The sequence below is a fragment of the Bos mutus genome, chromosome 4 (assembly GCF_027580195.1).
Source record: "Bos mutus isolate GX-2022 chromosome 4, NWIPB_WYAK_1.1, whole genome shotgun sequence".
Lineage (NCBI taxonomy): Eukaryota > Metazoa > Chordata > Mammalia > Artiodactyla > Bovidae > Bos > Bos mutus.
In genome coordinates this window covers 39,810,814-39,882,902 of record NC_091620.1, presented here as the reverse complement: position 1 = coordinate 39,882,902, position 72,089 = coordinate 39,810,814, and the positions used below count along the sequence as shown (strand labels likewise).

Sequence of the window (72,089 nt, the reverse complement as noted above, 5' to 3'; positions counted from 1 at the left end):
CATTTAGGTTGCTTGTTTACTACTTCCTGATATTTTACTTAAGAGCTGTATTACCAGAAGTAATTCACTGAAGCCTCCCAAAGCCTAGTTTACTCATTCATGAAATGAGGACAACAGTAGGACCCACTCACTTCCTCAGAGTGGTGGTGACAGGGGAAGGATTGGTGTAAAACTCACACTAGGTCCTCCATGTTGCCCATGCTTTGGAAAAATTCTAAGCCTTAACCACATTCAATGCACTATTTTTTATTTATTACTGCAATCTCAAGATTTTCAAGGATGTATCATGCAGCACAAGGAACACAGCCAGTGTTTTAGAATAACTGTAAATGGACCATAACTTTTAAAATCATGAATTACTAGATTGTACACCTATGATTTATATCATATTACTATAGATAGACTATACATCAATAAAAAAATAAAATAAAAATTGACAAATTTTATTAGATAACTTTCTCATTTTATTGAATTTTCTCTTTCTTTGATTATGAGTTGGATTAAATAGTCTTTCATAAATGAAAAAAAAAAGATTTTATTACAGGGAAAATTTTACTTATGTGTTAGTTTTCAGGCTTCAGCTAACTTTTTAAAGAAAGTTCTGGTCTCTCTGTCTAGAAAAGCACTGCTTCCGTGAACACACAGTAACCTGTTCAGGGCACTCATCTCAACCATAAGCAGAGGAGCTTACCTGCTTTCTTTGAGTCTCTGTTCCCACATCCACCTCACTAGTTAATGGATGTGTGTGCATGCTAAGTCACTTCAGTAACTTCACTCTTTGCAACCCTATGGACTGTAGCTTGCCAGGCTTCTCTGTCTATGGGATTCTCCAAGCAAGAAAACTGGAGTGGATTACTGTGCTCTCCTCCATGGGATCTTCCCTACCCAGGGATTGAACTGGAGTCTCTTACATCTACTGTATTGGCAGGTGGGTCCTTTACCACTGAGCCAGCTGGGAAGCCCAGTTAATGGATATCAGTAGGAATTTAATTAATTTTAATATCAAGGATGTTTTCCTGTTGAGGAGTTACTTAAAAAATTCCTAAAATGTAAGAGTGAATTTCTCTTAGCCTATATTACCTGCCACTAGGAGAGTTACCTTGGAAAGGGAAGGCTTTTCAGGTCATGTCCAAGGTAAATCATTTTGGAATTCAGACATCCCACAAGGCTGATCCTATTATGCTGTAAGAGGAAGAACTCATGCTGGCAAAGAAAGCATAGAAACTGCTGGATAATAGATCCTAATTGATTGACTTTAACGTCCACCTAAAACGTGCTTTGCTTATATGTTGCATTAAAGCATCTGCCTACAATGCAGGAGACCTGGGTTCAATCCCTGGGTTGGGAAGATCCCCTGGAGAAGGAAATGACAACCCACTCCAGTATTTCATGCCTGGAAAATCCCATGGACCAAGGAGACTGGTGGGCTACAGTCCATGGGGTCACAAAGAGTGGGACACAACTGACCGACTTCACTACTAAAACGTGCTTTGCTTATATGTTGCATTTACTCACACCTAAGTGCACACACACTCAAATCCCTCTACATGGGCTCACGTGCACGAACATGTGCCACTACACTGGGCATCTTTGAAGAGCCTTCTCTCGGCAGAAGGGTGACTTTGGAAAGCCAGCTCATTCTCTTGTGGACTTCTTTGTTACTAGCAGCAAACTCAGCCACTGTGCAACCACAGAGTCGGAAAGTCTCTGGATCCAACCCTCTGGATTCGCAGTCTTACGTCTTAGCATAATTCCCAAAATTTAGGGAAAAAAATAGTAAGTGGAAAACAATTTTTTTTTTCCATAATGAATGGATGCAAACCAAACTCAACTTATACCTAGGATCCAGGAACATGTTCTTGGACTTGGTTACCTGGAAACAAGTCATGTGAAGCAGGGTCCTCCCAGCATGACTGCTTAACCACCATCACGGTGCGGTACATGTACAAGACAAGAGACTCACAAAGAAAATGGAAACATTCAAGGAGACGGTTGGAAAAATTTCCTTTGACTGTGCAGCCAGTCAAGCCATGGAATAAATTACTTGGGGAAACATCTGTGGCTTCCTAAATAGAGGCGTTCAGGAGAAAAGGGAGATGGAACACACACCCCCATTGTCATTATTAAGCAGCATTTATTGAGTGTGGACAGGGTACGCGGTAGCTTTCCAAATGCTGAGGCACCCCCAGTTCCTGTGAAAATGTCTGGAGAAGAGTTGCATTTTGGGCAGCCTTGGCTGCAGTGGAACTCATGACTCATGAAGACCCTGCTGGCTGAATCTGGGGCTCCATGGCAAGCTGACAAACTCTGAGATGCCTCCTGCTCAGAAAACCATGTCTCAGGCTGGCTATGAACACAGAAACATCAGTTACTATTGTGATCATTAATGGCAATGCTAATAATTAGGATACTTAGAATTGTACGTGTCATTTAACTTGTTGCCATGTTTTAAAACATTACTAATCTGACAAATATTTCCTCTCAGGTATTTGATAGAGAAAATTGTGATTGGGACTAGCCACTGAGTTGTGACAATCTCCTGAGTCATTGTGAACAGAAACAGGCCAGTTAACAGAAAATGGCATGAATACAGGGAATCCGCTTTACTTTAGAACCTCTTCACGGATGGAAAATAAAAACACAGTTGAATTGATTCATTGTTTCACAGGAAAAAACATGCTCCTGGTTCACTTTTTGGTTACCTTCGATACTGAAAGACAACCAAACCAAGAATCTGGGGGAGAGTTTCATTAACTCTGATTTCGCTGAGGCTTGATTGGCCAACCTGTGCACTGACCCATGAAATAAAGCAATATACAGAAAAAAGGAAAACATTTATTCCTCTCCAATGTTTGGCTCCTGGCTAGTCAACTGAGCACCCTCATTTTCATTTTCCAGTGGGGCTAGAATATTGCTTTCTTCCCTTCGTTCCTCTCCTTTTCTGTCCCTTTCACCTGTCTGCATCAATCTTGGGACTGTCACTTCTAGAAAACAAGGGGACAGATATTGACACAGTGAATCCTGAAAACAGTGACTCCCTTGGTAAAGCTCAGCCTCTCCTCTTCATTTTTTCTGAAGTTTTTTTCTCCACTCTTCTCCAGTAGCATATTGGGCACCTACCGACCTGGGGAGTTCATCTTTCAGTGACATATCTTTTTGCCTTTTCTTACTGATCATGGGGTTCTCAAGGCACGGATACTGAAGTGGTTTTCCATTCCCTTCTCCAGTGGACCATGTTTTGTCAGAACTCTCCACCATGACCCAGCCATCTTGGGTGGCCCTACATGGCGTGGCTCATAGTTTCATCAAGTTAGACAAGGCTGTGTGATCCATGTGATCAGTTTAGTTAGTTTCTGTAATTATGGTTTTCATTCTGTCTGCCCTCTGATGGATAAGGATAAGAGGCTTTCAGAAGCTTCCTGATGGGAAGGACTGGCTGAGTCTTGTTCTGATGGGCAGAGCCATGCTCACTAAATCTTCAATCTAATTTTCTGTTGATGGGTGGGGCTGTGTCCGGTCCCTGTAGTTTGCCCTGAGGCCAAATCATGGTAGGGGTAATGGCAGTTATGGTCAGATCAGATCAGATCAGTCGCTCAGTCGTGTCTGACTCTTTGCGACCCCATGAATCGCAGCATACCAGGCCTCCCTGTCCATCACCAACTCCCGGAGTTCACTGAGACTCATGTCCATCGAGTCAGTGATGCCATCCAGCCATCTCATCCTCTGTTGTCCCCTTCTCCTCCTGCCCCCAATCCCCCGCAGCATCAGAGTCTTTTCCAATGAGTCAACTCTTCGCATGAGGTGGCCAAAGTACTGGAGTTTCAGCTTTAGCATCATTCCTTCCAAAGAAATCCCAGGGCTGATCTCCTTCAGAATGGACTGGTTGGATCTCCTTGAAGTCCAAGGGACTCTCAAGAGTCTTCTCCAACACCACAGTTCAAAAGCATCAATTCTTCAGCGCTCAGCCTTCTTCACAGTCCAACTATCACATCCATACATGACCACAGGAAAAACCATAGCCTTGACTAGATGGACCTTTGTTGGCAAAGTAATGTCTCTGCTTTTGAATATGCTATCTAGGTTTGTCATAACTTTCCTTCCAAGGAGTAAGCATCTTTTAATTTCATGGCTGCAGTCACCATCTGCAGTGATTTTGGAGCCCCCCAAAATAAAGTCTGACACTGTTTCCACTGTTTCCCCATCTATTTGCCATGAAGTGATGGGACCAGATGCCATGATCTTTGTTCTCTGAATGTTGAGCTTTAAGCCAATTTTTTCACTCTCCACTTTCACTTTCATCAGGAGGCTTTTGAGTTCCTCTTCACTTTCTGCCATAAGGGTGGTGTCATCTGCATATCTGAGGTTAGTGATATTTCTCCCGGCAATCTTGATTCCAGTTTGTGTTTCTTCCAGTCCAGCGTTTCTCATGATGCACTCTGCATAGAAGTTAAATAAACAGGGTGACAATATACAGCCTTGACGAACTCCTTTTCCTATTTGGAACCAGTCTGTTGTTCCATGTCCAGTTCTAACTGTTGCTTCCTGACCTGCATACAAATTTCTCAAGAGGCAGATTAGGTGGTCTGGTATTCCCATCTCTTTCAGAGTTTTCCACAGTGTATTGTGATCCACACAGTCAAAGGCTTTGGCATAGTCAATAAAGCAGAAATAGATGCTTTTCTGGAACTCTCTTGCTTTTTCCATGATCCATTGGATGTTGGCAATTTGATATCTGGTTCCTCTGCCTTTCCTAAAACCAGCTTGAACATCTGGAAGTTCAGGGTTCACGTATTGCTGAAGCCTGGCTTGGAGAATTTTGAGCATTACTTTACTAGTGTGTGAGATGAGTGCAATTGTGTGGTAGTTTGAGCATTCTTTGGCGTTGCCTTTCTTTGGGATTGGAATGAAAACTGACTTTTTCCAGTCCTGTGGCCACTGCTGAATTTTCCAAATTTGCTGGCATATTGAGTGCAGCACTTTCACAGCATCATCTTTCAGGATTTGGAATGGCTCAACTGGAATTCCATCACCTCCACTAGCTTTGTTCATAGTGATGCTTTCTAAGGCCCACTTGACTTTACATTCCAGGATGTCTGGCTCTAGGTCAGTGATCACACCATCATGATTATCTGGATCATGAAGATCTTTTTTGTACAGTTTTTCTGTGTATTCTTGCCACCTCTTCTTAATACCTTCTGCTTCTGTTAGGTCCATACCATTTCTGTCCTTTATCGAGCCCATCTTTACATGAAATGTTCCTTTGCTATCTCTGATTTTCTTGAAGAGATCTTTCTCTTTCTGTTGTTTTCCTCTATTTCTTTGCATTGATCACTGAAGAAGGCTTTCTTATCTCTTCTTGCTGTTCTTTGGAACTCTGCATTCAGATGTTTATATCTTTCCTTTTCTCCTTTGCTTTTTGCTTCTCTTCTTTTCACAGCTATTTGTAAGGCCTCCCCAGACAGCCATTGTGCTTTTTTGCATTTCTTTTCCATGGGGATGGTCTTGATCCCTGTCTCCTGTACAATGTCACGAACCTCATTCCATAGATCATTAGGCACTCTATCTATCAGATCTAGGCCCTTAAATCTATTTCTCACTTCCACTGTATAATCATAAGGGATTTGATTTAGGTCATACCTGAATGGTCTAGTGCTTTTCTCTACTTTCTTCAATTTAAGTCTGAACTTGGCAATAAGGAGTTCATGGTCTAAGCCACAGTCAGCTCCAGGTCTTGTTTTTGCTGACTGTATAGAGCTTCTCCATCTTTGGCTGCAAAGAATATAATCAATCTGATTTTGGTGTTGACCATCTGGTGATGTCCATGTGTAGAGTCTTCTCTTGTGTTGTTGGAAGAGGGTGTTTGTTATGACCAGTGCATTTTCTTGGCAAAACTCTATTAGTCTTTGCCCTGCTTCATTCCATATTCCAAGGCCAAATTTGCCTGTTATTCCAGGTGTTTCTTGACTTCCTACTTTTGCATTCCAGTCCCCTATAATGAAAAGGACATCTTTTTTGGGTGTTAGTTCTAAAAGGTCTTGTAGGTCTTCATAGAACCATTCAACTTCAGCTTCTTCAGTGTTACTGGTTGGGGCATAAACTTGGATTACTGTGATATTGCATGGTTTGCCTTGGAAATGAACAGAGATCATTCTGTCATTTTTGAGATTGCATCAAAGTACTGCATTTTGGACTCTTTTGTTGACCATGATGGCCACTCCATTTCTTCTGAGGGATTCCTGCCCGCAGTAGTAGATATAATGGTCATCTGAATTAAATTCACACATTCCAGTTATGGTGACTTCCTTCAAAAGGACTTTTACCAGGCAACTCCCAGGACTATTGTATTCAGTGCCCCTGACCCCACAGCAGGCTACTGTCGACCCACACCTCCACCAGAGACTCCTGGACACTTACAAGCAAGTCTCGTTCAGTCTCTTATGGAGTCATTGTTCTTTTCTCCTGGGTCCTGGTGCTCACAAGGTTTTATTTGTGCCCTCCAAGAGTTTGTTTCCCCAGTCTGGAAATTCTATAACCAAATCCCATTGGTCTTCAAAGTCAAATTCCCTGGGCGTTCTCAGTCCCTTTGCTGAATTCCCAGGTTGGGAAATCTGATGTGGGTCCTAGAACTTTTGTAACAGTGCAAGAAATTCTTTGGTATAATTGTTCTCCAGTTTGTGGGTCATCTGCTTGGTGGCTCTATGGTGGGGCTAACTGCGACCTCTTCCAAAGAGGAGGCTAATGGACCATGCCACACAGCAAGCCACTGCTGATCCATGCCTCTGCAGGAGACACTCACACACTCAAAAGCAGATCTGGATCAGTCTCTTATGGGGTACCTGGGTCTTGGTGCACACAAGGTTTTGTTTGAGCTCTCCTAGCATCTCTGGGGTTTGATTCTAAACATGATTTTGCCTCTCCTACCACTCTTACTGGGGCTTCTTCTTTGCCCTTGACATGGGGTACTTTTGGGGTGAGAACTAACCTTCTCCTGTCGATGGTTGTTCAATGGTTAGTTGCAATTTTGGAGTTCTCTCAGGAGAAGATGAGTGCACATTCTTCTACTCCATAATCTTGAAGAGCAAGGAGCTCAGGAGGTCACATTTTTAAAATCTGTTGCTTAGATTACTGATCTGTGTCATCATACCTGAAGACTCTACACTGTGGGAGCAGGAGTGGCATTATTCTTTCAAGTGTATCTTAAAGAAATCCCTAAAGGAAATCAGTCCTGAATATTCATTGGAAGGAATGATAGCAAAGCACCAATATTTTGGCCACCTGATGCAAAGAACTGACTCATTAGAAAAGACCCAGATGCTGGGAAAGATTGAAGGTGGGAGGATAAGGGGATGACAGAAGATGAGATGGTTGGATGGCATCACTGACTCAATGGATATGAGTTTGAGCAAGCTCTGGGAGATACTGAAGGACAGGGAAGCCTGGAGTGCTGCAGTCCATGGGGTTGCAAAGAGTCAGACGTGACTGAGTGACTGAACTGAACTGGTAAATCTCTCCTGGTTAGAAGTGGAAGTACCTCTATAAAGGCATCTTGGGAATTGTAGGTTTTCACATATCCTATTGGTACAGAATATCATAGAATCAGTTCTAAGAAGAGTCATACTGAGTCAGTCAGACAGAAAAGGAGAAATATCGTATATACCCTATATGTGGAATCTAAAAATAAATGATACAAATGAACTTATATAAAACTGAAAGAGACTCACAGACTTAGAGAATAAACTTACGATTGCTGGGGGGAAGCATAGGGGAAAGGGATGGTTAGGGAGTTTGGGATGGATGTGTACACACTGTTATATTTAAAATGAATAACCAACAAGGACCTACATTAAAGCACATGGAACTCTGCTCAGTGTTATGTGGTAGCCTGGAGGGGAGGGGAGTTTGGGGGAGAGTGGATACATGCATATGTATGGCTGAGTCCCTCTGCTGTTCACCTGAAACTATCATAGCATTGGTAATTGGTTATATCCCAATACAAAATAAATTTTTTTAAAGAAGAAGAATTCATGCCAGATTCTAGGAATCACTATTAACTCTCCTTCCAGGGTACTTAACCACATCACAGAAGTCAGAGAATAGAGCTGAAGAATTCACATATCCTGTCCAATTGCAAACATAAAATGTGATAGTTTTCTTTGCAATGCAAGAGGAAAAGGAAAAAGAAAACACCAAAGTAAGAACTATACAGTTGAAAAAGAAAAGTGTCCATGAATAACATTCAAGGGAAAAGTATTCTTCCTAAAACTATTTACTAATTGGAGAACATATTAGAAATGTGACATTATAAAGCAGCCTAAGAAAAAGTAGCCTGAAAAGAGAGTGCTATGTGATAAAAGACAATAGAATAACTTAGAAAGAAAGGATGAAAAAATAACTAAGAGAGATAAAAAAGTCTTGTAAAGAAATGAAAATTGCAATAACAGAATTACAGTATGTGCTAGAGACTATATAAAATAAGATTAATAGTGAATAAACTTTAACACTTATGAGTGTGATACCCTGCAGTATCTCTTCCAGAGAGAAAAACAAAAAAACAAAACACCATGATATGAACACTGAGAGAATAAAGATATGTGGTTCATAAAGTGAAAATCCTAGCTAAGAATTAAAGTTGTCCCTGGAGAGGAAACCAGACTAATTATAAGAAAACTTTCTAAGCTAAAAGAAATATCAGTGTGTAGGGTGAAAAGCACAAAACAGACTTCAGGAAATGTTAATAAAAAAAAATCTGTCATATCATTATAATGAGGTTTTGAATTATGAAGATAAATAAAAACAAAATAAAACAGAGTTAGTGAGCATCCATAATAATAAAAAGATAGGACAAGCTAACTTTGAGAGCAACAAAAAAATCAAACAACTATCAGATCTCTCTAGTAGCAAATAGAAGGCTATTTGCTAGAAGAAAGAACATCAATCAAGTGTTAAGAATAAGAAATAAATGCCAGAGAATTTGATTCAATCAAGTTTTTATCCACACATGACAATCCAGAAAGTCATCGTCTGATATGTGCTATGGTATCATCAGGAGTTATAAGTACAATTATGGTGAAATTATGAATAAAGGCTGGTGATGAGTATTTGTAAAACATATTGTTTCTAAAGTGATTAAAATAGCTCTTAAAATATTTACTTATATTCCTCAAAAGCCTTGGGAAACAAGCATTTGATAAGATTTATGGCCTCTCTATTTAGAGAAACTAAGATTTAGTGTGATTGTCATGACAATCAGAATCTCACTAATACAAATGGAGTCAGGATTCTTATTTTCTGATTACTGATGCAGAGTGCACTAATTATCAGATTATTCTTTCTATTTTTGATTTAATTTTCAGAAGTTGCCAAAATAAAAACAAGCAAAAAAAAAAATCAGCTTGAAAGGTTAGGTTAGTGCCTATGTTTCATTACAAGCTTTCTTTAGATTCCATAAACAATCTTGTCAACTACAACAGAGAAATTCCTTCAGCGATGATGGTTTTTTAGTTTTTAGGTCCTAAGTATGTTCCAAGCACTGTTCTAGGCACTAGGGCTTAAGAAACAGAACTAAAGTCAACAAAACCATGTGTTTGTGTCTCCAACCATCAAGAATTAGGGGGAGGAGGATTTCCCTCGTGGTCTAGTGGTTAAGACTCTGTGCTTCCTTGGTCAGGGAACTAAGATCCCACACCTTGTGGGGCATGGCAAATAAATAAAGTGCAGGCATCAAGAAAGCAGGATCAAATTTCTAAAAAAAAAAAAAGAAAAAAAGGAATTGCAAGAGAAAGCTTTTAGAGAAACAGACCTATCTAGACTCTAGCTAAGAAAATCATTCCTTGGCTATAATTATGATAAATCATGATAATCAAAAAATGTAATCAAAATCATGATAATCAAAAAATCATGATAATTAACATGCCAGCTATGGCAATTAACATAGTTCATCTTGAGTGTGAGGGTGCAACTGTTATAGCATGAGGAAAACCAAAGGTATGAAAGGTGAGCAAATAGAAAAATTGTTGATGGAGAAAACAAATTATTTAGGGCACAGAACAAAAAGTGTCCTTTCTAAGGGCACTTTAAAGACTATCCTTAGGACTATTTTAGAAGTTTAACCCAAAGACGTAAAAGAAAAATTGGTGTTCAGTCACTAAGTCGTCTCCAACTATTTGTAACCCCAGGGACTGCAGCACTCCAGGCTTCCCTGTCCTTCACTATCTCCCAGAGTTTGCTCAAACTCAAGTCCACCGAGTCAGTGATGCCATCCAATCACTCATCCTCTTTCACCCCCTTCTTGTCTTACCCTCAGTCTTTCTCAGGATTGGGGTCTTTCCCAACAAGTGGGGTCTTTTCCAATGAATAGGCTCTTCATATCAGGTGGTCAGAGTACTGGAGCTTCAGCATCAATCCTTCCAAAGAATATTCAGGATTGATTCCTTAGGATTGACTGGCTTGATCTCCTAGCTGTCCAAGAAACTCTCAAGAATCTTCTCTAGCATCAATTCTCTGGTGCTCAGATGTGGCTTGCTTTAGTTATAGAAGCCATATTTGTTCACAGGACTCTCAAGAGTCTTCTCTTAGAGCTCTTTTTTCTTTTGTATGACAAAATATATTCCAAATATTCTGGGTTAAAGTGTAAAATGAAAAAATAGCTTAGAGAAAAATATAAATACATATCTATTTGATTTCCTGATGGAGAAGAAGGTTTACCATAAAGTAAAAGATTCCTAGATTAGTCTATGTTAAAATGCAAATTCTTTTTTGGTCCAAAACACTATAAAAAAATCAAGCAATAAAGAACAAACATAAAAATTAAAATAAATTGTAGCAGACAACAGGTTAGGATTCTTAATATTAAGAATTCTCAACAATAAAATATATTTAAAATTATGTGCATATAAATTTAATGCAATTATTTTGTATTTAAAATATAAAACTATACAATTCTTATAAATAAAAAAAGTATAAACAATGGGCAAAGGACATGAAGAGCTACTCAAAAGAAAATTGTGTGAATGGATAATAAAATGTTTCATTTTAATTAATAATTTTAATTATTAATTATATTCAGATTAAAACAAGCCATACACCATATCTGGGCTGGGGGAAATACTATGATAACTTCCAGGCTAGATCATGAGCCAAGAGTCATGCCCTTACACTACTGGTTGTAAATAGGTAAAGCCCTTCAGGGGAGCAATTTGGCAATGTATATGAAGATCTGAAATACTTCCATACTTTTATTTATTCATTTTTACAACTTCAATATTTAATAGAGGATTAACTGACTTAATTTCAATATATAATCATTAAAAGAAGAGAGAAATGGAAACCATAGAGAAAAGTAATAGCACATACATTTTCAAATCAGGCTGACGGATCTCCAGACTTCAAAATAGCACTGTGAAGTCCTGAGTAACAGCAATCTGGAGTCCCACTTGGGAGAGTTCAGGGCAGTGTATCCACTCCTTGGGTGAGACTTCAAATTGTAGTTTCAGGGGCTCCCACTTATACTTCCAGACTGCAAACAGATATCATCATCAGTCTGCACACAAAAATGCAGCTCTGGTTTTAACATTTTTGCACAGAATCAAGCAGTGTCCAGGCGGCTTAGAAGCAAGATCAGAGGCCTGCTCTCCAGCTTCTGAAACTTGAACAAGACTTCCTCCATTTTAATTTCCCTAACTTGGCCTCAGAAATGTTTAGGCTAAAGAGCATAGGAATGAGGCAAAATAACAAAAGCAGTCTTCTTAAATCTATGTTGAATAACAATTCCAGATAGTCAATAGAAATAATTGATCCAAGAAACAAGTAATGGGTTAAACAATGCAGAAAACAATTTTTGAACAATAAGGGATTTAGTAAAGAAAAATCTCACCATGAAAGAGAAGTATGTTTTTGTACATCAACTCCTACATCTATTAACTTATTTGCAGCAACAGTAGTAACAACAGAATATTCTATCAAGGTACAGTTAGGCTTGGGTATGAAATTTGGTAACTCTTGGCTTCTTGCAGTTTTAAATAAGCATTCTAAAGGGAAGCTAATACTGGGAATAGAAAGAGTTGGGAAATAACATTTGAGTCCACAATACCTGAGTTTTCCTGGGTGGTCTCCTTCCAATATAAATGATCAAATGTGTTGTGAGTGTGTGCTAAGTCGCTTCAGTCGTGTCTGACCCTTTGTAACCCCATGGACAATAGTCCACCAGGCTCCTCTGTCTGTGGAATTCTCCAGGCAAGAATACTAGAGTGGGTTGTCATTTCCTTTTCCCAGGGGATCTTCTTGACCCAGGGATTGAGCAGGTGGGTTCTTTACCACTAGCACCACCTGGGAAGCCCAAACACATGTTAGGCATCTGGAAAAAGGGGTTCCTAACTGATAGGTCTGAGAAGGCGATGGCACCCCACTCCAGTGCTCTTGCCTGGAAAATCCCATGGATGGAGGAGCCTGGTAGGCTGCAATCCATGGGGTCGCGAAGAGTTGGACACGACTGAGCAACTTCACTTTCACTTTTCACTTCCATGCATTGGAGAAGGAAATGGCAACCCACTCCAGTGTTCTTGCCTGGAGAATCCCAGGGATGGGGGAGCCTGGTGGGCTGCCGTCTATGGGGTCGCACAGAGTCGGACACGACTGAAGCGACTTAGCAGCAGCAGCAACTGATAGGTGGAGATAGTTTCTAAATCATTGGTTAAAATACATACAAATTGAGGAGCTATTTTAAAAAATACTATAGGATTTAGGGAAGATAGTCCATTCACAATAGTTGGTGGAGTTCTCCAATAAGTGAGGTTCCCAAATGCAAGAAGCTGGTCCAGATAGCAGTCCCCCTATCGCTTTGCCACAGTCTGTCGGTAAATCAGTATAGTTATTAACACATGAAATTAAAAGTTATTAAAAGTAACACATGAAATTGGCACATAATACTAGTGTTCAAGGCTTTAGCTATATTTTTAACCAGTCCTGTGTAATCTATCAGACAGATAAAGTTTGTCCATAGAAAGGCAAAGTTCAGAAAACAGGCCTTATTTGCTGGGCAGGTGAAGTTAATTTGAATTTGGGTCTGGCTCATGTTTCACCAGCTGAAAATTCCCTAATAACTTTCTTTGTATTTTTCTTTTAATTGTAGCATATTCTTGAGTATTGAGCCATGGATGAAAATCCACATTACACTCAGGCTTCCAAGAATAATCTCTATCCTGAGCACCCCTGTGTGTTTCTTTTTCTCCCAGATGGCCACATTTTGGGTGTGCCCACTAAGTCAAACCTTTTAAGTCACTGGAGTCTGGATCAACTTTTACTGCTTGGATTCAGATTTGCTCATATCACCAAATTGGGCCGACCAACATCCAGACTAAAAACAGCACTGGCAAGTCCCAAGTAACAGCAATCCAGAGTCCCATTTGGGAAAGAGACCCGGGCAGTGTGTCCATTCCACGGGTGAGACTTCAGATTGCAGTTTTAGGGGCTCCCGCTTATCATTCTAGGCTGCAAACTCACAATACTTTTAGAGGCAATAACTCAACTTCTAGGAATTTATCTGAAGGAAATAATCAGAGATGCATTAAAAAATGTAAAGATATCTGTAACAATAATTGCAAAATTCTGTGAAAAACTTCAATGTACAATAATAGTAGACTGGTTTAAAAATAAAGGCACATCTCTATGCTAGATTACCTCCCAGGCATTAATATTTTTCAAGAACTAATTGGACCAATGAAAATAGTAAATGGAAAGGATCATCATACAAAATTATACTCACAATATATGTTTACAAGCTGATTGAAATTTTATTTTACACATACTCATATGAATGCATGCGTGCTCAGTTGCTCAGTCGTGTTTGACTGTTTGTGAACCCTTGGACTGTAACCACCAGGCTCCTCTGTCCATGGGATTTTCCAGGCAAGAATATTGGAGTGGGTTGCCATTCCCTTTTCCAGGAGACTTTCCCCACCCAGGGACAGAACTCAAGTCTCCTGTGTCTCCTGCATTGGTAGGCAGATTCTTTATCACTTTTGTATATATTCTTTTTGTATATATGTATATATATTATATAGGTATAATATATAGATATATGTGTAATATAGCAGCATTTTAATAATGGTTATTACTGGGAGGGATGATTATCCATGGTTTACATCTTTTATATTCATCTATTTTTTTCCACATTTTATACAAAGAATCTCTGTTACTTTCAGAACCAGAACCGATGCTATTTGGTTTACTGCTACCTTCATAAACTTTCTTTCTGTCCTGATGCACCAGAAGAGGGCGCCTCAGCCTCTTCCCACTCACGTAACAGCTGGATTACCAGGTAGGTCAGGGACGCTGCCCAGGTCAGTAAGGATTCTAACTTGAGGTGTCTCCCTTTCCTTGGTAGCCACATTCCTTTTCTGGGTCTCCTAGAAATTTGTATAAAAGAGGTTTATTTGAATGCCCCCATGAAAGTTTCTTCTGATTTGTTTCCAATAGAACCCAGTGTTTTTGACTTGTGCTTGTCATCCTTTTGCTCTGGTTCCACCTTGGCAGCTGCTAGATATCAGGAGTCTTTTCTCAGTAAGAGAACATTAGGGCAAAGCATGACTCTCAGCCATGACTTTGCCTTCCCAACCACAAGCAGATTTGTGGACATGACCAAATTCACACCTACAGCATAACTTCATTACCTGAACCTTCCTTTGCTTCTTAAGAAGTACCTGCTATTATTCATGGTATCAGTTAGGGGGCAGCAGATATCCTGGCATGCTTTGCACTCTAAGGGAGAATTCCAGTTTGAAGATCCTGAAGTTGCTACGTATTGGATGACTATTTTACATGAGGAGTATGGTCTGGCAGCTCTTTCCTGCATCAGCTGATACTTTTGGGGAGCCAACCCTCTCACCAAGTAGAGTGCTTGTAATTTAAAGCTGAGCAAAGGTGAACCCAAGTAATAAACTGCCCTGTGTAATTACCGCACTTGACTTCACGGAGTCAGTTTCATCACTATCTAAATATTACAGAGCCGCAGACTTTTCTTTTGGTCTATCATTCTGTCTCTCACACATGCCTAAGTAAACTTTATTTTGACTCCTTAAAACACTGTCAGGATGGGACTTCAAGTAAAGACAGGAGTGGAAATAACTATAAAGTTGCTTCTGCAAGGGCCCAAGTTTAAGAGAATGAAGTATAACTTGGCCTTGATAAAAACTTTTTTTTCTGATGTATACATATTACAGACATGCTCCTTTTTCAAATATGCAGAGGTAGGGGGCACCCACTGCCCAGCCTGACAATTTGTTCAAAATGTTTTAAAGAAACAACAGTGTTTCAAGTCTGAACTCTTGAGCATCTTCAAACCAGTTTCCTTTTGACTTAAGTTATATGTTATTTTTTAGCTGTCAGAGGTTCCTCATCTGATAAATAGGAGATAGGGAAACTGGGCCACAGAGAGGCAGACTGACTAGTAATGGTCAAGCCAGTAACAGGGTCAAAATGTGCAGTCAGGGCTGGCCGGACCAGTTTGCCTTAATGCCTTTTTATAGCGCATTTCTCATCTTTTCAGAGCCCTACACAGCAGTTTCCAGAGAGGTCAGTTCAGCCAGCAAAGCCTTTTAGAGAAAGAAGTAATACTAGTGAGTAACATTAACTCTGTGCCAGGCATTTTTCTTTATGCCTTGCAGGTATTAACTCATTGATTCCTCGCAACAATCCTATGAAGGAGAGGCTAGTATTATTAGCACTCAATGAGAGCTAAGTTAGCAATATGGAATCTGCCCAGCATCCTGCAGCTTGAAGGCAACCCAGTCCGTCTAGCTGCAGGGCCTACAACTTAACTACCTACCGCCTTTGAGCGCATCAATCCAATGGTGCTTTTCATAATTCAGATCCCTGGGGTGCAGAGATTGTGTCCTTGGTGATCATGAGACCCTGGGGAGCCGCATCTACCCACATCCTTCTGGTCCTCTTTAAGATGAGCTGTCCTGTCCAGTCAGAGGCCAGAGTAAACCAAGAGTTAACTGGGATGTGATGGTTCTAGAGACCAACTCCATCTTCATCTTAAGACCAGGAAAAGCTGTTTTGAGTAGGACCTTCCTCTTTGGGACAAGGAACCTTGGTGAGGTTTGGCTCCTATATGCCTCCACCTGAGAGCTAAGCTTTTCTCTGGGAGTTTGAATTTGAAGGTTAGGGATGGTGGCTCAGAGGGGGAAAGTGTGAATTGGTAATCGCTTTCATATGACTCTTGAGAGATGTTATAATAAAGCTGAGTAAATTGGAGCATGAGTTAGCCGGCCCTTTGCCTAATGATGTCACCCACTTTCTGCTTCCTCCAGCCTATGATTAATAAAAGGGGATTATTACAGTAACTCACTCCTAGTGGGCAGTAGTGACTTCAGCACCAGCTGAGCAAACTGACTACATTTAGTCGTGCGTGTGCATGTGGGCATTTTTTTTTCCCTGTGACTAACATGAAACTAACAGCATCTAGTAAAACAAAAGCTCCTTGAAATTTGGGGAACTTATTGGGTGAACTTTTTTCTTCAGGGATCACAGTTTTAATTACTCTCATTTCATACTTAAATGAGGCAAAAGGACAGGATTGGCTTCATGTCCCCATTTATTAAGTGATCACAAATTCACCCTTGGCTTGTTGGAAAAGAAGTGTTCTGAAGTTTTTTTTTCCTTCTAATACATTGTCTCTTTCTTCCTCCATCATTTGATCCTATCTTTAAAGAGGAACTTGGTGAGTATCCAGAAAAGGGGGACAGGGGCTGTAAGTTAATTTTTGAAAGTCTAAGGCTAGTTGTAGACTCCAGAGATTTCAGTGAAACTCTCCAAATATTGTGTTTAATTATAGTGTGCTTTCCCAAGTTGATAAAGACTAACAGAAGTCCTGCCTGCCAAGGCACCATTGCAAACTTGACCTTCCTAAAATTAGGGTGGGGCACCTGTAAATATTTACTAACCAAGCCACAGTGTCAGTGTCTGTGAAAGTACACTGTGCCCAGAACAAGGGCACTCCTGTCATGCAGGCCTGGATGGGCCTTGGGGGTGCTCCAAGAGAGGGGTAGAACCTTTGGACTCTCTATCAGCACAGGAGGGAGGCAGCGATTCACTGATTAAAAAAAAAATACACACAGGACTTTCCCCATTCTTTTCTGTGTCTTTCCTCCAAAGCTACAACTTGGGAGCAGGTTGTGGATGGGCAACATTGGATTAGGATCAAGATTCCTTCTTTTATGAGTCTAATGGCATCTGTAGGCTAAGCTTCTGAGTCCTTCAGGCAGCAACATGGAACTTTCAACCCAAGGGGATCCAGGTGAGAACCACAATTACGACTATTTGTTATTCATTCCTTTGCAAGCATTGTTCATCATCTTCTGGGGCAATAGGAAGAGCAACCAGATGTTCCCTGATTGGATTAGAACTGACTTTTGATAAACACTTTTGAAATATTATGTTGGTTAGTAAGGCCTTTTAGTGTTAGTGTTGCTTTTATTTCTTTTTCAATATCAATTTTTTCTCTAGAGGTTATAACTGTGTATTTCTCTCTCTAGATTGAGTTTTTCACCAGGACTAAATGATTACTTCTTGGGAAGAAATCCAGGCTTTTCTGAATCATTTGGAAGTGGATGGAAGTCTTTGGTTCTAAAATAACCATCTATTGCATAGACTAGATTCAGGTGTTGGCGTTGATGAGATGGCGTCTGAGTGTATAAGACGTTCCCCTCTTGCTATGTTCATCTCAGAACATTCTCTGACTGACCCTCTCCTCTCTGGATAACCCAGGTCACTTAGGAACTAAGTGATAAGCCTGGAGAGCTGGCCTTATTGTGCAGAGATCAGCATTTCACATGTCAGTAGATGGATCCAGCCAAATTCCCTTTTGTGGGTTTCACTAGCCTTTGTTGATGATGCTGATTATTTTCTGTGATATGGGCTCCTTCACAATATTTCCCCCAGTCCTCACAGGACAGCAGCACCTGAAGGGGCATGGCCTTCCTTGAACATTCATCCCACTTCCTTTACAAAGGAAGTTTGGCGAATATAACGTTGCTTGGAACATGCATTAGGATTTAGCAAAGCACTGTTTTCTCTCTGTGGATATTGACTGTGTGTCATTCCCCCAAGGTATTAAACAAACAAAATCAGCCACATCATATTTGCTTGCTCTGGGAGCAAGGCATGGTAATCTCACTTTTGCAAATTTCACTTCAGGGAATTTTCTAGTGAGTGGATTTCTCAGATACTGACTTGCTCAAATGAATAACTCATTCCTCATTCACTTTTTGTTTTCCATTACCTGTTGCCTCCTAACAGCTTGGGTGGGGGCCAATTCATCTCGCTTTGCTGCCAGTCACCAAGATTCTGCTTTTGGTTAGAACACAAAGCCAGAAGCAAATACTTGGAGGCCTCCCTGGAAAGTTGGTGGGGATGCTTGAGAAGTACCCTTGCTGTGTCAATATCTGCTCTGCTGTGCAGGCTTCCGGTAATCAGGAAGCCCAAGACAGACAAGGAGGCAGAATTACTTGAATGATTCCTTTCTTGCATAGATGCCGAGGCCCTTTGGAGCATGGATGGGAAGGAAATTAGGTGAAACTTTGGAACAATAACTCAAAGTCAGGGTTTCTCCACTGCAGAGGAGTTACCATTTGGGGTTGGATGATTTCTCTGCTGAGACGGCTGTCAGGTGCATCATTAGAATGTTTAGTGGCATCCCTGGCTTCTACCCACTAGAGGCCAGTAGCACCTTCCTTCCCAGTTACACCAAGCAAAAATGTCTTCAGACATGGCCCTATGTCTCCTGGGGATCAAAATCATCACAGTTGAGAGCCACTGCTGTAGATGGAGTGATAACAGTTTATTTACTGAGGTTTTTCTTTCTGTTTTTTCCTTAATCATGTTAATTCCAGCATCTGGGTTCCCTTGGTTCCCTGGGTTCCAGGTAAGGCACTTCCAACTACTCTTAAAATAGAGTAGTTGCACATAGCACAAGGCCTTGTGGGATATTCTGGTGGTTCAAAAGAAACAGGATGCTTAGGAATAAGAGTTTTAGTTTAACTATTTCTGATCCTGTTGTGTTCTAGTGAATTTTGGAGGACTTTTTATTATAAATTTATTTGATTGAAGTATAGTTGATGGGCAATGTGTTAATTTCTACTGTACAGCACAATGAATCATTTATACATACATATGCCTTCTTTTTCATATTCTTTTCCATTATGGTTTATCACAGGATATTGAATATAGTTCCCTATATGGTAGGAAGTTGTTGTTTATTCATTCTATAGAACAAGAGTTTGCATCTATTTATCCCAAACTCCTAATCCATCCCTTGGAGGAATTTTCATGTTTCACTCTTCCTATCTATTGAGTTGTATTTATTCATTGATTTGACAAGCAAACAGCTTCCTAGTTCAGTTTAGAATGTGAAATGCTCATTCTTCCTTGTCCCAAATCTCTCTTCCTAACCCAGCGCCCAGGAGATGGGCAAGCTCTGGCTGTCCAGGAAACAGGCAGGGATTGCCAGTTCTCTATTCAACCCAAACCATTCGATGAGACTCCGGAAATCTCCCGGCAGCAAATACCACTCTGGATCCCGCCCACGTTTTCTGGATCCGGAGAGGCTCTGCCTCTCGAGGGAGTCACCACTCCCCACGGAGGCAAGGTTTTCCTGCCTGGAGCCCAGAATAACACGTCAAGCTGCTGAGAACACCTCGAATCTTATTGATTTCTCCCTCTAGTCACGTTTTCTGTTCGGTTTCCCAGACGGGGGGATGAACCAGAAATCATGCTTTTGGGGGAACAGATTTTTCATAGGAAGGAACTAAAACACCCTGAATCGTCAGCAGCCTAGTTAGTGCTGTGAACCCCCAGCCTCGTACCATTTCGACTGAATCAGATGACAAGGTCCCAGTCACCTGCTTGGGGCGTTCACGCCTCCTAGTGGGTATTTTTTTTTTTTTTTTAACAGAATAACAGGAGAGCCAAAGCGTGAGCAGCAGCTAAAACAACAGAGCCATGAAAAAAAAAAAAACAGTCCCCTTTTCTAGGCCTGTCTCCTTGTTCCAGGAGTAGTGAGCAAAGAGACCAATTAATAGCATGGATGGAAGCCGAAGGACAGACGGTTTGCTTGAGAAGGAAAACGAACATTCTCGCTCCTTGATCTATGCCAATTTTGCACGGGGACAGCTGCTGCCACGGGTAAACTCCACTATAGGTTAGCCGTGCCCCAAGGTGTGTGTCACCGCGGTCCCAGGATGGCACAGGGACTCTGGTCTCTCCCTCGCTCGCACCGTTGAGCTCTTATCCTTAAACGAACTTGGTTTTTTGACCAGCTCACTAATTGTGATTGAAAACACCAGCTTTCCCAGCAAGGCACAAGCCCTGGAGTTTAGCAGCAGCAAGACAGGCCCTAATTGCTCCATTTACATAAAAGTAGAAACATACAACTTCTAAATATAGATCTCTGGCACATCGCGCCTTTTGCAATTACAGTAAAATAAGGTACCACAGTTTCCCTCCCGGCTCCTCGAAGCAAGCTGCTCCACCGGGTTCTCCAGGGGCCGCTCCTCCAGGCGAGAACAGAGCCCTGCAAAAGGCTCCAGCGAAGAGACGAGGAGCTTTGTGAAGGAGTCAGTAAATCAGGCCTCCTGCACTAGGTGAAAAGCTCGGTGGCAGCCGGCCACCGTGCTAGCGCAGTGGCGGGGAGGACCGGGCTCTGCGATCCGAAAGGGGACAGAGCTGGCGGGGCGGGAGCGCTCCCCGCGCGTCTCTGTCCGCCTGGGAGCCAGCCCGCAAGTCCCCTTCCTGGTCCCTGACATTGGCCGTGGCTTTCAGTCTTGGCACTGATAACTGGGTTCAGAGATTCCCAGCTGCACTTACTGATCAGTGATTTCCCTCCCCCCCCTCTCTGAATTCTCTAGCTGCCAAAAGGGGGGAAAAATCAAGAGCTGCTCTTAAAAGAAGTTGCCCTTGCTGGTGCTCCGGGTAAAAATAGAGGCGGCCGCTGCGCAAGGCTTGGCCCAGACTCCAGCCCCGCGAGCCGAGCTCGAGCAGCGGCCGCGATCCGGCGTGATCCCCGGGAGCTGCCAGCAGGTGTTGCTCAAGGTACAGTAGCAGGCCGAGCAGCGGGACCGCAGGGCCGGGGTGGGGGAACTGGGGCGCGGGGGGAGGGGGCAGGAAGTGAAAGAGAAACCAAGTCGAGGAAGGAACTGGAGATGCTGATCAGGAGCTGAGCGGACCAGCTCCTCCACTCCCCGGAGCCCTGGAGTCCGGCAGGGAAAAGATCGTTCCCCCATCCACAAGAGTCGACAGAAGTTATTTTAACCTGCCTGCTTCCTCTACCACCTCCACCTCATTTCCACTGAGTGAGGAGGCATTTCCCGCGTGGCTCAGCTCTGAGGTTGGGGATTCAGGTGGAGAATGATATCACAGCTGGTGGGCTGACCTAGGCAGGTGGGCACCTTGGTGGCATCCGTGGCCAACGCGATCTGAATCACCCGAGAGAGAGGGTGGCTTCTGTGGTCGGGGTGCTGCATATTCTTGTGACACATATGTTCAGAGAGAGGCACCAGGAAATCTTTATCACCCAATATTTTCTGAGCACGTGCTTGATCCTGCAGTGGAGTAGGTGGATCCCACTTTATAGATGAGTACACTGAGGGCTGAGGTTATCTGGTTGGTAAGCATTAAAACTGGGGTCTCATCCAGGTTGATTTGTGCCCCGAAACTCATAAACATGGTGCTATTTCCAGGACACCAGGGTTCATGTGGGGAGGAGGGGTGAATTTAGATGCCCCACCACCACCCCCCAGGTCTCATCCAAAAAGGATCGGGAAGTTCCTTTCTTATAGAGAGGTTGGATCCATCCAGTTCAAACCTGATGGGCAGCTTTGGAGTTAACCAACACTGATCCTGTTTCTATCTTTCCTTCTCAGATTCCTTCTGTTTCTCTACAACCTAACATTTTATTTCCTACTTCATTTCTGAATATGCAATTCTCAGACTACTCTGCCCCACCCCAATATACAGTTCAGCACCTACACGTGCTCTGTGTTTAGCCAAGACAGACCCCTTGAGACAAACTTCTGGTGTCCTAAAGGAACCTGCTTAAACTGCACATCAGGAGACCAGAGTCTCTATATTTTGCTTGTGGGCACAGTGAAAAGTTTATTTTATGCATGTTAAATCCTGCATACAAAACAACATATCTGGTCATATGGCTTTCATTAGCTCCCAATTTTGCACGTTTTATTCAACTTGTCATGAATACCCGACTTAGGCTTTAGCTATGCTTCTTCTAACAACCCTTCCCCAGCATTCTTGTCTGAGAATTCCTTCCTCCTATGTTATCCCTGACTAGCTAACTCTGCCTCCTCCCTCCCCCAAAACACCCTGACCAACTTAACTCCAGTTTCAAGAAATGTTCACTTTTTTCCATTAATCTCACGTTGTATTTGTAACAATTTAGAAATCATAGGACTTGAAGTTCTGATAAAGAAGAATCATGTAGGAGATTTTTTTTCTTTTCTTTTTCTTCTAGTTAGATTGGGATTCTAAAGGCTTGGGAGGCATACTTATAAAGTTCACTAGCAGAGAGTGACTATCTCCAAAGTTCTCAGTGATAAATGATTTATAAAGCAGGTATTCAATTTCAAGATGTAAAATAATAGTGTAAGTCAAGAGAGGGAAGAACATCATCCCATAGGGATACATATTTCCCTTGGCTTTTTCTCAATAAAACATCTTATTTTAAAAAATTAAGTTTTTCAAGATGTTAAATAATGCTGTAAATCAGGGGAGAGGCGATCATCCCATATAGGTACACCTATTTTCTTATTTTTTTCCTCCCTGGAATATCTTATTTAAAAAAGTAAAATCAGAATCTCTAGGAAGAGCACTGTGAACTTTCTTCCCTGTAAGAAACAATAAAATACTTTGTAAATAGAGGCAACTTCATGAAGTAACAGATGCTTATGTGAAGATATAAAACTGAGCCTGAATATAAGAAGAAGTGTGTGCTCAATTGGTCAAAGAAAAGTTGAAAGTTGGACCCTCAGTGAGACAGAGTTTTTGGATTCCAGGATTGTTCCAAAGGGGAGTCCAGTCAGTCAGACATTTCACTGGCTCACTGATCGCCCAGTAGTGTTACTGAAGCCAAGAAAGGCTTTCCATTAGATAATGAGTTATGAAATATGTCTCACACTGGAAAAACCAGTCATCTGCTGATGTCATGCTGATTCTAACCAATCCCAAACAAAGCCCCAGCCCTCCTCTGCTTGACTGGTACCCATGTGTGACTGTACAAATAAGTAGTACAGTATAAAACTCCTCAGTGCCAATACCATGAAGAGGAACCCGGACAGCTCTTACCACATGAGACAAGAGTCTGCTGGTGAAAGAGAGGACCGGAAAGGTAATGCTTTTTAACTTAACTTCTGAGCTCTTTCCACATTCCTAGGCAGGATGGTGAGCAGGACTTTTACAACTTCTTGGCACGTCCATGCAGATTGTGATCTGTACCTTTTTATGTGTTCAAGCAAGTGAATAGTGTTTTTAACAGTAGAGCATGCAGATAGATTATGTGTTTCTACAACCCAATTCAGCATCTCTAGGCAAGGACTTGTGTCAAAGAGAAAGCTAATTTTTAAGTTACATTCACAAATAGTAAATTCAGGGAATACACACAAACTCACATACAGAGAGGGTCCTGATGATGAGTTACATTTATCTAAATGCAGGTATTGGGACTCTCAAGTTGTTTGGAGTCATTAAACTTTGAGTTCTATTTCAACCTCTCTTGTAAAACTTAATTGGACTGCAAAATGCTTTGGGTACTGCATATGGGACGCCAAATAGGTAGATTATGTTATAAACCTTCAGTTTCAAAGATATTTTATTAAGCAATTATTAACACAAATGCCACCCTTTCCCCATTCTCTTTCACCATCCCCCACTAGAAGAAAATTAGACTCTTCAAGGAATGTTGACAAAATCTGAACAGTAATACCAGGGTAACTGATGTTCCTAGAGGTAAAAATCCTAAAGGTGGCTGGTCACAGAGAAAGTCTCACAGGCAGATGCTTTAGAAAAGGGGGATGGGGTATCCAATTCAGAAAAGCTTTGTTACCTGTGCAAACTGTAATTTTAACTTAGTATCACACTGGTCTCACCCTCTTCCCCTCGCTCTCAGTTCTTATGCTTCTAGTAATGTTATTTATTAACTTTTCCCAACCAAAGTGCATTGCTTGACTATAATGCTCTGAACACACTAGGTGTCAGATATAAGCTGACTGTATCTACAGAAACTGAGAGGGCTTGCTTATGTGTGGGAAAGAAACTGAGAGGGAAGGAAAGCTTTAACAGATGGACCTCTTAAAGATACTTCTGCAAGATAAAAGCAATAAGACAGAAAAATGAAAAAAAGGAGGGGGGCGGGGGGAGGAGAATAAAAAAAAACTCAGAGAGGCATTGTTTAAAAATTCACATTTTTCTTTTTCTGTGAACACTGAAATCCATGATGATTTCATCTGTGCTGTTCCTTTGAGAGAAAAAGAAGCCAGTCTGTTGACTGGTCCAGGATGCGGGTAAGGGGCAGGCTGAACAAACTACCCCATGACAGAGAAAATTATTTACCAGTATATTTTAGAGATTCTTCCCCCCGCTAGGACCAGTTATTCAAGTCATAGGAGCTCACTGTTTGTATAAAATAATGTGGGAAAAGCCAGCGGAATTCTGCATTTTACCTGTGAAGTCAGAGCTAGTGGTGGTGAGCTGTCATCTGTGAGTGTGTGTGCTGGGCAGGAGGGGTGGCCACTAAAGACAGGGCACAGAGCCTCACTTCACATGACACAAGCGTGTAACCCGCTGCCTGCCTGTGGATCTTTCAATGCCCCGCTGCCTTTTGCAGTTGGAAAAAGTAGAGTGTATTATATGACTCCAAACAAAAGTTCTGTTTGCACTCCCCTCTGATCGCCTGCCAGTGTTGATGGCCCTGAACATTGAGATATGAATGAATGGGGGAAAGGACAGTCTGCAGGATTCCCTTCAGCCGGAACAGTCAGCTGGCCCCAGTGCCACAGTGGCCCCTCTTCTTGACCTTCACCACCTGCCTGCCCACCTCTGGGCACCCTGAGCCCCACCTTCCAGGCAGTGGCCAGGCAGGGTGGAGGGGCACTGGGGCAGGCTGTTTCAGTCTGGTCCTCCCTGTTGATGGAGACAGGGCGTTGCTTCGGGCTTTGCTTGTCCCTCTGAAAGAGGAAGAAGGTGAAGCAAGGGGACTGGGCAGAGAAAGAAACAGGGTCGGGGGAAATGAAGAAGAAGTAGTAGAACCGAGTCAGGAGAATTTCCTTCAGAAGGGAAAGTAGAACTCCAGAGAATGGTGATATTTGAAGAGAGGTGTGTGTGTAAGGGAGCAGAAGGCAGGCAGCCTGTCAGAAAGAGCTGTCCCTCCCCTTCCTAATCACAGCCTTTACTCACAGACAAACTCCCTCCCTCTCCCATTCACTCACTCACTTAGGGCCAATCGCTCCGTCTCTCCGTCTCCCTCTCTCTCTCCCCCTCTCTCTCTTTCTCTCTCCCTCTCTCCCTCCCTCCCTCCCTCTCCCCCTTCTCTCCCTCTCTCTTCTGTCTCCCTGTCTCTCTTTCCCTCCCGTCCTCTCTCTGTCTCTGTCTCCCCCCCCACCCTGTCTCTCCCTCCCTTCCTTCTTCCCTCCCTCCCTCCCTCTCTCTTACTCGGAGACAGTCAGAACTCTCCTCCCTGACAGCCACAAACCTACAGCACTGACTGCATTCAGAGAGGGAACCTGCAAACAAAACTTCACAGAAAACTTTTTGTTCTTGTTCCAGAGAATTGACTGAAGAGGAGAAAAAAAAAAAAAAAAAAGAAAGAAAGAAAGAAAAAAAAAAAAAAAAAAAAAAAAAAAAAAAACAAACCCTGTGCGTGAGGGGGGAGGAAAAGCAGAGCCTTTTAAAAGGGCAACACAACAACTTTTGCTGCCAGGATGCCCTTGCTCTGGCTGAGAGGATTTTTGTTGGCGAGTTGCTGGATTATAGTGAGGAGTTCCCCCACCCCGGGATCCGAGGGGCACAGCGCGGCCCCAGACTGCCCGTCCTGTGCGTTGGCCACCCTCCCAAAGGATGTACCCAACTCTCAGCCGGAGATGGTGGAGGCCGTTAAGAAGCACATTTTAAACATGCTGCACTTGAAGAAGAGACCCGATGTCACCCAGCCGGTACCCAAGGCGGCGCTTCTGAACGCGATCAGAAAGCTTCATGTGGGAAAAGTGGGGGAGAACGGGTACGTGGAGATAGAGGACGACATCGGACGGAGGGCAGAAATGAATGAACTTATGGAGCAGACCTCGGAGATCATCACGTTCGCGGAATCAGGTGGGTGCCTGCCCGGGGATGGGGGTGGGGGGCACACTGCTCTGACAGCCCTCGGCGGCGACGGAACTTCTTGCCCTCCAGCTGCACCCTGCCTGGGAAGGTCATGAGTTATTAGGGGACGGTAGCGGATGGACCGCGGTGGGGGTAGCGGGGTGGGGAGCGGGGTAGAGACCTCCCAGAGCTGGGGCGCTGGGGTCCTGGGCAGGAGATGGCTAGCTTACACTTGCTCAACTCAGCCGGTCGTCCCGGAGGAAGCTCTCGGCCCAATGTGGAGCAGGAAGGCAGTCTGAGAGAGGCTCCCTCGCCCTGCCTGCCCGGGGAACTAGATCAGAGGAGCCGGAGGAAAGTCGGGGCATTTTCTGGTGCTGGAGGGAAGCCCGGAGGCTTCCGGACCCCATCTGAAGTTTTTACTGTGGGTGGGTGGGGTGGGTGGGGGGATGGCGGCAAGCGCAGGACCGGGATGGCATGGCCCAGATGAAGTCATTGTCTTAAAAACATCCCCTTTTCTTTAAAAGTCCAATCAGGGGCCACATCGAGAAGCAGGGCATATTAGTGACAGTCATTTTTACCTTTAGAAACTCTGTCTTTAAAGACACAAGCATCATAATCTAGGCAGTGAAGAATGACTTTGGGGGATGGGGTGGGCTAGGGAACAGATGACATTGAACCATCAGTCACTTTTGGAACACTGACTTTTGCTCTCTGAACTAAAAAAAAAAGTTTTGTTCTCTGTAAAGTTACTAAGAGCTCTCTGCCAAGGAATGCAACCTTGACAAAGTGCTCTCAGATACTACACTGAACTCCCACTCAATCCTTAAGAGGAAGAACTTTAATAAATAGATTCTAATCGTTGGCTCAGGACCACGCTAACCTGTTGCTGAAGAAAACAATACCTGTCAAAAGGGCCTGCTGGAGACCAGGGGTCAGGTTATTTTACAGTTATGTGACCCAGATCCTTTTGCTTGTCTACAAGCCCCTGTGTGCTGTGCCTGGGCACACACAGATGTGTTAATTTCATGTTACTTTCATGGTAATGCCAAGCTAAAGAATTGCATCTCTTGCCAAATCCATTTGAAAGGAATGCCATTGTTTTGTTTGGTAGAGCATATGGCCAGTAAAGTATGTGCCGGGACTCCCAGCATTGCTGTTTAAAAGTTTGCCGCAGCAGTATAAACAATTAAGGCAACACTCAGAATTTCCAATCCTGAAAACCTGTTGACTCAGATGTTATATTTTCAAGAAAACCACGTGAGACCAGGGCATCCTTCTGGGGGATGTCACCCAGACATTCTGGGGTGGGGGGTGGGAGTGGAGCAGATAGCCTGCTGACTTGCCGGCTCCCCCTCCTAGGAAAAGCTCTGGTGTCCCGCAGGCCATTTAGCTCTCACCAGAAGCGTCTTTCCTTTCAAAAAGGTCTGACTTTCTTCCCTTAAAGCTCTTTTTCAATGCAGTCCCAAAGGACTTTTGACTTTATCTTGTGAAGCTTACTGAGGGAAAGAGGCAGGTTGGAGTCTTTCTGAGCTGCTACCCAATTTTTCTTAACATTTTCTGAGGTCCTGAGCGGGGAAATGGATTCCAGTGGTCTAGGCGCTGCTCCTTCTTCTGCCACAATAGGGACCCTGTATATGTTTTTATATACTAATTGCCACACAGAATGGCCTTAATTGCAGCTCTTCCTCAATTGGCTTTACCCACATCATATGACTAAGCAGGCCTATGCCTTTGGCCACTTTTAACTGTACACCTGATGCTCGCAGTGCACCCGCTTCCTGACTTCTCCAACTTGTAAAGCAAATCACTCCTTTGGCATTAAGAGATTTTGCAGGGAAAGAATTTGAGTTTTTGCCTTCTTTCTTACTTATGGCCTTCATCTCAGTGCCAATCTTTTTGTCAATTATTTGAAATCTTGTCATTTTTCAAAAAACCTTTTCTGGTACCTGTTTGGTTTGAAAGAAATTGAGCTACTTTTTGAAAAGGTGGATTCATTTAACTCACGTGTTGACTACAGTTTAAGGTCTATGATGGAAAACTCCTCCGGGTTGAGTTTACAGCTTGACTTGGGGCAAGTTGCTGGCTTCTTAGAAAAGGTTTTTGACCCTTGCTCATTTTTCTCATTTGAGAAGTCTCACGCATCAACTTTAAGGCGATTTAGTATGATTTCACAAAAATGATTGCTATATGGACAATCTACTCTCCAAGTAGAGTAAGTACTCTATGAGTATTTTGCTGCTCCTTTGCTAACCCAGAAGAGAGATTTATCATCAGAATAATTGTCGTGAATATATAAAAATGTCTTGTTGCTTTTGGAATAATTCAACCTTAGTAATTCTCAAATGACATCAAACATCAAGATTTTTAAGAATAGCAAAGAACATTCAGTTTTGTTTTCTTTAGATACCATTCTGTACAGCATAGAACTCAGTGTCACCTGCATGCATGTCACAAATGCTCACCCATACACGCATTCTTCAGCCTCATGATTCCTCACTTGAGGAATCATGTTTATTGTTCCCTCTACTCATTATGACGGTTGAATAAGGCCGAGACATGGACTCACAAAACTCAGGTGCCAGGAACTTTTTGAACTGAGTCTGCCCCTTGTATTCAGGTGGAAAGCACCCACCTTGGTAAAGCTGATATGAGTTGCTGTTGACTAAGCAGTACAGCATTGCCCTCAGCTTCTCTGAAATGTATTCTCACAAACAACAATGATTTTGTTTTTATATCTGTAACCCCAGATTGCTTACCAAGGTGACTGCATTTTTTGCAAGGCTGGCAACAGAATCCTTTGTTGTTTAACACCTTAAGGAACAGGAGGAAGAGATGGGTAGAGTCAAGCCAACTATCACCATAATTATCATTGAAGCCAAATTAGTGGTCTTCTTGACTTCTCTCTCTATTTTCTCTTTTTATGATTTGTGACAAAAGCTAGTCAGTCAAAGGAGGATAATGGTATATTTGAGTCTCATGCTGATTCTGGTGATGAGGTTAGCAATTGATAGCACTTACTGAAGAAAGTATAGGGAAAGAAAGACAAATCAAGCACCAAGAAATAGAAAATATGCACACAGCCAGGTGTTGTTGAAAGCAACACATACATTTCCTTCCTTGGAACATTCTAGTTAACAGAAGATTTGAGTTAAAATGTACATACACAAATGTTCCCAGACAGAGGTCTGAGGTGGCTTGCTAGGATGACTGTTTTCCTCCACCCCAGGAAAGCCATCTCAAGGTGGAAATGACTCCCACTACCCCATGCCCATCTTCTGAACTTGCTGGGAATTCACCCTCACAGAGGTTATACACTCTCTTCTCTGAATAATGAAAATAATCGGCCACAAGAGGGCGCATTCCAAAGACTTTTGCTCCTTACCAGTTAATCTTCCAGGGAAACAATTTCACCTACTGGAAGCCCCAGCCTGCATCGCCCTAATCTTGCTGATTAACAATCCGCCCTCCCCGCCCCGCCCTCCTTCCTTCCATCCTGCAGGAAAAGTTAAGATTTTATGGGTTGAGAGGAACATGACTACCTGTAACATATTACATGAGACAGAAGGTAAGGAAATAGGAATTCTAGTGATACATATGGACATTCCACAGCTCTATGGAAGACAGAGGAATGATAAATTTCAGAAGCAAACAAAGCAGAGCGGGGAGAAGTGTGACCGTGAATCATCAGCAATCCTGATTTGCTCACACATCTCTCCCTAATACGGCCGCCTGGGCTTTGACAAAACACTTCTTCCGTCTCCCCTGATGTGGTTGCCTAGTTGGCCTGTTTTATCAGCAGTTTTTACCAGCGACAAAGGACAAGTGACTTCAGACAGGGAGGAGAAAGTCTATTTATTTAATGCCTTGTGGGAACAGCACATAAGGCTTTGGAGGATGCGTTTGTTTCTGCACGGAGAGTGTAGAGAGAAATGGTGGAGAAAAGATGTGAAAAGAGATGGATTAGTGGTTTGGGCCAGAGGAGGAGGTGTATTGGAGTGCGTGTGGGGGAGGATCAGGGTAGAAATTCAGTTTTCATATTTGGAAAACCCAGAATCATACCTTCCCAGGCATTTTGCGTAAAAAATACGTGTTTCTCTTGGCCCCTCTTCTGCTAAAATGTACTCAGGCACGATGTCTTAGCTGTAGTTCAGAATGCTTTATACCCGACTGGTTCCTAGCTCCAAAACCCAAAGTGTAAAAGTTCTCAGGAACTTTGGAAGAAGTCTCTGAAAGTCCGAGGGTTAAACCTTCAGAATTTTTTCTCCTTTTCGGCATCTAAAATCCCTTCCTCTCTAAATATTTAACCTTTTTTAAAATTGCCATTTTAAATGAAAGATGCAGGAATGTGGCCGAGCATTTACAATTCAATAGCAGATCCTAAGCAAAGATAGTAAGTCTTTAAAAAAAAACAAGATAATTTATAACCAAAGTTCTGCTTTGGCAAGACCCTCTCCTGCAGGTTAAAGGAGGCATAACCTTCAAGGCCTCACTTGCTGCTTTTAGCAGAAATCCTTGGGAACAGTCCAGATGCAAAATTAGTGCTTCAGGGAACACACATGCTGTATTCTCCCATCAGTGACTGTACCATGTCTAGGCACAGGGAAACGCTGATGAAGAATGGAAAATGAAAGTAACAGCTGTGTTTTACAGCGAGCCCCCCCACCCCCATGTGGTGAGTTTAACTCCTCCATAAACAACAAGGCTCTTTACATTAACATTAGAGACTTAATTATTACCCACATGGAGAAGGGCAGCATACTTTAAGTAGGACCCTGGTGAGGAGAACAAAACATATCAAAAATGAAACACTGCATGTTAGTATCATTTATTTCATCGGAATTGCTCATGGACCCATGATCCTGAAATGCTGGTGGGGTTGGGTAGGGTAGGAGCAGCATTTTGTATCCTAGTGTGGGGGAGGGGGAACAACCCGGAACTTGGCTGCTTAACCCTTGGCATGCCTGCCTATATCCTTCAGTGAGTTATGAACACATTTGAAAAATTCTGAAAGCATCAAAGCAAAGGAAAATGTGCTTTCAGGTATTTTCACTTGCAGGTTTCCAAACTCATTCCTCCATTCAATGCCTCCCACTCAGAAACATTTCTGAGGTGTTCCCTACAAGGTGCAGTAATCATCTCTCCTATCCGTTTTTAGACACTTTTTTTTTTCTCCCCTTGGTATGTGTCCACCAAACTCAAGAGAGGTTTAAGTGATGAAATATTATCACCCACATGGGTTTGCGTGGGACTTCTTAGTGAATTACTCAGGCAGAGCAGGCTGTGATACAAGCGTTGCTCACAAGCCTCGGGAGGGAAAAAATAGCACAGAGGATGAAAAGAATATTATCATAGAGTAGGTAATGAAAGGTTAGCAAAGCCAGCAGCTATATCTAGTTAGGTGGGAAATAGTGTAGGAACCCGGTACACACCTGTATAAACGAATGCTGTACCACAAAGCACTATGGGAAGATTTCCATTCCAAGATTTTATAGCAGGAGATATTTAAGTCAAGCCTGAAACTGACTAGTAATTGATCCTAAACACCGCAGCCTTAGGCAAACTCCTTCCATTTTTCGAATTGCTGTGCGTGGAGATTTGAGGATTGGAGCATCCTGAAAGCATCATTGCAGTATAGCCATCTGTCTCAGATAAAACACAGATAAAGCAAATGTAATCAAGTGACTACTTATATTTTTCATGCCTAAGAAATTTGAGGGTTGTAATATCTTTCTGAAACCTACAGCCCTGGTAAATATGAATTCCATCCAGCACCTAGCTCTCTCATTCTGTGCCCCCACCACTTCTGCAAGGAAAGCTAGATGTAAAAGAAAAAATAAATGCACTGCTTAATAAGTCAGAATATAATAGAACTTTGAAAATGTACCTGCATATAAGGTAGACATTAGGAAGCCTTGAATCTCTCTCTTCCCCCTGTTCTCCTGAGCATTATGGCAACGGCATTTTCGTGAAATTGAATCTCAGTTTTATTTTTTTTTTCCCTGATAAAATATCATGCAATATACAAATAGCAGTTCCAGAAATGGACACCAGGAGAAGGAGGCGACAGGCATGTCAATTAGTAGGGGAAAATCCAAATGTCAGAAATCTGGGGGAGAGATCCAGCACGCAGGCAATGGAGGCAAATACAGGGAACCAAGTCTTTCTGCTCAGATCATTAAACTGATGCATATTTCAGCACTGCGCCTCTTCCCAGTACGCAGGCGATGCCATGCAGTTAATTATCAGCCAGGACCAGGATGAAAGTCATTTTATGATGACTCTCTGATCCTAATATAACAGCACCTGACAGATTGAGTCCCCTCTAATGAGTACTCTCTTTGTACAATCCTCTCTCAGGAACACTAAATCATTTGCTTCCAAGTACAGCTGCCTGTGGAGAAGGGGTAGGGCTATATTGTGCATCAGAAACCACCTCTTGAGAAATGAGGGGCTGCCCTGTAGGCTGTCCCTGGGAGCAAGGGGCCTCAGCTCCTTGACCCTGTGGAGGCAATTTGCATGTGCTGTCAGTGGTACAAGTCAGCCAGTTAGCGTCTCACCACCTCTTCCCAGCATCTGTAGACTTCTCTGGATTTTATTCAAGGAAAGTCCAACATGGGTGGGTCTGCACTGCCAGCTGGACCCTCTGTTTACCCAGGACCATCTACCTTCACCCTCAGCTCCTGCCCCGCTGGTTGAGGAAGAATTGTAGCAGAGCAGAGCCTGCGGAAATGAGTTACCTGAAACCCAGAGCGCCCTCCCAGCCTGGGGCCAGTCAGACTCTCCCGTTTCACACTCTTTCCTAGAAAAGCAAATCAGAACCTTGTGCCCTCTGGCTCCTCTAACTTAGCAGCTACTCTATCTCTGTCTTTAGAGTGGCACCCTGTGCGGTTCAGGGTTTCAGAAGTTGGCCTGTGTGGAGGCAGAAGGGAGACCAGCAGGGAGCTTGTTAACATTCTCTGCGGGGCAGGGTGGCTGTGCCCACACTGGAGGGGACCACAGGCTCCTCCACGCCTGTTCACGGAGCCTAGGGCAGTTTCCAGCTGCCTTTTCCTCTCATCTCTGGAGGACCCTACAACTCAGAATCTACAGCTGATGATCATTTTAAAGTTAAGTGATGAAGCTCTGCTTTGTGGTCTCTTCTCTTTTGTTTTCTTAAAAGATAAACAGTAACAACCACCACCCCCCAAACCCCACCAATTTTTAGCAAAGGGGAGTACTGGATTCCCGTTTTGAAAAAAAAAAAAAAGTCCTCATGCTTCCTTAAAAATGACAGTTTTCTCCTCTAATTGTTCCCCGCTCTGGTGATCTAATCATAAACCTAACTTCATGATTCATTTCAACTCCTGCCAGAGATGCGAGGTCGGAGGCAAAGGAATGCTGCTCACCAGCACCACCACCATCAGAGCCAATGTCCTTTCAAGTTTATACAGGGATACCAGAGAACCCTTCCTATACACATGCAGCCCTGCTGGGGCCCCGGCCTCAGTGAATTTACCACTAGCACTATCACACTGTTAAATTAAGAACAGAATCTACAGCTCTCCCTACACGGAATAGCCTTTCTGCTGCAGAGAACTTGAAACCATGCCTAAAATTTATGGTCCCGTAAACATCTCAGGGCTGAGAGTGATAAGTATGGCTGGATTTCCGTTAGCTATAGAAATCCAGGCAGGGAGACCCCCTAGGGAGTTGCAAGTTCTAAGAGGAACTTTCAGATGGTTCTCAGATTTGTGCTCCTCCGGATGCATGTACTCGAACAGTCGGAACCAGGTACACAGGGGCGGCAGTTGAGAAAAAGAGAACTTGTTGCAGATACCACCAAGTGGTAGCAGGGGAAGTGAGGGACCTCACTTTAATCAATCAAAGAATTCTACTCTGGACACCCAGTTCTTACAGTAAGTGTTGTTGCAGGAATATAGGTGTTTGTAGTAAAAGAAGGAAATGAATGACTTTTTCTCATTTTAGAATTAGGCAAGAACTGAGTGGTCCCTGCATTCAACTGCTCTGCCAATGTAGGGGTCTCCTCTCTTATTAAGAGCTGTTGCTATTTTTGGACTCTCTAAGCAGCATTCAAGGGCTTCCCTGGTGGCTCAGCAGTCAAGAATCTGCCTGCAATGCAGGAGACATAGGTTTGATCCCTGGGTTGGGAAGATGCCCTGGAGAAGGAAATAGCAATCCACTCCAGTATTCTTGCCTGGCAAATTCTATGGACAGAGGAGCCTGGTGGGCTATAGTCCATGGGATCACGAGAGTTGAACACAGCTAAGTGACTAAATCTACAAACTGCATTCTAAAGGAAAGGAGGCAAAACTGAGGGATACAGGGGTAGGAGGTGGATCTCTTCTAGTTCAGTGCTAAGGGTGCCTCCATTTGTTAATAAAGAAGCAAGTAATTGACTACTTCCTGCTAATTCCTGGGCTGTGACAGTGAATGAGATAGACAGGACCTCAGACCTGGGGTGTCCTAAGCTGGACTGGCAGGAGAGTGGGGGTGGAGGTGGAGGGAAGAGGGGTCACTTCTAGGGGAAGATGGGTCATCCCATCTAAAAGTCAAAGCTTTATTAAGGGCAGTCACTATGGATGGTGTTTGGGGAGCAGGGGTCTTTTAGGTAGAAAGAAGAGCAACTGTCAGTGCCTGGAGATGAGAGCTGGTATGAGATGTTCATTCTGTGAAGCTGGACCACAAAAATGGGGTAGTGGGAGAGAATTGAGCTGGAAGGTGGGAGAAGCTCAGGTAGACCCCAGAGTTCCATACAGTTTCTGGGTTATATTGAGGACAGTAGGAACTCAGAGCAGGACTGGACGAAACAAGTGATGGGAATGAATCCACCTTTCCTTTATCAGCTTAATGGAGAAATGATGGGAGAGGGGCCTGACTCCATGCTGGCCTGACAGCTTGCACATAAAAGAAATGGCTGTTGCAGTGACCCAGGAAAGGAATGGTGGGGCGTGAAGCAGGTTGTGGCCATGGAGGAGGCAAGCCCCGTGGGTACATGCTAGGAAGTGCTGTGCGTGCTTAGCTGCTCAGTCATGTTCGACTATTTGTGACCCCAGGGACTGTAGCCCACCAGGCTTCTCTGTCCATGGGGATTCTCCAAGCAAGAATACTGAAGTGGGTTGCCAAGACCTCCTTCAGTGAATCTTCCTAACCCGGGTCCCCTGCATTGGTCCCCTGCATTGCAGGTGGATTCTTTTATCATCTTAGCCACCAGACTCTACAGGCAGTCTTACATAGCAGGGGTGTTTGCATATTTGTTTCAGGGATAATAGTGTTTCCACAGCTTGCTAGAGCTTATACTATGTCTTCATCTATCTTATCCTGTTGGGTCCTTCCAAACCTGTGAGATAATGGGCCAAATGTCACTATGTTATTCCCATTTTATAAAAGGTAAGACTCAGGTTAAGTAGTTAGTCAGCAGACCCAGGCTCCCAGACACACTCAGATCTAGTCTCTTCTTTCTAGAGTAAGAGTTGATGAAGTTTTTTCTGAAAAGGGCCAGAGAGTAAGTCTCTTAAGCTTTGTGGGCCAAATGGACTCTGTCGCGGCTACTCAAATCCAAGTTCTAGTGCAAAGCAGCCACAGACAACCTGTAAAGAAATGAGCCTAGCTGGGATCAAAAATTCATGGGTACTGCAACTTAAATTTCATATAATTTTCACATGTCACAGCATCTTATTTTTCTTCAGCCATTTAGAGATGTCCAAACTGTCCTTAAGATACATAGGCCTTCATTCGCAGAGCCTGGTTAGAGATGATTTGTAACAGAGGCTGCCATGCTTGCCAGAAATTAGGAGGTGGCCTTGAACTTGACACTAACATATCCCTGCTCTCTTTTATGCTGTGTTTCATCTTTAGGCACAGCCAGGAAGACGCTGCACTTTGAGATTTCCAAAGAAGGCAGTGACCTGTCCGTGGTGGAACGTGCAGAAATCTGGCTCTTCCTGAAAGTTCCCAAGGCCAACAGGACCCGGAGCAAAGTCACCATCCGTCTCTTTCAACAGCAGAAGCACCTGCAGGGCAGCTTGGATGCAGGGGAGGAGGCTGAGGAAGTGGGCTTGAAGGGGGAAAAGAGTGAAATGTTGATATCGGAGAAGGTGGTGGATGCTCGGAAGAGCACCTGGCACATCTTCCCTGTCTCCAGCTGCATCCAGCGCTTGCTGGACCAGGGCAAGAGCTCCCTGGACATACGGATTGCCTGTGAGCAGTGTCAGGAGACCGGCGCAAGCCTGATGCTCCTGGGCAAGAAGAAGAAGAAAGAAGAGGAGGGGGAAGGGAAGAAGAGGGATGGAGAAGGAGGGGCGGGAGGGGACGAGGAGAAGGAGCAGTCGCACAGACCTTTCCTCATGCTGCAGGCCCGCCAGTCTGAAGACCATCCTCACCGGCGCCGGCGGCGGGGCCTGGAGTGTGACGGCAAGGTCAACATCTGCTGTAAGAAACAGTTCTTTGTTAGTTTCAAGGACATTGGCTGGAATGACTGGATCATTGCTCCCTCCGGCTACCACGCCAACTACTGTGAGGGTGAGTGCCCCAGCCACATAGCAGGCACATCGGGCTCATCCCTCTCCTTTCACTCGACGGTCATCAACCACTACCGCATGCGGGGCCACAGCCCCTTCGCCAACCTCAAGTCGTGCTGTGTGCCCACCAAGCTGAGACCCATGTCCATGTTGTACTATGACGATGGGCAGAACATCATCAAGAAGGACATCCAGAACATGATCGTGGAGGAGTGTGGTTGCTCATAGAGCGCCCAGCCCGGGGGGGATGGGAGCGAGACGGTCCAGAGAAGACAGTGGTGACACGAAGACATGTTTAAGGTTTCTGACTGAAACAACCAGGAAAAAAAAAAAAAAAAAAAAAAAAAACTGAAAGCAAAACCTGAAACAGATGAAGGAAGATGTGGAGAAATTCCTTAGCCAGGGCTCAGAGATGAAACAGTGAAGGAGATGGGAATTGCGGGGGAGAGGGAGAGTGGGGTACCTTTCGCTTCTTCCTCCAGCATCCAAGGGGTGACAGCAGTTGCTCAAACGGGAATATCGTCCTCTCCTTTTCAGTTCCCTTTCCGTATGAGCCTCGAAGTCAACCTGTCTGGTCTGCAGTAATGTGGGCTGGCACAACCCAAATAGCATCTAGAAAGCCATGAGTTTGAAAGGGCCATTTATAGGCACTTTCCCACCCAGTAACCCAGGTCGTAAGGTATGTCTGTGTGACCCTCTCTCTGTGTATATCAGCCCATGCACACACACAAAGACGCACACACCCCTCGCAGACACATACATACCCACCACACACACACCCCCCACTACACACAGATGAACACACGTACAGACCACACACCCCACCACGTACACGTGAACACACACACAGACCTCATGCACGCAGAGACACACATCAAACACACACAAAGGCATTTCCACAGCACACACACACATACACATATTCTGGTAAAAGAACACTAATGTGCAGGTGGTCACACCTTCTTTTTCTGCACCACTTCCGCAACAAAACAATAACCAACATGAAAAAAAAAAATGAGAACAAGAATGGGAAGCATGAAAGATCAAGGAAAAAAGAATACCAAGTTACATTTCGTTAAGGTGCTTATGATCTTAGAACTATGCAACCTAATAGGTTTGAAACTGTTTACCTGAGAGAGAACAAAAAGAGAGACTTTTTTGTATTGGAAGTAACCTGATTAATTTTTATTTTCTTCAAGGAGAGATACTTGAAAGGAATATGTTTGTCCATCTGTTGGATCCAAACATTTCTATATTTTGTAAATGTTGTTTTTTTTTTATCGTTTACTATTTGCACTACAATGGTGTTCGACCTGTCTAATCCTTATTTAACAAGTATTTTCTTTGGGTGGGGGTGGGGTGGGGTTCAGAGCTGCACTTAATGTGAGCTATAAAAGAACTGCTACAGCACACAAAATAGCTATTTTTATTATTATAATTATAATTATTATTATTATTTTGTACCTTAAAAAATAGACACATACACCAAAGACATTTGTGTGAGCCTTTAAACAGTCTGTCTGTGGTTGGTATCATTCACCATCAATGAGTCAGGGGTTGGGATTCAAGGTTGAGTAAGGTGGATTGTGTTCAGGCTTGAGAGACCTGAAAAGTTTGGTTGGTTTTTTTTTTTTTTTTTTTTGACTCCTTTTACATCCATGAAACAGGACATTTCATACTGGATGTACAGTAGTTGTACACTGTTGGATATCAAGTTCAATCAGATTCATGGAACGCTCCGTGCTCGTATGTGTATATACAGTGCTCGGGCACATGCATGTCTGTGTGTATGTATACATGTGGCGCATCGTGTCCATACACATTTTAAGCACTTCAGGCTGTCATTTTTTAATGTTCTTAAGGCAATGAATGTTTGTGTGCAAAACACAGTATTTTTAAGAAGGATAGGCTATCGTTTTTGCTTTTACTCTGAACTAGGTGGGCACATTTCAAAAATTGGGATGGGAAAAGCCTGGGAATTCCAGTGAATATTCAGCAAGACCCTCTTTTAATGTAAGGGATCCAATTCCCTCCTCTTTCTTGTCCTCCAACCCCATCCTACAAGTTTCTTACTCCCTGCAGGGAAAACAAAACTGGAAACTCGTGTTCAATCTAGGCTGATTATTTGGATAACATATGTATTATCTGTTGGAATCAATCTTAAATCAGAAGCTTTTTCAGAAAAAAAAAAAATTAACCTGTAGGCCAGGATAAAAGAGGTGGGTGCATTTTTTAATTTGTTTTTTTATGATTAAGGTCTGGTTGTGAGAAATATTACCTGCGCAGCTGGACTCAATAATGTTGCTGTCACTAGTTAAACGATAAATAATTTGGGGGAAGGTGTTTAAGAGCATGGGAGTAAGAAAAAGAATGGGAAACAGGAATGAGGGCAGTAGTAAAAATCCCTGATATTTTAATTTACAGCCCAAATTCTTGATGTATAATTGGCATGCATTGATTCAGATACGAAAAGAAAAAAAATCCACTTTGTTTTATAAATATCAAAGTACATGCTTAAAGCGAAATTGTTACTGATTTATTCTATGATATTTAGCTTGCCTAGGTCATATGTAATTCATTTATGTGCTTTTTAAAATACAGAGCCTTACTTATACTGACTTGTTGAAATTTGTGAAAGTTGGGGGGAAAAAAGGTCTCATGGGGGAAATTATGTTTGTTAGAGTTCTGTAAAATATTGAAGCTTTCAGCCCTATGCCAATTTGTAGATTTTAAAAAAAAATTAATAGTAGGAAAATAAAGTATCAGTGAGCAATCATTCCCAAGGTGGTTTAGCTCTTCTTGAGAAATAGACCAAATCAGTCTGCTACCTACTAGGCTGTATGTAAGCCGATTTAATGTTGTTACCTGGCTGTACAAGCTACAGTCTAGAGGTTCATCCTATGCAGGAAACCCCACATGAGTGCATAAGAATGGATTCTAATTAAGTATGAGATGGAGTGCATGCAACATTGATACTTCCTCACCCTTAACCATTGACTAGGAAATTGGGCAGCTGAGTGTCATGAAATTTTCTTGAAAAACTTTGAGGGCCTTTTGAACTCCTTATTTGGCATTGGAATTAATAGAGGAACCTATGAAAATAGTATGGGAAACCAAGTCCTAGTTCACTGTGTAATAGCAGAGATGGCCCAGGCAATAGACAAAGCGAAAAGAGGTTGAAAAAACAGCTGATCTCTCTCTGTGGCTCCCATTCATCTCAAATATGTATGCCATCTACTGAAGCCTTTAAATCCTGGATGTGTTGAGGGTACAATGGAGTTTGATAAGTGGCCACAGTAATTAATAGCAGAGCTAAATGAAATTACATATGACAATATTTTAATGGGAAATTTTCATTTATTAAATTACACATCTCCAAACTTTAAAATATTTTATTAAATGTATATGGCCTTGAAATAGAATGATAAATTACAACTATCTTTGATAATCTTGGAAGTTATGCAACTTTGTAAACAGCCATGCTGTTTATGGAGCAGTGTGAGGTCAAAAGAAAAACTTTTAAATTCCACCGGACTATGTCTTCCCTATCTGTTTTCCTAAAGCAAGTTTAGCTTCATCTGATTTGTGCTCTTTCTGAAGGGCTCATCTCTAGGCTTTTAAAAGTCTACCCACATCCACTCTTCAAAGATCTGAAAAGCATGTGTTCCCAAATAATTTTTAAGAATGCTAAATATGTTGTAGATTTGATTGACTTTTTCTTTTCCTTTTTTTTTTTTCGCAAAAAGTAAGGTGAATTCCAGAACACTGAGTTGGGATTTTCTTGTCTCTGAAGACCAATCAATTCCATACTTATTTAAGATTGATTCCACACTCTGATTTTAAGGAGAGTATCTACCTTCTCCTCTTAGATAGAACAAGTGAATTTTTTTGTCACCCTTGAGAGATTGAACGTCAAGGTGACTCTAAAATCAGAAAAGGCAAATGCCTTAGTGCTATTAAGCTTAGACTCAAATTATCATGTTCACTTGAAAAAATGATTTCCTGTGGGCCTTTTGGCAACTTCTCTTTTCAATATAGAGAAAAACTTAGTCACCCTGAAAACCTACACAATAAATGGAACTTGTAGATGTGGGCAGAAGTCTTGGGGGTGGACACTGTGTATGTTTAAATTAAACCCTTTATCACTGAGAAGCTGTTGTATGGGTCAGAGAAAATGAATGCTTAGAAGCTGTTCACATCTTCAAGAGCAGAAGCAAACCACATGTCTCAGCTATATTATTATTTATTTTTTATGCATAAAGTGAATCATTTCTTCTGTATTAATTTCCAATGGGCTTTACCCTCTATTTAAATGCTTTGAGAAACAGTGCATTGACAATGGGTTGATATTTTTCTTTAAAAGAAAAATATAATTATGAAAGCCAAGATAATCTGAAGCCTGTTTTGTTTTAAAACCTTTTATGTTCTGTGGTTGGTGTTGTTTGTTTGTTTGTTTGTTTTATTTTGATTCTTTTTTTTTTTTGGCATATTACATGCAGTTCTTTAACCAATGTCTGTTTGGCTAATGTAATTAAAGTTGTTAATTTATATGAGTGCATTTCAACTATGTCAATGATTTCTTAATATTTATTGTGTAGAAGTACTGGTAATTTTTTTATTTACGATATGTTTAAAGAGATAACAGTTTGATATGTTTTCATGTGTTTATAGCAGAAGTTATTTATTTCTATGGCATTCCAGCGGATATTTTGGTGTTTGCGAGGCATGCAGTCAATATTTTGTACAGTTAGTGGACAGTATTCAGCAACGCCTGATAGCTTCTTTGGCCTTATGTTAAATAAAAAGACCTGTTTGGGATTTATTATTTTTATTTTTATTTTTTTGTCTTATTGATTTCCCAAGATCAACCTTGCACACATATTGCCATGTCTTTTGCTGGGTGATAATTTTGTTTCTACCATAATTATCTGGAAGAGTATGAGGAAAATAGATCACATGGGAGAGACAGAACAAAAGCTGAACTCAGAGAGCTCAAATAGAAAAAGAATATATATTGCTGTGGCAGGCAGAGATTTGTAATGGATTGCAGGTACTTGTGAAGTGAAAGTGAAAGTGGGTTAGTCATATCCGACTCTTTGCAACCCCTTGAACTGCAGCCTGCCAGGCTCCTCTGTCCGTGGAATTTTCCAGGCCAGAATAGTGAAGTGGGTAGCCGTTCTCTTCTCCAAGGGATCTTCCCAACCCAGGGATCGAACCCAGGTTTCCCGCATTGCAGGTGGATTCTTTACCATCTGAGCCACCAAGGCAGGTACTTGGACCAGAAATATTTAAATTATATACATTTTGTTAATTTCCCATTTCTCAATGGCAAAATTCTTGTAAGTAACATGAAATAGACATTTCCTCTTTCTCTCCCTCCAACTTTCCTCCTTCCTTCCATCCCTCCTTCTTCTTCCTTCTCTTTTTTCTTCCTCCTTTTCTTTCTGGAGTTGCATGGGACTACCAGGTCTCAAGAACTACACACACAGGAAAGAAACAGACAGGTACCAACCGGACCCATTCAGAATCACACAAGTACAGTCCCAAACTGATCCTTTTCTTTCACTGTTTTTTTCATTGGTATTGGTGCCCATCTTAGAGATTATATGGAGAAACTAACTTCCGTGAATGCCAATACAAATAAACATGACTTCATGCTTCATGTTACTTGCAGTTCCCACCTCATTGTTTCAACCAACCAGAACACTAGACATTGATGATCCTGCTTTTAAAGATGAATCTGAGACATGGTTAAATAACATTAATTAGAACTAGTATTCCAAGCCAGATCTGTATTCAAGTCTCAGGTTAATCTTTTCTTTCTGTTTTATACTTCTAGTGTTTTTTTTTTTGTTAACTTCCTTATGTTCCAAGGGGAAAAAAGCTGATGGAGGAGGTGGAGGTTGAGTGTTGAACACACTTATATATATATTTTTTAATGCAAATACTTTACAACTGCCAGACAATTTACTTATCTCCAAGAAAAATGCCCAATTCATGTAGATTCATGTGTGTGTGAGTGCTCCGTCGCTCAGTTGTGTCTGACTCTTTGTGACCCCATGGACATAAGCCCTCCAGGTTCCTCTGTCCATGGAATTTTCCAGGCAAGAATAATGGAGTGGGTTGCCATTTCCCACTCCAGGGATCTTCCAGACCCAGGGATGGAACCTGCGTCTCTTGTGTCTCCTGCCTTGGCAGGCAAATTCTTTACCACTGTGCCACCTGGGAAAGTTCCAATTTTTTAAAATTGGAAAATGAGAATTGCTATAGTTTTGCTTTGCATTTATTAATTTCTCTTATTTTTTTTCTGCTTATATTTTGCTGGAGGAAACCTTTTGTCAGAAGTATTTTACTTTATAGGCCTAGCGATGTGTGTGTGTACACACACACAGGCATTAGCCTTCATTTCCCACCAAATTGAATAATGAATGCATATTAGGAACTGAGTAAAATCCCACTGAACTACAAATGGGTAGCACTATTATGAAATTTATAATGGACATTTTAAACATTATGGACATTATCATAAGTAAGAAAAAGAAACGAAGAGAAAACAAAAGTCAGTTATAGAAAATTATATAATTATGTATATATGTGTATGTATAAAAACATGTATGTATTTGTAATATATATATTACATATCTAATACACACACAGAGACATATGTTTGGGGCAAAAAGAGAGAGAATATGTCATTATTTAAAGGCACCATCTAAATCCATTTCATATAGAGGTTTGATCCTTTTTCAGAAATCAGTTGTCTGAGGAGTTGTCCAAACTGAAGGGAAGAGAGAAGTACAATAATTCTTTCCTGCATCAAAGCCATTGTCAGCTTCCTTAAAAAAAAATTTAGTGTTTTTGCATTTATCTTAAAATAATTTTGATGTTTTCCTTTCTTTGGTCCATGAAAAGGTAGGATCCATAGAAATTCTCCATTATTACCCTTTCAGGGTTTCTTTAATTATCATGTCATCAGTGCCTACAGTTAAAAAAAAGACAAATTGTTTATCTACAAGCCCAGCATCACAGTGCTGTTTCAAGAGTTCTTAGAAATAAAAAATTAATTGCCCTATTTGACCATGTCCACTTTTGAGAAAAGTCTGTCATCCTAGGAGTCCTACCATGCCTTTAATTCACTAGAGGGATAGAGAAGTACTTTTCCTGCAGGAGACTTGGCAGATAAAATCTGAAAGTGTTTTGGGAAATATTAGGTCAACTGATTGAATAAAAATGATGAAGGATCTTCTTTTTTAAAAAACTGATTTCTGCTCGGAAAACAGTCAGAGGAAGCGTTGCGGGAAGGTTTAAACACTATTAGAAAAAGAGCATCGAAAAAGCCTCCCAAGGCTAGGGTTAATTTGCAGCTGTGATTCTCACTATCATGGTGGTGGTGTTGCCTGCATTATTGTCATATGGGGGACACAGTGTTCTAAGACAAACTCTATAATGTGGCAACGGAGGTCCCATGGAGTACGTCTTTCATTACTGAAGTTGTCCACACAGTTCAGGGCCATAGCCTAAGCTGTTTGAAAAGCTTGGTACTCACAGGGGAGAAAGACAATCTTTATGGGGAAACTGTTCCATTGTGAAACAGAGAAAGAAAGAAAGAAATAGCAAACAGCGCTAATCTATGCCAGAAATGGCAGGCCTGAGGCAGGGGGATGACAAAGCACTGGGCTTCAAAGTGTTTATTGTCCTAGAGCTGCCAAGCACTTTGAAGACAATCATCAAACCCTTCTAAATGGAACCAGGGAGGTTTCTCACCATTGATCTCAGCAACAAATGTTTGTGTTTCATGGTCAGTTTTTTTTTTTAATCCTTCAAAGACTCTAAGTAGAATTGTCATTAAATAGGCTATTTTAAAAGATAAAACTAATTTTCCATCTGAGTAATCATATCCCAAACATGATCAAATGCCAACTAGAGAAATGGCTTGAAATGGTATCCAACAATATATTCAGTAGCTATTATTATGCCAAGTTATTATAGGGGTTCAGGATCCTGAAATCAACTAACCATTATGTTCTCAAAATGATGAATTTTCACCAGTCTCCATAATATCATAGGCTGGTACGTGTTGCCAAGGAAGTTACTACCAATGGCCTCTTAAAAAATGGCCTCATAAAAAAATGAAATGAGCGGACACAGCCTCTTCCTTTTGGACTTGGGATAATAAGATGTGAGTTACATTGAAGACTCTAGCTAATTAGATTGATTTAATCATTTATTTTGGAGAAGGCAATGGCAACTCACTCCAGTACTCTTGCCTGGAAAATCCTATGGATGGAGGAGCCTGATAGGCTGCAGTCCATGGGGTCGCTGAGAGTCAGACACGACTGAGCGACTTCACTTCACTTTTCACTTTCATTCATTGGAGATGGAAATGGCAATTCACACCAGTGTTCTTGCCTGGAGAATCCCAGGGACGGGGGAGCCTGGTGGGCTGCCGTCTATGGGGTCACACAGAGTCGGACACGACTGAAGTGACTTAGCAGCAGCAGCAGCAATCATTTATTTGGGCTTTCCAGGTGGCCCTAGCGGTAAAGAACTTGTCTCCCAATGCAGGAAATATAAGAGACACAGGTTTGATCCCTGGGTTGGGAAGATCCCCTGAAGGAGGGCATGCAACCCACTCTAGTATTCTTGCCAGGAGAATCCCATGGGCAGAGAAGCCTGCCAGGCTACACTCCATAAGGTTGCAAAGAATCAGATGCAACTGAAGCAACCGAGCATGTGCGCCATCGTTTATTTAGCCAGTATACCAAAGCAGTCTGGGGCAGAGGAGTCAAGAGCTTTCTCCAAGTTCAGTGTTGGCCAGGAGGTAGGATGGCCCTGTGACTCCTCAGAAGCAAATGCTCCATGGCCCCGTCAATGTTCCAGGAAGGCAGGTGTCAGCATGGTATGGAGAACCAGGATCAGCATGGCTTCCTCTTTCTAAGAGAGCTTGTTCTCATCCTAGTACCTGGGGCCCCTCCAGCTCACTCTTCACAACCAGACATTGTAGGGTTAAAGTTAATAGCTTTTATTTGGGGGCTTTAACCATTTCACAAGACAGGAAATGAAATCTAAATCCATTTAATATGAAACAAGTACCCAATTGTGCTTCTGGTCTGATCCATCCATCGTTCGGAAGCCTGATGTTCCATGTAGTCAGTTCAGAACTGGGAGAACATAGGTTAACCACTGAAGGTAAATTCTATGGAAATTACTGTAAAAAAAAAAAAAAAAAAAAAACCTTTGAGACTATTAAAATGTGGCAGAGAAGGAGATGAAACTCAGGGGTGCTGAGAATGAGGTCAGTTGTGACTTAGCCTCACCTTGGAAGTGATTGGATCAATGTACATGCTGGCCTCTAGGAATCAGATTGCTTGAGGTTTCTTTTTCTCATTTTCTTAAAGAAAGAGTAGGTACCTAGGGGAAGGTAGAGTGGGGAAAGCTGCAACCTCCCCCTTTCAGACTTCCAGGACCTGGGTCTTGATCATTGGAGAGAAGAAGCTGCAGGCAGAAAAAGAATAAGTCTTTACACCAATGACTCAATGTAAAGGGACCATTCCTTTGGTCCCCAAGTAACAAATCGTGATACTATATGGAAAGAGACCATTTCCTCCAATTATGCACTGAAAATAGCTCTGTGGGTAACACATGGAAAATGGTCCAAAAGCTTTGAGAGCTGTGAAATATAGGACATTCACCAGATTTTGGCTTTGGCAAGGTGGCCTCTGGAAGAAGTGGCATTGTGATGTATTCCACTGGCGGTGTGGAAGAACCCAAGAGCCACCTTGTAAAGCTGAATGGGCAAATTATGGCACATGTGAAACAACTGAGGTTTCCCAGGCATAAGTGGAAAAAATTTAGGGATGGGTTAGGTGGCACAATGGTAAGGAATCTGCCTGCCAATGCAGAGGACACAAGAGATGTGGGCTGTATCCCTGCGTCAGGAAGATTCCCTGAAGGAGGAATTGGCAACCCATTCCACTGTTCTTGCCTGGAAAATCCCATGGACAGAGGAGCCTGGCAGGCTACAATCCACAGGGTCTCAAAGAGTTGGACACAGCTGAGCACTGCGCAGAATGGACTTAAGTAAGTTCGTCTTCGAGAAAATGAGGTAAGAGCTCATTTTTTTTTTTTAATTCAGTCTGTTTGTTTAGTTTTAAAACTCTCATTAGTATATTTTTTGTTTACTGGTGAAATAATCCATACTGTTTATGTAAATTACAAATGGTACAGAAGGATGTGAAGTGATTTAATGCCACCATTTCTATTATATTTCATGCCGCCATCTCTGCTTTTACAGTTCTTCTAGGGTGGAGAAAACTGTGTTTATGCTGGTTTTATAGTGACACAGAAAAAGTGTGGTAGATCCTCAGAAGAACTATTTTTAAACCCCAATTCAAACAAATCACAATAAGTATTTGTCTTACTAATGAAAGTCTTTAAAAGCAACTCCTTATAAGAACTCTAGGAGGTGGACCTTCCTTTTCAAAGATGGACCATAGCCACATTTTGCAGGTGAGAAACCTGTGGCACAGAATCCTAACATGTGACAGCAGTAGGGTTTCCATCCAGGGAGGCTTTGAACCCTCTATTGCGCCCTCATATGCTTTATTGCTTCTCGACCAAGAGTGCAACTGCTCTTACCCCACGATTCTGCCGACGCCACACAAGTGCCTTATTCTACTTCTGCGTGTAAGTTGTGTATTAACAGTTGTTATCACCAACTACTTCTTCAGCCAGTAGGTAACCTGCAGAGTGGAGGCATTTTGGTGAGGAGGAAAACGTGCCAGAGCATGAGTCAGGAAATCCAAGCTTCAGCCTGCTTCTGTCACTGAGTAACTCTGTCTTGCTCAGTCCCATTTACATCTTTGGCTTTCATTGTCCGTATCTATAAAAAGACCAGAGTTAGAATCTCCCCAAGTGCATCTCAGCCTCAAGATTCTAACATTCAAACTGCCTGGATCAGGGTTAGACACACATCTTTTGACCAAAGGACCTACATCTCCCATTTAGCCAAAGAACCTGTAATAGATACTACCCTAAGGACGTAGCTAATCAAAAGATACATTTTTAAAATGAATGTCATTCTGTTTTTGATGTCCCATTCACTGCTTTTGTTGTAACGGCAACAACAGTAAAACATTTGGTTTAATTACTTCTTGTGGAAAAAACAATTGTCAAAAACGCTCAACCAAATTGGCTAGCTGTTGCTTCAGAATTACTCATGTTGCTTTGAAAGAAGAGGTCAAAGCAAAGAGATAATGTTTGGCTACATGACAGATATATTTATGTACAACTTAATGTTTTTAGCCCATCTAGCTATTTTTTTAATGCATTTATATATTTCTGGACTATGTTTTACTCTACACATCATTGGATTTCTACCTTTTTTTCACTATAAGGAGTGTGTATTTTTGTGTTTTTATTTTCTATCATTCCTCATTTCTTCTGGCTTTTTCTAAAAGTCAGAGATAAGGTCATTAAGAATAAAACATTTAGGCAAAGAAAGTTTCAAATGGGGCTTCATGGCCAAGGTCAGAAATTCTCTTAGTGTACACAATCACCTGGAAACCTTGTTTAAAATATGTATTTCTGTGATCCATTCACGGAGATTTTTGAGACAATGGGTGAGGAATAGGATCCAGGAATCCATATTTTGTAAAATATGGACATTTGTAGGCAAAGTAATGTCTCTACTGTTTAATTCATTGTCTAAGTTTGCCATAGGTTTCCTTCCAAGGAGCAAGTGTCTTTTAATTTCCTGGCTGCAGTCACCATCTACAATGATTTTGGAGCCCAAGAAAATAGTCTGTTGCTATTTCCAAGTGAATGGAGGTTTACAAATTAGAAACGTTGGGACCTACCACACTGTATTGGTGGCCCTGAACTCATCTTTGAGAATAAGTAGATGGTGCCTTAGCACAAAGTGGCTAAAAATCATACCTATCCAGCCTGGATTCTTTCTCTGTTCTAATAATCTTTTCCAGAAATGTGGGTAGGAAAGGTGAGCCCAGGGTGAAGAAGAAGACACTTTCTTCGAAAGATTATTAGTAGCTGTTATCTAATTAGAGATGGATATGGCTTTAAGCTGTATATATGAAAGTGAAAGTGAAGTCGCTCAGTCCTGTCCGACTCTTTGCGACCCCATGGACGGTAACCTACCAGGCTCCGCGGTCCATAGGATTTTCCAGGCAAGAATACTGGAGTGGGCTGCCATTTCCTTCTCCAGGGGATCTTCCCAACCCAGGGATCGAACCCGGGTCTCCTGCGTTGCAGACAGACGCTTTACCATCTGAGCCACTAGCTGCTGCTGCTAAGCTGTATATATAGGGCTTAGTTATCTTTTCCTAGCTCTTTTTTTTCTCTTTAGATTTAATATGAAGGTAATTTTAATAATCATATAAATTCATATATGATAAATTCAACCTGGTTTCACACTGCATTCACCTTACTGGAAATTGACAATGCACAGAAAAACAGAAGATGAGTGGATAGTGAAGGGAGCACCAAATGTATTCAGTCCAGGCTGCTTTTTCTGTACTTCATAATGTGACCTTGAACTAGATGCTCTGATTCCAAATTTATTCTTCTGTATGGTGGGGCCAGTGATGCCTATTCTGCTCATATCCCTGAGGTCCTATGAGAAGGAGGTACATCAAAGTGTTTTAGTGATGGAAGAACCAAAGTAGTGATGAGACTTCTCTTTCCATTTTCTTTAATCAACAAACACAATCTCCTAAACCGTTCATTTGTTTATAACAAATGGCTTGGGAGATTCAATAATTCAACATTAAATTATTGAGTTAAATAATTCAATACACAAAACACTCAGCACCCTGCTTTGAGATGAGTGGATGAAAAAGCCCAGTCAGTTTAAATATAGCTTTTAAAGAAGGATCGTGACCAAGTTTCATTAAGCTGGATTTTTAATAGCACTTTATTTTATACATTTGAAAAGATATCCCTCCATAAAGTAGAATCAATCACAAAATCTCTTTGGATTGATGTACTATATATTGGGGCTTCCCCTGGAATGTGAAGTCAAGTGGGCCTTAGAAAGCATCACTACGAACAAAGCTAGTGGAGGTGATGGAATTCCAGTTGAGCTATTTCAAATCCTGAAAGATGATGCTGTGAAAGTGCTGCACTCAGTATGCCAGCAAACTTGGAAAATTCAGCAGTGGTCACAGGACTGGAAAAGGTCAGTTTTCATTCCAATCCCAAAGAAAGGCAATGCCAAAAAATGCTCAAACTACCTCACAATTGCACTCATCTCACATGCTAGTAAAGTAATGCTCAAAATTCTCCAAGCCAGGCTTCAGCAATATATGAACCCTGAACTTCCTAATGTTCAAGCTGGTTTTAGAAAAGGCAGAGGAACCAGAGATCAAATTGCCAACAACTGCTGGATCATCGAAAAAGCAAGAGAGTTCCAGAAAAACATCTATTTCTGCTTTATTGACCATGCCAAAGCCTTTGCCTGTGGGGATCACAATAAACTGTGGAAAATTCTGAAAGAGATGGGAATACCAGACCACCTGACCTGCCTCTTGAGAAATCTGTGTGCAGGTCAGGAAGCAACAGTTAAAACTGGACATGGAACAACAGACTGGTTCCAAATAGGAAAAGGAGTACATCAAGGCTGTATATTGTCACCTTGCTTCTTTAACTTCTATGCAGAGTACATCATAAGAAACACTGGACTGGAAGAAACACAAGCTGGAATCAAGATTGCCGGGAGAAATATTAATAACCTCAGATATGCAGATGACACCACCCTTATGGCAGAAAGTGAAGAGGAACTAAAAAGCCTCTTGATGAAAGTGAAAGAAGAGAGTGAAAAAGTTGGCTTAAAGCTCAACATTCAGAAAACTAAGATCATGGCATCTGGTCCCATCACTTCATGGGAAATAGATGGGGAAACAGTGGAAACAGTGTCAGACTTTATTTTGGGGGGCTCCAAAATCACTTCAGATGGTGACTGCAGCCATGAAATTAAAAGACTCTTACTCCTTGGAAGGAAAGTTATGACCAACCTAGATAGCATATTGAAAAGCAGAGACATTACTTTGCCAACAAAGGTCCGTCTAGTCAAGGCTATGGTTTTTCCTGTGGTCATATATGGACGTGAGAGTTGGACTGTGAAGAAGGCTGAGCACCGAAGAATTGATGCTTTTGAAGGTGTTGTTGGAGAAGACTCTTGAGAGTCCCTTGGACTGCAAGGAGATCCAACCAGTCCATTCTGAAGGAGATCAGCCCTGGGTGTTCTTTGGAGGGAATGATGCTGAAGCTGAAACTCCAGTACTTTGGCCACCTCATGCGAAGAGTTGACTGACTCATTGGAAAAGACTCTGATGCTGGGAGGGATTGGGGGTTAAGGAAAAGGGGACAACAGAGGATGAGATGGCTGGATGGCATCACTGACTCGATGGACGTGAGTCTGGGTGAACTCCGAGAGTTGGTGATGGACAGGTGATGGACAGATGGTGATGCGATTCATGGGGTCACAAAGAGTCAGACACGACTGAGCGACTGAACTGAACTGAACTGAACTGTAGACTCTAGAAAAATGGCACAGATGATCCTATTCACAAAGCAGAAATAGAGACACAGATGTAGAGAACAAATGTATGGTCATCAAGGAGGAAGATGGAGATTGGGAGATTGGGATCAACACATATAGACTATCAATGCTCTGCATAAAATAGATAACTAGTGGAAGTGCCTTTATTGTACCGCTCTCCAGATACCCACAGCAGAAAACTATTCTATTTGAAAAAGCAGAGAGAGGCCCATTGAGAGGGTACATGGTATTAGAACAAAGGAAGCTGAGTTAGCTGTCAGTAGAGAAAAGTGTTGGAAGATATTTCCAATCACTATAGTTATGCATGCCCTGTAATACTTGGCTTCCAAGGTTCATTGCTGTTTTTTCTTCTCTTTTTAGCCTGTGAGTTAAAGAAATTAATTCAATTAAATATATATCATAGTGGTGAACAGAATAACTTCCGTGTGAGATAACAGAAATTTTAGCACAGCTATTTAGTGGCAGTATGACAGTGGGGCAAGTTATTTAAATTCAACAACCATGTTTCTTTCTCTTCTTTACATTTAGGATAAAAATAGTATTAGGTAGATATTTTTCAAGTGGGAAGACATCTAAATAGAGCTCAGTGTCTGATGTGGACCCCTGCTAAAAATATCTTATAATATTTTTATGCCTGCATCCTCCAAGAGTGATCAGAAATACCTCTTTCAGTCAGACCCTTAGCCCATACATTCTAGAACTTGAGTTCTGGCAGTGGCCCCACTGAGCATTTTGAGAGTTGATGTTGCTTGCTATGACACCAGTTGTAGAGGGTTATTATTGTTTTTAACCCAAAGAGCTTTCTTTAATAACCCTGTTATAACTAACATTTTCAGCTTAGTCTACCTCTTGAGGTAAAAATTCTATTAGTTTAACATACAAATTAAGGTGATACATAGTTTTCTTGAATTGATAGAAACTGAAGTGCCCCATAGAGATTTTTTTTCATAATTGAAGAATAATCTTTTAAATATTGAAAAAGAAATCAATGTTAGTTTGGACATAAGAAGTAAGCCTTTGATAAGCAGGTTTAAATAATAAGGACATTTGTTGCTCAAGGAACTTGGAACCAAGTTTTCTTGCATAGTATGATCACAGCTCCATTTCTTTATAATTCTCTAATCACTTCCCACATCAGTATTTTGACTTTTTCATCCAGCTCTTGGTCTCAACACAGCCTTTGGCAAAAACCTGGGCATTATTCATTTTCATTTGCATTCAGCATAGAATGCTTCCCATAACTTTATTTTAAAAACAATGAAGAAATTTCACAGAAGTTACTGAGTGAGTAAATCTTTCCTGGTGACTTTTTGGCTCAAATGGACACAGGCCAATCACAAGGACCGGAGACTATGATTGACTAAGACACATCAGACTCAACTTTCTGAGAATGGACAGTTCCCAAAATTGCATTGCTGCTGGGTATGTGGGGTTATTAAGGTGAATGGTAAAGATTCAAAAAGCAAAAGCACCAAACTTTTATTCCCATATTCTTGGCAGAAATCTTTATATGTGTCCCTACTTTCCACATCCTAAAATACACTGCACTGATCACAATTTAGCCTTGTCTTTTTTCGGAAGATAATATATAAAGATGATCATTCAGTGCGAACCTTATCAACTACTATTTAGGTGAGTAGAGATGATTTGCTCTTAAACTAACTAATTTCTGGTTCTTTTTGAATTTTATGGCTGCTCTTCCGAATATTTCATATCCTGAGTTGCTGTAATGCTAACAACTTAAGCTTTTGTGGCAGAAATCCATCCTTTCCCAACTTTACTTTGCCATGAGAAGAAGTAACACAGAAAATCTCTTAATGGATTTCACTTAACTGACTCTGGGATTGATGAATGATCTCGATGTTCTGTATGAAATATATTGTCTGATACTCTCAGAATATTAAATATATGTGGCCAGTAGGTCACTCTACGGTACGTGTGCTATTTTGCCCTCACTGTATGCTTGCAAAGTTGTATGCTTATGAGCTCTATCCTTATGAAGGCTTAATTGTGTTTGTTCCCAAATCTGTTTATGCCAGTTGTAGTTGTGATTGTATGACATAAAAACTTGAAATCTGAGAAAAGTGAAAACCAACCAGCCAAACAAAAAAGACTGGCTAACAATCAAATTAATTGTTTCTGTACAGTTAAAGGAAAATTACTAAAAACATGTTGTTGCTAAATTAGCCAGGAGAGAGACAGCCATAGAAGAGTGAAGAAAAATGATAAAATATTAAAAGATTCTACAGTCATGAATTTGTTCAGGGACCTTTAAGTTCTTGTTCTTCTTTAAAGAATCCGCAACTGGAAAATAGTAGAAGATGCATTTTAAGTACAATTCACACAAGAAAATGGTGGCAACCTCCAATCAGCAAATCCACTCGCCAAGAAAAGGCCTTGGCTGTATATCAAAAGCTTGGGAATGAATGTACAATGACATACTTTAAGTTAAAACCAAATGTTAAAAGTACATGTTCTTTTGTGTAATTACCCTCTTTAACCAACTTCTTCTGTTAATCAACCAACTCCACGTCAGGCAAGAAGGCTTTATGGTCTATTGTGTGTGTGTGTGTATTTGTCGCCCAGTCGTGTCCGACTCTTTGTGACCCCACGGACTGTAGCCCACCAGGCTCCTCTGTCCCTGGAATTTTCCAGGCAAGAATGCTGGAGTGGGTTGCCATTTCCTTCTCCAGAGGATCTTCCCGACCCAGGGATCAAATCTAGGTCTCCTCCATTTCAGGCAAATTCTATACTGTCTGAGCCACCAGGGAAGCCCTTATGGTCTTGAAGGGATGAAATTGTGGAGATATGTGCATATGCATGGTTAGGGGTGGGAATGGGGCAGCCACTGGGTTACAGGAATAAGAATGCTATGTCCTCAACCAACGTAGCAAGACAATTTCTAGAGTTAATCACAAATCATAAAATGCATGTTGTTGATTACCTTAAAAAAACTATTCAAGAACTTCCCTGGCAGTCCAGTGGTTAAGACTCTGTGCTTCCAAAGCAAGGGGTGGGTTCACTTCTGGTTGAAGAACTAAGATCCCACATGTTGCACAATGAGGGCAAAAATTTTAGAAAAGAAAAAAAAGAATAGCTATTCCAACAAAAAGAGCTAATGATGTTGAAAAGCATTTATCTCTGGATAATAGGACTGTAATAGTTGGTGGAGAGGGGATTACCTATGGAGAACTAATGCTTGCATTATCTTATTCTGATTTGTTCTGTTCTGTTCAGTTGCTCAGTCGTGTCAGACTCTTTGTGACCCCATGAATCGCAGCACGCCAGGCCTCCCTGTTCATCACAAACTCCCAGAGTTCACTCAGACTCAAGTCCATCGAGTCAGTGATGCCATCCAGCCATCTCATCCTCTGGCGTCCCCTTCTCCTCCTGCCCTCAATCCCTCCCAGTATCAGAGTCTTTTCCAATGAGTCAGTCAACTCTTCGCATGAGGTGGCCAAAGTACTGGAGTTTCAGCTTCAGCATCATTCCCTCCAAAGAAATCCTAGGGCTGATCTCCTTCAGAATGGACTGGTTGGATCTCCTTGCAGTCCAAGGGACTCTCAAGAGTCTTCTCCAACACCACAGTTCAAAAGCATCAATTCTTCGGTGCTCAGCCTTCTTCACAGTCCAACTCTCACATCCATATATGACCACAGGAAAAACCATAGCCTTGACTAGACGGACCTTTGTTGGCAAAGTAATGTCTCTGCTTTTCAATATGCTATCTAGGTTGGTCATAACTTTCCTTCCAAGGAGTAAGCGTCTTTTAATTTCATGGCTGCAATCACCATCTGCAGTGATTTTGGAGCCCCCCAAAATAAAGTCTGACACTGTTTCCACTGTTTCCCCATCTATTTCCCATGAAGTGATGGGACCAGATGCCATGATCTTAGTTTTCTGAATGTTGAGCTTTAAGCCAACTTTTTCACTCTCCACTTTCACTTTCATCAAGAGGCTTTTGAGTTCCTCTTCACTTTCTGCCGTAAGGGTGGTGTCATCTGCATATTTGAGGTTATTGATATTTCTTCCGGCAATCTTGATTCCAGCTTGTGTTTCTTCCAGTCCAGTGTTTCTTATGATGTACTCTGCATATAAGTTAAATAACCAGGGTGACAATATACGGCCTTGACGTATTCCTTTTCCTATTTGGAACCAGTCTGTTGTTCCATGTCCAGTTTTAACTGTTGCTTCCTGACCTGCATACAAATTTCTCAAGAGGCAGATCAGGTGGTCTGGTACTCCCATCTCTTTCAGAATTTTCCACAGTTTATTATGATCCACACAGTCAAAGGCATTGGGATAGTCAATAAAGCAGAAATAGATGTTTTTCTGGAACTCTCTTGCTTTTTTCCATGATCCAGAGGATGTTGGCAATTTGATCTCTGGTTCCTCTGCCTTTTCTAAAACCAGCTTGAATATCAGGAAGTTCATGGTTCACATATTGCTGAAGCCTGGCTTGGAGAATTTTGAGCATTACTTTACTAGCATGTGAGATGAGTGCAATTGTGAGGTAGTTTGAGCATTCTTTGGCATTGCCTTTTTTTGGGATTGGAATGAAAACTGACCTTTTCCAGTCCTGTGGCCACTGCTGAGTTTTCCAAAATTGCTGGCATACTGAGTGCAGCACTTTCACAGCATCATCTTTCAGGATTTGGAATAGCTCAACTGGAATTCCATCACCTCCACTAGTTTTGTTCGTAGTGATGCTTTCTAAGGCCCACTTGACTTCTCTTTCCAGGATGTCTGGGTCTAGGTCATTGATCACACCGTTGTGATTATCTGGGTCGTGAAGGTCTTTTTTGTACAGTTCTTCTGTGTATTCTTGCCACCTCTTCTTAATATCTTCTGCTTCTGTTAGGTCCATACCATTTCTGTCCTTTATTGAGCCCATCTTTGCATGAAATATTCCCTTGGTATCTCTAATTTTCTTGAAGAGATCTCTTGTCTTTCCCATTCTGTTGTTTTACTCTCTTTCTTTGCATTGATCACTGAGGAAGGCTTTCCTATCTCTTCTTGCCATTCTTTGGAACTCTGCATTCAGATGCTTATATTTTTCCTTTTCTCCTTTACTTTTCACTTCTCTTCTTTTCACAGCTATTTGTAAGGCCTCCCCAGACAGCCATTTTGCTTTTCTGCATTTCTTTTCCATGGGGATGGTCTTGATCCCTGTCTCCTGTACAATGTCACGAACCTCATTCCATAGTTCATCAGGCACTCTATCTATCAGATCTAGGCCCTTAAATCTATTTCTCACATCCACTGTATAATCATAAGGGATTTGATTTAGGTCATACCTTAATGGTCTAGTGATTTTCCCTACTTTCTTCAGTTTAAGTCTGAATTTGTTAATAAGGAGTTCATGATCTGAGCCACAGTCAGCTCCTGGTCTTGTTTTTGCTGACTGTATAGAGCTTCTCCATCTTTGGCTGCAAAGAATATAATCAATCTGATTTCGGTGTTGACCATCTGGCTATGTCCATGTGTAGAGTCTTCTCTTGTGTTCTTGAAAGAGGGTGTTTGCTATGACCAGTGCATTTTCTTGGCAAAACTCTATTAGTCTTTGCCCTGCTTTATTCCGTATTCCAAGGCCAAATTTGCCTGTTACTCCAGGTGTTTCTTGACTTCCTACTTTTTATACCAGTCACCTATAATGAAAAGGACATCTTTCTTGGGTGTTAGTTCTAAAAGGTCTTGTAGGTCTTCAAAGAACCATTCAACTTCAGCTTCTTCAGCATTACTGGTTGGGGCATAGACTTGGATTACTGTGATATTGCATGGTTTGCCTTGGAAACGAATAGAGATCATTCTGTCATTTTTGAGATTGCATCCAAGTACTGCGTTTCGGACTCTTTTGTTGACCATGATGGCTACTGATTTGTTAATAGTGTGCAAATTTATTCTTATGAATATAAAAATATTAACCAGGAACACTTACCAGTCCTGTCTTTATTGATGTGGCAGCCAACTTCCAACATAGCCCCCAATGAACCTTGCTCCTTGGTGTTCGTGCTCTTGTGTAATTCCCTCCCACCCCATGTGTCACATTGTACCACGGTTGATCTGTATGATCAGTAGGATACTGCAAAAGTATTGGTATATAACTTTGGAGATAAGTTATAAAAGAACCCTTAGCTTCTGTCTCTCTATCTCTGTCTCCCTCTTCCTTTCCTTCTTGCTAAGATCACACTTTGGGAAAGCCAGCTGCCATGTTAGGAGAAGCCCTTCAGAGAGGCACACATGGTGAGAGCCTCCTGCTAACCTCTTTAAGTCTCATTCCTTTTTAAATAAGTTTAGATAATTATACCTTCCCCTTGAGTTTAGATATAAAATACATAAAGTTCAAAATAAGAAATAGACCCTCAATCATAGCTTATCATTAATATTACTGATATAGTTATTAAAGTTTCCCAAATAATTCAGCTAGTATGTGGCAGCGATAGATTTTCAGAACAGGTGTATCTACATGGTCAATCCATTGCCTGTCTGCTGTACACTGGTGTCAACTGATGCCCATATGAAATTTGGGTACATTTTTCTCTTCTTTGTTATACATTTGCATGGATTACAGCTATCCCTGTAACTCTCCTCCAGTGACACCTGCAAAGAATGGACCTCCTGTTGGGTCAAGGGGGTGCATGGGAACACAGAGACAGAAAATGAAAGAACAGGGCAATCTCTACAGAATTACATACTCATAGGAAGAGAGAGAAAAGAAATATGGCACATATTAACTCAAAGTGAAGGGAATGGAAGAAATGCCATCTTGAAAGTTTTTGAATAAAGAAAGAGGGGATGGGTAGAACGATTTGGGGTAGGTGACTGGTTGCAAGGAGAGAGAGAAGCCAGATGTGCTTGCCTAGGGGAGTGATTCTGATTAGCAGTATGGATAAAGATCATTTTAAAAAATTTTATTGGAGCATAGCTGATTTACAGTGCTGTGTTAGTTTCAGGTATATAGCAAAGTGATTCAGTTATACATATATTCATTCTTTTTCAGATTCTTTTCTCATAAAGGTTACCACAGAATATTGAGTAGAGTTTTTTGTGTTATATAGTGAGTCTTTGTTGATTATCTATCTTATATATAGCAGTATGTATGTTAACCCCAAGCTCCTGATTCATCCTTCCCCCCTGCACGTTTCCCCTTTGGTAACCACAAGTTTGTTTTCAATACCTGTAAGTCTGTTTCTCCTTTGCAAATAAGTTCGTTTGTATCATTTTTTAAAATTAGATTCCACATAAGAGTGATATCATATGATATTTGTCTTTCCCTGCCTGACTTGTATGATCATCTCCAGATCCACCTATGTTGCTGGAAATGGCATTATTTCATTCTTTTTGAAGACTGAGGATATTCCACTGTATATATGTACTACACCTTCTTTATTCATTCCTCTGTTAATGGACAAGATCTTGATGTACATCACTAGGAGAAAAATCAACCAGGAACTTTCTGTGGATTTGAACCCAGAGTGTGGGAAATGGCCAGGTTTGTAGTGATGGAGTTAGGGCTAGGAAAACTGTTGAAATTGAGCCCAACTGATGGGAAATTGTAAGAGTTCATCTTAGTTGGGAGATGGAAATGAGGTGAGTGGAGCAAAATGAGCAGTGCTCCCAACAGAGAGAGGTCAGAGGAAAGATGGAAAGAAGCAGAGGAGTGGGATGATATGAAGAGCCCAAGAGGATCTGCTGAATGATTATATTTGGTCTTGTGATCAGTCTCAGGAGATTGGTTGTTTTCTTTTGGCTTTAAGGAACATAAACCCAAATATGGTTTAAAAAATTAGCTGTGTACTTAAAACTATTAAATGAATTGAATAGGGTAAGATATCCTCAAGACTTGGGGTAGAGGCATCTGATGTCAGTGGTACAGAATTTGGGAGAGGATCATTTTTCCTCCCCTGTACCTGGTCACCAGCCACTGTTCACTCTGCAAGTAAGTTGACAGCCCACAGTGGAGGACAGCTGTACCTGGTGGGGATGGTACTCTCTGGGAGGACCTAGCAGGATAGGTAATAGGGAGACACCTTGGTGAGATGACAAAGAATAAGAAGGAGAAGAAAGATTTTCAGAAACCCAAATGAGAAGCAGAAATGACAGGCAATAAATGCTGTATTCACTCCATAGTGTGACTTCCTGAAAACAGGAGCTCTGTTCACCTGGCTCTAACGCTGAAGAGTGTCTGACACAAAAAGCCCAATAAATACTTGAATGAATAGCACACTTTATTAATCTGTCCAACATGGAGTTGAATATCTTATATCTGTGTCTGACCACAAAAGAAAGGGATCTTGTCCCAGTATAGACTTGGGAGTAACTAAATCAAAGATTTAAACAAAATTCCAGGGACAGACTGAAGACAGCAACCTAAAGGGCATCAACATTCAAGGACTGACCAAAAAAGGAGAAGACACGGAAGGTCCAAAGGTGTGGATGCAGAAGCAGAAAGAGTGCTAGGAAAGAATGGTCAAGAAACCGCATACTGAAGAAGCGGGTGCTCAAAAGGGGCACAGTTCCCAACAATTGAAAAAAAAAAACTAAGGAAGATATTGACTGAAAAAATATCTTTTGAATTTAGCAACAAGGGGGTCATTTGTAACTTTTGAGAGAGTCATTTTGTTAGAGTAGTGAGGCAGAAATTAGATTATTCTGCTTGAAGAAAGCAATGGAAAATGAAGAGATGGTTACAGTGAAAATATTGTTTTAATGAGCTTAACTGTAGGAAAACCACCAGACAGCCTTAAGAGAGGAGCAGAAAATGAGAGAGAGTTTTTTAAATGAAAGATTTCAGCATGTTTGAAGTTTTCACCCGAATATCAAATTGGACTTCCCTGACTCTTGAGATCAAAACAAGATAGACTTGAAGACCATCCTCTAGGGATTGTCGTAGTTACTGTTGGGAGAGGAGATTATTGATTGTTTATATTCTTATGATGTCCTCTGAATCCGACCTCATATCTTTCTTAGCTTCCTCCATTATCACTGAATTGACCAAACTGGAAACTTAGCCCTTCTTTAAGTTCGTTAAAATCTATACATGTTGGCATTTAAGAGGTATTGCTGAATGTAAGCTATTACCCATTTTGTATGTCCCAAGTAAGCCTAAGTTCCTAAGCTTAGGTTCTACTTTCTAAGATTATCTTTCTTTGGCTCTACACATTAACAAGAAGTCCTTGCTCAGTCCTCTTTGGGTTTGATTATACATGACCTTATTATTATGATAAATATCCATATGATTTCATATGATCCTCTTCTTCCAGTAACCCCTTGAATATTGGTGCTTCTCAGTTGGTCACGTTTGCCTTCTCTTTCATACTCCTTACCTGACTGAGACTTGTAAACCATCACTCTGCAGATCATATCCGGGGAAAACAAGATTTTTCTTGACCTGCACACTATTTTTTAAATCAAAGTTGTAAATTTGAGATATTTATAGATTCACATGCTGTTGTACAAAATCATATAGAATTCTCATGTACCCTTTCCCAGATTCTGCCAAGGGTATGCATAGCTATGGGCAAAAACACATCAGGATATATGAACACAGCAGCAGTCAAGACAGAACAATTCTTTCACAAAACAATCTTTCCTGTGGTTCTTTTATATGCCACCCACTTAGCTTGCATGTCTACCTTTTCTTAACCTCTGGCAACCATTAGCTTGTTTCCCACTTCGGGAATTTTGTCATTTCAAGAACGCTATATGAATGGAATCATACAGGATATAACCTTTTGAGATTGGCTTTTTTTTTTTTTTCCACTCAGCATTATTCTCTGAAGTTTCATTCAAGCTTTTCTTTGTATCAATAGTTCAGTTTTTTTTTTTTTTTTTGCTGAGGACTATTTCATTCCCTGAATGTACCACAATTAAACATTCACCCACTGAAGCATATCTGAATTGTTGCTGGAATTTGGCTTTTATGCATAAAGGTGCAATTAATGTTCATTTTGTAGGACAATGAATCGTCCATTTCCCTGAAGTAAATACCCAAGAGAGCAGTTGCTGGGTCATGTGTTAGTTACATGTTTAGCTCTATGAGGAACTGCCAAACTGTACCATTTTACATTCTTACTAGAAATATGAGTCATCCAGGTTCCTTGTCTCCCTGGTAGCATTTGGTGTTGTCGTTTTTTCCTTTTTTTTGCCATTCTGATAGATTTGTAGTGGTATTTCATTGTAGTTTTAATTTGGTTTTTCTTGATGGCTAGTGATGTTTAGTATCTTTCAATATGTTTATTTGCCATATATATAACCTGCTTTGATGAAATAGCTCTTCCTGTCTTTTCCCATGTTCTAATTTTATTGTTAGTTTTTTCATTTTTGAATTTTGAAGGTCCTTTGCCAGATACATTATTTCTCCCATTCTGGAGCTTGTTCTTTTATTCTCTTAAGAGGATAAGGTACCTCAGAGCTCTTGTGAGGAGGTCTTTCACAGAACAAAGATTTTAATTTTGATAAAGCCCAAGATATCAAATTTTCCTCTTATGGATCATGGTTTTAGTATCAAGTCTAATAATCCTTTATCCATAGTTCTTGAAAATTTTCTCATACTTTTTATATATTTAAAAAATTCTAATTTTACATGATATATTTGTTTACTGTCTATAGATATTTGGAATGCATTGTTGCATAAGGCATGATACTTAGACTGAGCAGTGCCTATGTCTGCGTACCAGCACCATTTGTTGAAAAGGCTATCCTTCCTCTGTTGAATTACTTTTACATCTTGTTCAAAACTCAGTTGGGCATATAATTGTGGGTCTATTTCTGGGATCTCTGTAATGTTCCATTGATCTATGTGCCTTTCCTTTTCCAAATACCTCTCAGTCTTGTTTACTGTAGCTATATAGTAAGTCTTAAAATTGAGTTGACTGAGTCCTCCCACTTTATCCTTTTTTTAAAGCTGTTTTAGCAATTCCAGTTCCTTTGCTTCTCAGATAAGTTTCAGAATAATCCTATTTATATCTTAAAAAAAATCTTGCTTGGATTTTTTAAGTATAGCATTTAGCTTGTATATCAATTTGTGGACAATTGGCATCTTTACTATGTTGAGTCTTCCGATCCATGAACACAATATGGCTCTCCATTTATTTAGATCTTCTTTGATTACTTCCAGCATACAAGTCCTTTGCAGGTTTTCTTAGATTTCTTCCAAGTATTTTATTTTTTGACTGACTGTAAATGGTTTTATATTTTTAATTTCATTGTCCACATATTCTTTGCTACTGCATAGAAACACAATTGATTTTAGAATATTTATCTTGTATCCTGTGATCTTGATGAGCATACATTTTAGTTCTAAAAATATTTTGGTAGATTCCTTGGGATTTTCTACATATACAGACAAGTAATCTTCAAATAGGAGCAGCTTTTCCTCCTTCCTTTATGATATGTATACCTTTATTTTCTTTTCTTACCTTATTGCACTGGCTAGAACTTCCAGCTGTATGTTGACTGAGTCAAATAAAAGCAAATATTTTTGTCTTGTTACTGATCTTAGGGGAAAGTATTCACTCACCATTAAAATTATAATTTTAACTATAGGGTTTTTTTAGATATGCTTCATTAAATTAAGAACATTCCCCTCTATTCCTATTTATTCAGAGAGTTTTTATTCAGATGCTTATCTGACATAGCTTCTTTAAAATTTTTGTCAGATAATTCTAATGTCTCTGTCATCTTGATGTTGGCATTTATTGATTGTCTTTTTTCATTTAGTTTGAAATTTTCCTGGCTCTTGGCTTCCTAAGTGCTTTTCATTTGAACTGAGGACAATTTTATATTGTCTTATAAGACTCTGGATATTAAATCATCTGGTTTTGCTGGCTTCCACTGACACTCATTCTGAAGGAGAGGAAAGGAAGTTACCTTGCTACTGCCAGGTGGGTGTGTAAGTCCAGGTTCTTGACTCAGCCTAATACCCAGGGTGGAAATTCCTTGTTATTCCAACTTAGGATAACAGCTCCATGTCTACATGTAGTCTTCACTGAGACTCAATTGCATGGTGGGCTTGTTACTGCTGGGTGATGGTGACAGTCCTCACTTTCCAGTAGGCTTCCTACGTCATAAGCCTGAAGCAGAGAGGGAGAGGGATACCTCATTACTGCCCAGTGGGATCGGATGTCCAGGATTTCCCACGTGGTGTCTACCGATAAAACAGAGATGGATGGAGCTAATTGTTGGTTGAACATGGATGAAAGTCCTAGTTCTTTACTTGGTCTTCTGTGATCCCACCCTGTCAAAGGTATTGAGGCATCTTATTATTCCTTCATGAAAGTAAAAGTCTAGGCTCCTCACTTGGCTTTAGCTAGCATGAGTTGGGGAGGGGCTACAGTTTTTTTCTATGGTATAGATGGAGTAGATCAGTCATTGTCTAAAAGTTTTTTGACCTGATAGGCTTCCCCTTTCCTGGATCTTTGATTGGAAAAAGCAGGGTTTGTTGGGCTTTGTTGCCTATGTCATTGTTGTTTCCTGGTTACCAACTGCTTCAGCTCCAAGTCTGAGACACATAAGAACAAAGAAAATTCTGGAAACTTTTCACCATGTTTCTCCACTCATCCTAAGGTCCTGATGGGTCTGCCTTCTTCTTTCCACCTCTGAGAATGTACAGGGTTTTTAGCTCTATTTAGTGGCAGCAATAATAAAAGGTATGTCTACTTCATCTTCGCAAAGTGCAACTCTGCTCTCCTGTGGAACAGTGTTTTTAAATTCTTGTTGCTACCCCCAAATCTAGATTGCTCACCTACTGAGTTCCAAGCAGGTGAGTTCACCTTTCTGAATGTTTTCACCTGGAAATCCCACAAGAAATTTAAATTCAATATGAATATGTGGGCTCCCACCCCCATTGTTCAACCCCTCTCCTTAATAACTCTACCCTGATTATTATCACCACATGGCCATGTAAATCAACAACCAGAAATCATTCCTCTGTACCTTTTTTCCCCTCACTTGCCATGTTTTAGTCATCCAAATATTTAACTCATGCCTGCCTTTATCACCTATTCCTTCTGTTCAGTTCAGTTCACTCGCTCAGTCATGTCCGACTCTTTGCGACCCCATGAACTGCAGCACACCAGGCCTCCCTGTCCATCACCAACTCCTGGAGTTCACTCAAACTCACGTCCAGTGAGTCAGTGATGCCATCCAGCCATCTCATCCTCTGTCATCCCCTTCTCCTCCTGCCCACAATCCCTCCCAGCATCAGAGTCTTTTCCAATGAGTCAACTCTTCCATGAGATGGCCAAAGTACTGGAGTTTCAGCTTTAGCATCAGTCCTTCCAAAGAACACCAGGGCTGATCTCCTTCAGAATGGACTGGATTGGATCTCCTTGCAGTCCAAGGGACTCTCAAGAGTCTTTTCCAACACCACAGTTCAAAAGCATCAATTCTTTGGTGCTCAGCTTTCTTCATAGTCCAACTTTCACATTCATACATGACCACTGGAAATACCATAGCCTTGACTAGATGGACCTTTGTTGGCAAAGTAATATCTCTGCTTTTGAATATGCTATCTAGGTTGGTCATAACTTTCCTTCCAAGGAGTAAGCGTCTTTTAATTTCATGGCTTCAGTCACCATCTGTAGTGATTTTGGAGCCCCCCAAAATAAAGTCTGAGACTGTTTCCACTGTTTCCCCATCTATTTCCCATAAAGTGATGGGACCAGATGCCATGATCTTCGTTTTCTGAATGTTGAGCTTGAAGCCAACACTCTCCTCTTTCACTTTCATCAAGAGGCTTTTTAGTTCCTCTTCACTTTCTGCCATAAGGGATGGTGTCATCTGCATATCTGAGGTTATTGATATTTCTCCCAGCAATCTTAATTCCAGCTTGTGCTTCTTCCAGTCCAGCGTTTCTCATGATGTACTCTGCATAGAAGTTAAATAAGCAGGGTGACAGTATACAGCCTTGACGTACTCCTTTTCCTATTTGGAACCAGTCTGTTGTTCCATGTCCAGTTCTAACTGTTGCCTCCTGACCTGCATATAGGTTTCTCAAGAGGCAGGACAGGTGGTCTGGTATTCCCATCTGTGGATGGCTCATTATTCAGGCTCCAGTAACACTTAAAATTTATGATGTCCTAAAATGAATATTTCACATCATCTTCTCTTTTAATTATGCTTCTCTTCTCTTCCTTGTTGAAATTTTGTTAATGCCACCCTTACTTGCCTATTCCTTACAGTTAAAATTTTTTTTACCATATTTTCTACTCAAGTTTACCCTGTATCCAATATTTCCAAATTTTGTCAATTCTGTGGTGCTACATGGGCTTCCCAGGTGGTTTGTGGTAAAGAACCTGCTTGCCAGTGCAGGAGACATAAGAGATATGAAATTGATCCCTAGGTCAGGAAGATGCCCTGGAGAAGGAAATGGCAACCCATTCTAGTACTCTTGCTTGGAGAATATCATGGATAGAGGACCCTATAGTGGGCTACAGTCCATAGGATTGCAAAGAGTTGGACATGACTCAGCATGCACACACACTTCTCCCATCAGCATCTTTCTATATATTTCCACTGTCATCATCCAATCCCTAAATTTTATTGAAACTATGTTTATGTCCAGATTTTCATCTCACCTCATCTGTATTATTACAGTTGTCTCTTCATTGGTCTTATCACCAACCTATGGCAATTCTTTAGGTACAATGCCTGGTTAATTTTAAGCTGTTTCTTAACTTGATTATCTTGCTTCAAGACCTCCAAAATTTCTCTATTGTCAGAAGAATCATGCCCAGGGATTTTGGTTTGATGTTCAAGCTCTTCCATGCTCACTTCTTTTATTCTGAGTTTCTTCTCTGGGTTTTGTTTATTTTCCTCTCCTGGATCTGGTAGATCCCCTGCGGTGACCCCAGGCAGGTTATGAATGATCAGTTCAGCCTGTACCACTGCTTTAATTCAACGGCAGCACAGATCACATTGTTTGGTTTATTATTGTACTTCTGGCCTTTGCTGCATGAAATGTGAGGTGAAAGAGGGGAGAAAACATAACAAAGCAAAGATGAGTGATGTGAGAAGATGTGGATAAAAAAAATTAACTCCGTGTTGAGGTGATCCTCATGTAAACAAGGGTCCTGTGTAGTTATTCTCTACAAGGAGAGGAGGGAAGTACAGGCTCGCAGTGAACCATGCATATGACTTCAAAGATAGGAACACATCAGTTGGCAATAAATATTTATAAAATGAGACTTAGGTATTTAGGCCATTAGCCTGCCACATACTTCTTCTACACAATGAAATATGAAGCTTGAATTATGATAAAGACAGGCAGTACAAATAACAGGGAACCTAAATTTAGGCTTGGGTAAATGTTCAGATTTATTTTAAAATACTGATCTATGCACATTGGCCTTATAGGCAAAACCAGATTTTCAAATAGTCACACTGGTTTTCATTCATTTCCCTTTGTTTTTACTATATCTTCATGAGCAAAAAACATTTTCTCTCGATTCATAGTATCTTTTCTTTTGTCTTATCACACTTCATCATGTCCATTATGACTATACATTCTTGCCTTGTCAAGTCAAGTGAGATTCATTTGTTAAAATAAAGAAGCGCTTGAAGCTGATTTTATCCAAACCAAATTTTCTTCAAAGTCTGTGCTGATTCCCAGCTAAGTGTCTAATGTAGAGTCTTTTCTTTACCAATCTTCCTATAAATTCAACTATCACAGCCATGAAATAATAACCTTCAGGAGCGAACATAGGCTCTTGTGTTAACAGAGCTGAGGTTTAGTGCTTATTCCAAATTCTGGCCTTTCTGAACTTCATACTGATTAAAAACTAAATGTTTCATTTTCCTTCCTTTGAGGCAGTAAGAAGCAACGAGCTAATGAGACAAACCAATTAAACCAAGCAGCTAAAGAATAGCTAAAGTAGCTAAGAGGTTTAATGATGCACTGTCTGTTCCAAATGAAAGAGATTCTTTCTCCGGGACCTTTGAGGTCTCCAGCCATGAGCCATGGCTGTGGTGGAGGGTGCTCTCCCAGTCTGGGGCACTGCCCAAATCCTATCTCTTAAATGAGGATTTTTATCCATAGATGTGTGAAATAAACCACTATAATCTCAATACTACAGTATGGAAAATAAGTATACAGTTTAGAGCTAGGTGATACAATATTGAGTCTCACCTAGATAATCTTGAACCATTTATTTCTCACCTAGAAAATGAGAGTGATGTTGGGTTCCTTGCTTTTGTGAGGATTAATTATGATGACTGTTGTTATTGTAGATAGAAGCAGCAGGAACAACAGGGGACTTACTGACCAAGTTAGTCCATTCATGAGGATAAGTTTAAAACATTGATTTTTTGAGTTCTATCATTTTTACTATGATATCACTCAATAAATTTATTATCATGTTTTTGAAAACATTTTTTCATCTCCCATCTCACTGTATCCTGTTAACTGCTTGGGAGGCCAGGTAAATGTATTATGCTCATTCTCCTGTGACTGAAGCAAAATATTACATATACAGGAAGGAGTTGCTCTAAACCATACTGCTATTAATATTTTGTTTAGAACCAAGTCAAGAACCTTCCTTATACTGTATATATAGTGGTTAAGTTCCAGAGAATCACAAATTCTATTGGCAAAGTCCTTTTCAATTAAACGAGAGGAGATAAGAAATTCCCAGGAAAAAAAACCTTTGACTGCGGCACTCATGAACCCTTTATGACCCTCATCTGAAATTCACTAGGTACCACTTCTGCACATCTACAGCAGATCATCATAAAACTCTTGAAAATGTAGATGTTAAGTATGAATATGATTAAGAGCTGTTTTTTCTATTCTCCTTCCTGCTATACTTTAAGAATCATTACCAACTTAAAAATGCACAAATTAAGGCAGGAAAGAGTTATATAACTGAAACTGTACGTTCCCTGCCATAGTGGGGAAGAAAAAAAGTGTGGAAGCACACTGTATGTGGTTCTGAATCCTGCCTTTGTCGCTCCCCAACTCTGTGACCTTGTTCAGCTATTAACCTCACGTGCCTCAATTTTCTAATATATATAAAGATGGTGATGAGGTTGAGAAGGTGTTAACTACCTCCTAGGAATATTGTGAAAATGAAATGAAAGTATTTGAAAATTGCTAGCCCACCACTGGAGTCATAATAAACTCAGTAAACACTGTTTATTTCCTTTCTTTTCACATATTGTCTTAAGTATGTCTCTCTTTATATACCAAATCTCATTTTAGTGGAATCTTGGAAAGCACGGGTTTCCTCCTTATGAAGTAGGATTTTTAACTAGGCAGACCTGTAAGTCTAGCAGGCAATGAATGCACAAGCCACTTAGCCAAGTAAAGAACTTGCTGTGACCATTTCTTATAAGAATGTCTTTAATATTTTTGAGGTTTCTAGAGCAGTGACAAGCTTTTGGAAAGAAGGCTTAGTTAGATTTTTGCTTTCTTTTTGAAATTATCTTATTAATGAGATCTGTAATGTCAGCTAGGCTATCCTAGAAACAACCCAAGAATAGGAAAAACAAATGCACTGAAAGTCTGACCTGAAATCCAAGGAGCTGAACTAAAGAGTCCTTCTGGTAAGAAATCAAATGTGACGAGAACTACAATGGTTATTTTTTCATGCTCTATTAGAGGGGAAAAATGTATCCTATCAGTAATAGCCAACAATTTAGTAAGATGGGGATAGCTAAAAATCAAAATAAAAGGTGCCTTCCTGGAAAATATTTTCTGATCCTAAATATCCACTGAAGTTTATAAAGAACGTTTATCTAAAAGGTACCCTAGCCTTCTAGATTCCAAGAATTTTGAAGATATGGGAAAGAAAACAAGCCAGCAGTTCTTGCTTCCAATGGGTGAAAACTTGAATTTACCTTTGGGATATTTAATTTATAGATAATACTTTATATTTGTCAGGCAAATGTAATGTAAATGAAAGTCTCTCAGTCGTGTCCAAATCTCTGTGACCCCATGGACTATACAGTCCGTGGAATTCTCCAGGCCAGAATACTGGAGTAGGTAGCATTTCCATTCTCCAGGATTGAACCCCAGGATTGAACCCTAGGATTGAACCACAGGATTGAACGCAGGTCTCCTGCATTGCAGGTTGATTCTTTACCAGCTGAGCCACATGGGAAGCAATGTAATGTAAGACTCCACTTATTATTTTGGGGGTTGACTGTAGCTTTGAAGAAAGCTGAAGATCTGCAGTTAAGCATTCTACTTAATAACATAAACTGTGAATAAATCATTTTGATTTTGAAATGGGACAGCCTATCAAGCCATCAATTCTATATCATTCAACAAAAGTCTTCTCTTTCCAACCTCATATTTATACCCAGGCTTTGCTTTTTCCCACTTAAAATGAAAAGTAACATTTATGGATGCTTAAATGATCATATATTTTATCTGCTATTTCAGAGAGATAGCAAGTCACAGTACATTTGTTTACGAGGGTTGCTGGAACAATTTACCACAACCTTGGTGACTTAAGAGAAATGTATTTTTTTATAGCTCTGGAGGCCAGATGTCCAAAATCAAGGTGTCAACAAGGCTGCACTTCTCTGAAGACTCAAAGGTAGAATGCTTCTCATCTCTGGCCGCTTCTGGTGGCGTTTCTTAGTTTGTGGTGTAATTCCAACCTTTGGCCCCATCTTCACACAGCCTTCTAGTCTGTGTCTTCTGTTCTAAAATTTCCCTCTGCCTTTCTCATGAAAGGACACTTGTCATTGACTTTAGGACATACTCTGATAATCCAGGATGAACTCACCTCAAGGTCCTTAATTTGATTTACAAAGATTTTTTATTTTTTCCAAATAAGGTGACTTTCATGTGGGTTTCAGTGATTAGACATGGACATATCTGTTAGAGGCCACAGTGCAACTCACTGCACCTAGTCATGGGGGACTATTCTCTACTAAGAGATCTTTGTTACCATAGTGGTTGTTGGTTATCAGAAGTGATGTTGCCAATGTGAATTTCATCAAAGAAACAGATTTCATTGGGTTCCAGGATGAGCAGCTGTGGTATGAGTCTATTCTTCACTGAGCAGTTAAGCCATCATAGGTTAAACACAAACAGTCCTTCTTCATTGTAATATTATAGAACAGGGAAATATAGAGTGCTAAACTGTATACCTAAGAATGATACCAATGGCTGATTAGACTCCTCCTTTTACATTTCCTATTTTTTAGGAGGAGAAAAGACTTGAAATTTCACCATTTGTACAATAGGTGATCAGGTTAGCACTTGTCCAAGGGAACTATGAGACTTCTTTGAAAGCAAATATTTTCTGGTTGGGTGTCTTCAATACATCAAAGAAGGATTGTAACTGGGCAAATGACAGCTACAGAATACAAGGGCATGGTGACCATACACTGAAATTGATTCAGACTGAAAACTCTCAAAGGACCAAAAACCACAACTTGAATGGAGGAGCAGCACATGACTCTATTAGTTAAGCTAGAGATAAGTAAATATAGCAATACGAGCTTGTCATTTTGAATAAGATTTATTAATTATGTGAATTAGTACAGGCAACCTTCAAATGCACACCTTTAACTTTCATTGGCCAGATGGGTTATGGTCCCAGTAACAGACTTTGATTCAAAGTATGTTCATGTGTGTGTGTGGTAACATGTGCTCATCATTTAGTTATGTGCAATGCACTCCTTCTGTAAGAAACAACTTTTGAGTGGCCAAAATTTGAAACACATGTTTTTGCCATAGTAAGATAGGGTACCAAGGAAGAATTTACTAATGTGATTAGCAAAGATCTAGGGGTTTCTAAGCAATTCTATTATAAGTAGACATTCTGGTAAAAGGACATAAAATTGAAGAGTGTTTTTGATTTAGAAGTATAGTAATACTCTAATTACAGTGCAGAAACAACTTATAAATCTATTAAGAATTAGAAATGGCAGAATGGGTAGGATTTTGAGACATCTCAATGACACTTAAACATGCTGTGTTCTACAAGGGACTAGAAAGCAATTTAGTTCAAGAAATGAGGAAATTTGGAACACTTCTCTCCCATCCATGTGAATTAATTCTGACTAATATACTTGACTGTGTTTAGTCGCACTGAATTAGGTCTGAGTTACAATGAAAAATGTTTTCGTTTAAACCATGTTTAATAACTAAATCCTTGTGGCATTGCCTGAAATTTCCCATGTAAGTGTAAAAGAAAGCTGCCTACTAGTTTTCCTTTTATTTAGAATTTAGACAAGTTGTTGCTTTATGGAACTCGGCACAGCTCCCACAGAGAATGCAGAGATGGAAATTTGGTGATGGTGGCAGGGATCTTTTAGGAACCAGACATAAAAATCAATCCATAGACCATCTCTTAATAAAGCAAGTTGAAGACTGAGGTGAGGTTAGAACTCCAGGAGTTTAGATTCATTGGTTCTTATACCTTTTCCTATAAAGTTACTAAAATAGCTAAAATAATTTCCACTGACAGGTATGCCCCTCCAAGAGAGGCAAGGAGATTGAGACCATGTTGGTTGCCTGGGTTAATATACCCTTGTAACTGGGTGTTAAGAGGAATAAGACAGAAATTGTTTGGTGAGTTAAGACTTTCATTTTTTTTCTCACTTGAGGGAATGCCAAGGAAGACCCATCATGGTATTTTCTCAAGAATAGGGTTAAAAGACCACCATAATGCCTG

At 41.0% G+C, this 72,089-nt stretch overlaps 1 protein-coding gene across 1 annotated transcript; it reads left to right on the top strand.

The window, feature by feature from the left end:
- Positions 1 to 25,858: 25,858 nt before the first annotated feature.
- Positions 25,859 to 41,709, top strand: INHBA (inhibin subunit beta A). The gene is made up of 2 exons (XM_005888146.3): positions 25,859 to 26,370; positions 36,217 to 41,709. The coding sequence occupies exons 1-2, from the start codon at positions 25,983 to 25,985 to the stop codon at positions 37,104 to 37,106; spliced, it is 1,278 nt and encodes a 425-aa protein (XP_005888208.2). The 5' UTR covers positions 25,859 to 25,982; the 3' UTR covers positions 37,107 to 41,709.
- Positions 41,710 to 72,089: the final 30,380 nt, after the last annotated feature.

Coding starts and splice junctions, on each gene's coding strand:
- INHBA (XM_005888146.3), top strand. CDS start 25,983: ATGCCCTTGCTCTGGCTGAGAGGATTTTTGTTGGCGAGTTGCTGGATT. Junction 26,371..36,216: donor CATCACGTTCGCGGAATCAG/GTGGGTGCCTGC, acceptor TTTCATCTTTAG/GCACAGCCAGGAAGACGCTG.